This window comes from Eschscholzia californica, unplaced genomic scaffold, assembly GCF_041429995.1.
Source record: "Eschscholzia californica isolate CP2 unplaced genomic scaffold, dmEscCali1.0.p SCAF_4, whole genome shotgun sequence".
Classification (NCBI taxonomy): domain Eukaryota; kingdom Viridiplantae; phylum Streptophyta; class Magnoliopsida; order Ranunculales; family Papaveraceae; genus Eschscholzia; species Eschscholzia californica.
In genome coordinates, this window is record NW_028238461.1 from 16,975,713 (window position 1) to 17,046,791 (window position 71,079).

Here is a 71,079-nt window from a genome sequence, read left to right on the forward strand (position 1 = left end):
GGCTTTATTTTCTGAAGCATAAGAATGAGGTATTCAACACATTCCTGGTGTGGAAAGCAATGGTTGAGAACAAAACTGGTCGAAAGCTGAAAACGTTAAGGTCGGATAATGGGACCGAGTACACGGATGGGGCATTCAAGGAGTTTTGTAATCAGAAAGGCATTGCGAGGCACTGGATAGTAGTAAACACACCTCAACAGAATGGAGTCGCAGAGAGATTGAACCGTACACTACTTGAGAAGGCTAGATGTATGCGCTCCAATTCGGGATTAGGCGTAGAATGGTGGGCAGAATCTGTTGCTACAGCTTGTTATATTGTGAACAGGTCTCCACATTCTTCTTTAGATGGCGGCATACCTTACGAGGTGTGGTCAGGTGAACATGCAGATTATGGGAGACTTAGGGTTTTCGGTTGTACGGCCTATTACCATGTTAAAGGTAACAAACTTGATAATAGAGCAAAGAAGACAATTTTCTTAGGATATGCTACAGGAGTCAAGGGTTATCGGCTATGGTGTATGGAAGACAAGAAGTTTGTAATCAGCAGAGATGTGGTGTTTGATGAGTCATCTATTGTAGCTATGGCGAAAGCTACGATGCCTAGTTGTGGTGATGTTGGGTCTACTAAAGCTCAAGTAGTGGAAGTAGAAACCGAAGACCAACGGGTTTCTAGGAATCATGATCAGGTGGAGCATCAGGATAATACTCAGGATGAGGAAATTGATGAACCCCATCATAAGGAGGTTCAAGGGGAAGGTACACAAGTTTTACAACAACAACAGCAGGATGTTTCGGTACATACTAGGCCGAAACGGTTATATAAGCCGGTACAGAGGTTAGGGTCAGACAAACCTCTTAGGCATTACGGGCAGGCAAATCTGGTTGAATATGCACTCTCGGTGGAAGACGACGAGCCGGTCACCTTCAAACAAGCTATTACCGCAGAGGAAAGAGAGAGTTGGTTGGTTGCTATGCAAGAAGAGATAGAGTCTCTTCACAAGAACAAGACATGGGAGGTTGTCCCATTGCCCGAAGGTAAGTCTGTTATTGGTTATAAATGGGTGTACAAAAAGAAAGAGGATTCTTCCGAAATCAAGGGTACAAGGTATAAGGCAAGACTAGTGGCCAAGGGTTATGCACATAAAGAAGGGGTCGACTATAATGAGATTTTCTCACCAGTCGTGAAACATACTTCTATTCGGGTGCTATTGAGTATTGTTGCTCACAGGGATCTTGAGCTGGAACAACTCGATGTTAAAACTGCCTTCTTGCACGGTGATTTGGAAGAAGAAATTTATATGGCTCAACCTGAGGGATACAAGGTTGAGGGTAAAGAAAATCAAGTATGTCGTTTGAGGAAGTCTCTTTACGGATTAAAACAATCCCCTCGCCAATGGTACAAACGATTTGATTTTTTCATGCTAAAGCATGATTTTCGCAGAAGTGACTATGGTTGTTGTGTATACATCAAGAAACTTTGCGAAGGTGACTTTATTTATCTCCTTTTGTATGTGGATGACATGCTTATTGCTTCTCGAAGCATGGTGGAGATAGATAAGTTGAAATCTCAACTCAGTCAAGAGTTTGAGATGAAAGACATGGGCGCTGCAAAGAAGATACTGGGAATGGAGATTAAAAGAGAGCGGTCAAGTAAGAAATTGTACTTGAATCAGAAAGGTTACATCGAACGAGTAGTTTCTCGGTTCGGGATGCAGGATGCGAAGGCGGTGTCAACACCTTTGGCACCACACTTCAGGCTCTCGGGAAGACAATCTTCCACTACTACGGTGGAGAAGGATCATATGGATCGTGTACCGTATGCTAGTGCAGTTGGCAGTTTGATGTACGCTATGGTGTGCACTCGTCCAGATATTTCACAGGCGGTCAGTGTGGTTAGTAGGTTTATGGCAAACCCGGGGAAGACACATTGGGAAGCTGTGAAGTGGGTCTTGAGGTACTTAAAGGGTACTGTTGATACGGGTTTGTGCTTTGGTGGAGACACATGTCAGGTAAGCGGTTATGTTGACTCAGATTATGCTGGCGATCTAGATAGAAGACGATCTACTACTGGTTATGTATTTAGGGTACATGGTGCTCCAGTTAGTTGGCGATCGATGTTACAATCTACAGTTGCGTTATCTACTACGGAGGCCGAGTATATGGCTATGACCGAGGGTGTGAAGGAGGCATTGTGGTTGTGGGGTCTTCTGGATGATCTAGGGATTAAGCAGGAGCGCATAGATTTATGGTGTGATAGTCAAAGTGCGATCCACTTGGCGAAGAATCAGGTTCATCATGCTCGTACTAAGCATATCGATGTCAGGTATCACTTTGTACGAGATGTCATAAAGGAAGGTGATGTTTCTCTCATAAAGGTTCACACAGATGAGAATCCCGCGGACATGTTGACTAAAGTGGTGACGTGTAGCAAGTTTCAGCATTGTCTGGAATTGCTGCAAATCGGCTCGTGTTAAGTTGCCCGAAAGGGCGTAATGGCGACAAGGTAATCTTTCTGTGAAGGGTTGGTAGAACTACGATAGGCTTGATCCTGTAAAAGGGTACGTAGGCAGCCATGGTCATATGGCGCAGTCGGATGAAGTTACAAGAAACATATATATCTTACAAGGAGTATCCTGGTGTTCGTCCAAAATTTGAATGTATCAAATTGTGTACGAGGTGGAGAATTGTAAGAGGGTAGTTTCCAAAAGTGGAGAGGCGGTTCCAATTGAGGCATAGCAATAGGCGGTTTAAGAGGCAGCAATAGGCAGTTTCCAAATTGGGATGGTTTCCAATTTTTTGACTCAATAGGCAGTTTCCAATTTTTTGGCTTATAATATATATAAATAGGGGTTGAGTGCTTTGTAATCAACACACCAACACAAGCAACAACAATTCTTCTTTAGAGAGCTAGAGAGAGAGCAAGAGTGAGAGAAATTTTTCATAGTTTTTTAGCGGTGTTAAATTTCTCGGTCGTCGAAGATCTAGTATAGAAGGTTAATTTCTATACGGTACCATCTTGGGACGAACTTGCGGGTTGTGTTAGTCGTCTTCATCTATCCTTCAATAAAGATTTCTTTTCGCCCGAGGACGTAGGCTTTAAAGCCGAACCTCGTTAAATTCTGTTCGCATATTTGATTTTGACTTAGCTTTTCGATTAATCTTCATAATCGGATCAATTTCTGGGTAGGTTCGATAGCTTCCGCTACTTTTAGTTCTAACATATTTTTTCTTTACGTCTGACTCCAAGAGTTGTTACATTTGAACTACGTTGATAGCATGGGATAAATGTTAATAGTAAACTTATTTTTATGACTCGATCTCAACACCACTTTAGTTTGAGAGAGAGAGTGTCCAATTACTGCATCAAAGAATAGTAGACCAATAAAACTATTTTAAGTGTACATATTTGTCCACTTAGGGCCTTACATTAATTACTTCCAACAAAAAAAAAAAAAAAAAAAAAAGGGCCTTACATTAATTAGAGTGAACAAAAAGCTTATAAGAAGTGTCATGATAGATTGTTCACCCAATTTTGTCATTTCCATATCTACAAAGTTCTATTGAAACCAAAATTGAATTACTCTTCTAAATTTTGATATTTTCTAGCGAAATTTCTATCGAAATTTTATACTTCAATCCTTATAATATTGTGTAAGCAAGTTTATCAGTTTATTTTATTCTTATGATGTGTCCATGTCATACTATGTAAGGATGTAATATATGTTTGAGATCAGACAAACAAACTTAACAATATTTACAAACAAGTTGCATGAAAAACATGTACATAATTAACAAATAATAGTTTTGGTTAGAATATCCAATCTAAAACTTTAAAAAATTAAAATATTTTTGTTTGATTTTCTTGACTAATTTCATTTAGAAGTGAGTTATTTGAATAAATCACAAGAAATCATTTCGATTCTTCCACTGGTTCAATAGTTCAAGAAGTAGTCAACAAATTTTTTATGCCTAAATTTTATACTCCAATCTGATTTTTCTTATGATCCAATCTAAAATTATATAAAATAAAGTATGGGGTTAAATTTAATTGTTGAGGTATTCCAAGATCTAAAATTATATAAAATAAAGTATGGGGTTAAATTTGAGATAATTTTGAAGTGTTAATATTATTATTATGATCCAATCTGATTTTTCTTTTTAGTTAGTAAATCATGTTTATATGGCCCACAAAGGAAAAAAAATACACTGGTAGGACCCCCTACTCCTTCCCCAATCTGATAATCTTATGAGATCCCTTATTATATAGATTGTTGATATTTGATATCCCTTTCAAGGGAAGTCTTTCCAGCAACAAAAGGCCAAACTCCAAATCTAAGCAAGTGGTTCAAATACAATTTCAGAAGTATTGTTATTAGTTAGAGAAAAGAACACCTTCATCAAAAAAAAAAAGTTAGAGAAAAGAACACAATTTCTCCTAATTATTCTCAAATTTTCCGTAACTTTGTAAACAAACGTACACATGTAATTGTTGGTAATAGAAGAAATTCAAAACAAAAAACAAACTTTAACGATTGGTAGATAGCAATCTCTAGGAAATTATAGATAATTCTTGTGTTTCGGTAAGGAGAATTACAGTCAACGATATGTTAACATCAAATATTTATATTTGATTCATTACAGGAACTAGGAAGATGATAGGCAATATTGATTTATTTAAGTTAATAAGATACCGTTTACTTTAGGATACAAATAGAATTTGTATATAAATGAACAAAAAAAAAATTTCATAGTTTTTAATTTCATATAGACATTAGAGTCTTTCAACAAATTTTTTTTATATATTATATTAGTTTAAGTAAACAAGTAGATGAAAGAATTATAACTAGGGTATCCTATAGACATTAAAGTCTTTGCCAACATAGGAAGGTAAAGGAAGTAATTTTCCACAGATTTTTACTGAACAACTAATTAGGAGATCAAATAGTCATTAGTAAGAATATGAGGGTCAAACGAATGAGTTAGTCAAAATGTGGGATCCAAATGAGAATTAACACCCTTTTAATGGGTTTCTTAGGTTACCTATTTAGATGCCATTAGTGCTTTAGCCTTTTACGTTACCACCTTCAAACATTAGTTTATTGACTTTCCCACCTTGAGTTAGCCAGAGTCTTACCTTAAATTGGCACATGCGCCAAATGCACACGTGCCTCCAGACCTAATTGTGCATACTATGTAAAAAAAAGTGTGCTCTTATGTTTACCTAAACTCTAAAGCAACCAAGACTTGAAGCTGCAAACAACCTGAATTATCCTCTCACGCTCGAGCGCCCCGTAATCTTGAAGATCAATTGAACTACTATTTTATGTTTTACAATAATTTCAATACAACTTGTCGTGCTTTCTGCAAATTCAACTCAAATTTGTCGAGAGTAAGGATATCATCTTCTGATGAACATCAATTGATGGCAAAACAAAAATTTGTAACCTTAAACAGTCGGTCAATTCGTCGACACCCAAGTCTATAGCTAACAATATCAAATAGCTAACCCATGCAGTCATTGTCATAGCTTATACTTTCAAATTAATAGAAAACTGAGTTATTATATGTCCCGATAAATTAAGACAACAGACTCTTTTTTCGCCAACAACCCTTGATTGGAGTGGTAAGAGGTATAGTCTTTTACTTTCGAGGTCAAGGGTTCGAGGCACGCTAAACCATTCAAAAAAAAAAAGACAACCATTCTCTACATTAACATCTCAAACTCAAGCCCATCATCTTCTTTTTCATCATCATCTTCTTCCTCCTCACCATCAATAACCTCCATCACCACCACCACTCCACCTTCACCACCGTCATCCCATTACTAGTTAACCCACCACTCCACCTTCTAACTCAAGGTCAAAATCTCCCTTCACGAAATAAGAAACCTGCCAAGAGTCTATCATATTCCTGGTCAAACCATATATGAAACTAAAATATCCTGATTATCAGAAATTGCATCACAAAAATGTGATTTCTTGTAATCCAAATACATTCCAATGCGCCAAATACGGACAGGGTTTACTAAACTGACTAAAATTAGTATGTAACCGAGAAGATCCTCAAGATCGTGAATTACTTAACCACTATCTTTGTCTTTTAGAGTTCAACAAACATATAAGGATGGTCTAATCAAGCGACACGTACCCATCTCCTAACTAGTCCATTTAACACATGTGTCGTTCTAATCACGAGGTAGCAGAGTCCATTTATCTCAGGGTGGTAAATTCAATATCAAATCTTTGAGGAGTTAACCTAAAACACTAATTGCATCTAGGGAGGTAACTCAAGAAACCCTATTCTTAACTTATTAGAACTACCTACCATATGTACACAAAATGTTACTATATGGACTCACAATCCCAACTATCAGCACATTCAAGACTAAAGAAGACTTATAAATTCCTAAACAAAAGCTACCCTCTTGGACAAACCCACCGAAATTACTGATTCAAAGATCAAATTGGAGAGATTATTACCAAAGGAGAGGTGTTTGAGGGTTCTCACCACGTTTGTTAAACAAGTACACCATGACTTATTCTTTTTTCTTGGTCTACTTCTTCTTCTTCAGAGTTTTTGTCAACTTTTATTGTTTTGACGAACAGAGACAGTAGCTTCTGAGGACGAACTAAAGAAGGTTTCTTCATAGTTGAATAATCCAAGGAACTGTTCATACTGGGTTAGAATTAGGTAATCTTTCTTAGATTCTTTCAGCATTTTCGATTATCTTTCTTCCCTTTTCTGTTTTTGCTCATTTTTGCTAAGTTGGGTATTCATTTACTTGCTTTATTCAAGATTCAGAGATTATTTGTAAATTTGGGTTTGATTTAAATCAAATTTCTCGATCTGGGTTGTGTTCATAATAGGGTTTAATGAATTGGGTTGTCAAGATTTTGTAGTTTCTTGAAAATCTTGCTTGTGGTTTTAGTGTTTCAGTCTTGGGGTTTTTTTTATTGGTAAAGTTTGGTAACTGAAATATCTGTTGGTTTACTTTTTGTGGGGTTCTTAGTGAGTAAAATTTTGGTTGAATTGGGAATTTAAAATTTTGACTTTGGAAGATTGGTTTTTTGGTAACAGAAGATTAGAAGTTGATGAATGTGATTTGCTCAAAGACACCATCAATGGGTTTGTGAATTATTCTGATTAGATTTAATGGCTGAGTGATGTCTAGATTGAAATAGTTTAGATTGAGATTCAGGAGGTGATTGGTTTAATAGATCTTCAAGCATCAAGATTGCAATGTTTTTTGGGGATTGTTTTGTTGATCTATTGTTGAAGTTTTGAAGTTGATTCTTTTTAAGATTCTTTCATGGCTTCTGTATCACCTTCTCCGAATTCTCCTCCTTCTGTAGTCCCACCACCTTCAAGTTCTTCTGCTCCTCCTCCTTCTACAAATGGGACATCGGGTCCGCCTTCTTCTGGAACCCCTTCAACTCCACCACCTCAATCTCCTCCATCTACTGTTCCCTCCGCTCCTCCGCCCGCCGTTCCCTCCGCTCCTCCACCCGCTGTTCCCTCCGCTCCTCCACCCGTGGTGACTTTACCGCCTCCTCCCACAACACCAACTCTTCCTCCTCCTCCTCCAGTGGCGCCTGTTTCTCCGCCGGTTCTTACACCTCCAGTGTCCTCTCCTCCACCTGCGACTTCACCACCCCCTCCAGTGTTATCGCCACCACCACCTCCTACCAATAATTCTCCTCCCCCAGTTTCCCCATCACCACCTTCACCACCACCTCCACAGGCAATCCCACCTTCTTCACCACCGCCTATTGTTTCTCCTCCTCCCCCTAATCTCCCTCCTCCGTCTGCTAATTCACCTCCGCCCCCCGAAAATTCAGCTCCACCTCCTACACTTACACCTCCTCCTCCATCTGATACTCAACCAGCATCTCCACCCTCCCCTCCAAAATCACCATCGCCACCACCACCAAGAAATCAACCGCAGCCAATTCCTCCTTCACTTTCACCTCCTTCACCCCCCTCCCCTCCATTTCCTTCGGGTCCTCCTAAAAATGACACTTCATCTATTGTTCCAGGGCCCCCAGGTAGAAGTGGTTCTAAGACAGGAAGTACAGTGGCGATTGCTGTTGTAGCAAGTGTCGTAGTACTTAGTCTCATTGCAATAGCTGTATGGTTTGTGAGGAAACAAAAGAAAAGACCAGATAGATATAATGGTGTTTATGTTATGCCTTCTCCATCTGCTTCCTCCTACAAATCAGGTAAAGCTTTAATATGCATATTTCATTTGTTCTCTGATCACGTTTTCCTTTTATAGATTTATCGTACTTTCAAAACTTCATTTGGAATCACCAAAATTGTTTCCGTAAATTGATGTTTTTCATTTATTATGGCGAGAATCTAATACCTATGCTACATTCTGAAAGTTTGCAAGTAAAATGAAATAAAATGAGGTCAATATCTTCGAAAAGATCATATGCATTTAAAGACGATATTATGATCTCTATCCTTGAATTGGTAGTATATCAACATACATATACATGAAGTTGAAGGCCACCGAAATGAAACTAACATGTCACACATTTTCTGTTCAGATTCAGCTTTTATTAGAGCCAACCCTTCTCCTCCACTAAGGAGTGGTTCCGGGAGCGATTTTGTTCATTCACCACCAGATCCTGGTGGATTGAGCAATTCAAAAGCGTTTTTCACATACGAAGAACTATTGAAGGTTACAGATGGATTTTCAGAGCGGAATCTTTTAGGTGAAGGTGGATTTGGTTGTGTTTATAAAGGAATTCTGCCGGATAGAAGAGAAGTAGCTGTAAAACAATTAAAGATTGGCGGTTCACAAGGTGAACGTGAATTTAAAGCCGAAGTTGAGACTATTAGTCGTGTACATCATCGCCATTTGGTTTCGCTTGTCGGGTACTGCATATCTGAGCATGAAAGACTGCTTGTTTATGACTTTGTCCCAAACAATACCCTACACTATCATCTCCATGGTAAGATTTAATTTTAAAAAAGAACAATACCCGAACACTCACACTCATACTCACACTCTATCATCGAGTCACTTAACCTTTTTATACTACAGGGGACAAAGACACTGTGATGGACTGGGCAACCCGACTTAAGGTTGCTATTGGTGCAGCTCGTGGGATAGCCTACCTGCATGAATATTGTAAATATCTTCCATTTTTTATGCTGGTTGATTTTCTCTACATTGCATATTTTTTGGCTCTTTATTTGATGCCTAACGTAACTGTGAAAAATGTGGCGAGTATATGTTTGAGAGAATAGATGGTGTTTCCTTTCAATTTATCATGCAATTGCTGTGTAACAAAATCAATTTGTATCAACTTGTTGGCATGAGCTCCTTGTAATGAGAGTTTATATTTTATGTATATTCAGGTCATCCTCGGATTATTCACAGGGATATCAAGTCATCAAACATTCTTCTAGATAACAACTTTGAAGCTTTGGTATGTGAAATTTATGATATAACTGTGCTTCTTGAAAATTTCTCAGTCAAATAGCTTGACTTCATTACGTTGTGTTCCATCTTATTCGACAGGTTTCAGATTTTGGGCTAGCAAAGTTAGCTCTGGATGCTAATACACATGTAACAACCCGTGTGATGGGGACCTTTGGGTAGGCAATACCTGTCCTTTATGTTAATATCTGTTCTGGAAATATTTTGAAATGGGAATTAGATTTATAATCTATTCAAGTAGATTTGAGGAATTGTGCAATTGTATTTTCCAGATATTTGGCTCCAGAATATGCATCAAGTGGGAAGTTAACTGAAAAGTCTGATGTATATTCTTTCGGGGTTGTGCTTCTAGAGATAATTACTGGCCGCAAGCCTGTGGATACATCTCAACCGATCGGAGATGAGAGTCTGGTTGAATGGGTAACCTCAACTTACATTTGTCTTCTATATTTTGCTTAACTTTCCCTTTTAAGTTGTCTCTCTTTTTCTCGACTGGTCCATTAAACTGAGAGGTGATATAAATTGAGTCTTGCCATTGGAAGAGTTCGTATCACATTTCATTACAGGCTACTGGAACTATCTAAACTCTCACTGTCTGATTTATGTATATACACCGATACGATGCACAAACGGGTGGTCGGCTAGGATGACCTGTTTAAATGGCCACAGTACCCGGCACTGCCTGTTTAGGTGTCGTACCTGGTGGTGGGTCCTTACCCGTCATGACAGAACCTGTTGTGAACCACTAGATTCCGGTGTGGCAAGTTTTTAGCAGTCAACTGACAGATTAAAGTTATTACCGTTTTCAGGCCCGACCACTGCTTAATAGGGCAATTGATACTCGAGAATTTGAAGTATTAGTTGACCCAAAGCTCGGCAATAACTACGTACCAACTGAGATGCTCCGAATGGTTGAAGGAGCTGCAGCATGTGTGCGTCATTTAGCTTCAAAGAGACCTCGAATGGGACAGGTACTAACTTTGTTGAAAACACAACTAATCAAATACTAAGTTTCTTCCTGTTTTTTATTTGATCATGAAAATGTGGTAGAAATGAAATTACTGATACATTTGAATTTTCATGTCTAGTTGGTGAGAACTTTAGAGTGTATAGATGACTCGGGAGATATAAACAACGGAATGAGACCAGGCCAAAGCGAACTCTTCAATTCCGCAGAACAATCTGCTGAGATCAGATTATTTCAGAAGATGGCATTTGGTGGAGCTCAGGATTTCAGTACAGGTTTTTTCGGATCAAGTAGTAGTAGTACCCAAAATTAAAAGTTACTGCGAATCTTGATGAAGAAACGTAATTTCGGGTCCCTGAACCTGAAGGACTACCAAAGTTGATTGCAGTTTTGAAAAAATAGCCGAGGTATATGTGTTCTTAAACGTCATACAAATACGGAAACGACTGGGCAAAATGGGCATGTCTATCTGTCTGTGGCTCCTAAATCTTATGGTCTTATAATTTGGATGCAATGGAGTCAAGAAGGGTTGATATTGTTTCTGTTACGAAATATTCTTTTTTGGGTAAGAGTTGTTAATAAAAGATTTCTTATTTTTTGATTCTTTGATCCAAGCCAGAAAAATCTTATGTTCATGTTGTATGAAGCTCTCACTGTAAATAAAGTTTTCTCTCAGAGAGAGCTATAGGGGGGGTTGCCCATGAGTTTGACTTGTAATGTTGCAGCCAATCTATTGGCATCAGTCTCATGAGAGTCATGTATGTACAGACGAACTATGTAACATCACTAGGAAAGAGTCTAAACTGATATATTCAAATTCTAGAGACATTCTTCATCAAAAAAAATAAAAAAATTCTAGAGACATTGACTTGGTTTGGTTAGAAAACATCTAAAAATTTAGAGGGGGTAGTCAATGATGACTTTGGATGACATTCCAAAATCCGCGAATGTCAGCAACATTACAACATACAATCACGGACTTTTCAAGTCCGTGGTTGTCAGTAGCATTCAATCACAGACACTTTAAAGCGCGCGATTGTTAGTGGCATTCAATCACAGACATTTCAGAGTCTGCGAATGTCATTGACATTCGCAAATCCATGGACTTTTGTAGACTTGGACTTTCATTGACATTTTGGTGGATTGTAGTTTAAAAAGAAAGTCAAATTTGTCAATCGAAAAATGAGAGACTTTCACTGACATTTTGATGGCTTCTACTTTAATTTATAATTAATACGAATAAGGGTAATTAAAAATAATAATAATTATTAGTATTATTATATCACTTGAAATGAAATATTTTTACTATTTCAAAACTATTTTGATATTTTTCAAAATCTATCTTGATATTTCAAAGATATATGATGCGTGTTCTAACCCATCTTGTTTATGCTGACAGGTTCCAATTGACCCAAAATGTACTATCTCGATAACAGTAATATGTATTGTTATATTGTTATGTAATAATATATATTATTGATATTATAGCAATATGTAGGGGTGAGAAATGGTCGGCAAAACCGAACGGAACGTTTTTTGGGCTGAACCGAACAATATTCGACTCGCTCGGCTGAAAAAGCGATTGATCGATCTTAATTTGGTTTGGCTCCGACATCATTTTCGAAAACCGCTCAAATCGAACTAGAACAAAAGAAGTCAGTTGACGATTTGATCGGCTCGACTTCAACCAAAGATTTAGTCAAACCACAATTGAATGGTAGAAATGAGCTTATATGACCTTTAAAGTCCAACATTCATAATGTATCCATATTATGTTGATGTAATGACTTTTAGAGCATCTCCAATGCAAGACTCAATCTTAAAATCTTAAGTGCCACTTAGGACTTTAGAGTTTTTTTTGAGAAAAAACATCTCCAATGCAAAACTCAATTGAGATCTTAAGATGATGTGGAAGCATTAAGTTTTAAGATGTCTCAACTAGAAACTCTATTTTTGAGATCTCTTTTGAGAGTCTTAAGTGTCCTAGTCATCAAATTTAATTTTTGGACCAATAGGAAACCTTTCTTTCTCAACCACTTTTTCCTATTAAATGTATGTGTGACATGTGTATCTATTAGAGTTTTTTAGAGTGTTGCATTGGAGAAGGATTTTTTTTTTTTGTTGAACTACATTGGAGAAGGACTTGAATTAGAGATATTCAAGTTAGCCACATAGGAAAGAGAAACTCAATTGAGACTTAACACATAAGCCAAATAGAGTTTATTTTAAGTTTTGCATTGGAGATGCTCTTAGAGTCCATATCGAAAAATAAGGAGCTACGCGGAAAGCCGGTCATAAAATAGGAGCCATTTAGAAAATAACACAAAAAAATTGACTATAGGTTTTTTTTTTTTTTTTTGGAAATCGACTACGATCTACGTATGTCGTTACATTTGGCACTTGATACATCAGATTCGAACCTGAGACCTCCAGAGATTTCTAGAGTTTATGTCAACACCTTGGAACCACTTGGGCTACCAACTGTTGACGACTATAGGTTCTTTTGGCAAAAGTCTTCCCTCCTAAAACGATATCTAGGGCCCAAAGCATCATCGATCAAGACCGATTGGGTCATGGAAGATTTTTCGCAACAAACTTTTGAGGTCTAACGGTCCGACATTCAACCATTTCATAAATATCTTTTTCAGAAATACGTAGTTATCTCCAAGTACTCGTCTTGAAGGCTTCAAGCGGTAGATTTTAGAGAGAGAAAGTAAAGTTAGAGAGAGAGAGAGAGAGAGTGTCATCAATAACAATGGCGGAAGATGAACAACGTTTGAAGAAAATCGCAGCTGCTTCATACGATTATGAGAACGATTCAAGATGGGCTGATTACTGGTCTAACATCCTAATCCCTTCTCACATGGTTTCTCGCTCTGACGTCGTCGATCACTACAAACGCAAATTCTACCAACGTTACATCGTAACTACTTTCCCCCATTCAATTCATAAACCCTTCTCTTTTACTCTATATCTAAGTTCATTAGAATTTTAACAATTTTATTTCTTTTTCATCAAATTAGGTTCCAATTATATAATCATTTGTTCATTTTTGGATTTTAATTTCATTGATTAACAGTTCAATGATGTGTTGGATTTTTTTTTTTTGGTTTGAACGGAACTTATTTGGATTCTTGACCGAGGAGATCTCTACAAGTTTTAAAAGAAAACATGTTGATTTACAATGAAAATAGAGAATTTTAGGGTTTAATTAGTCTTGAATAGTTTGCCAATTGTGAGTGATGAACACGTTCTGAAAATAATATGTAATTAATATGAACAGGATCCTGATTTCGTAGTTGAAGGGATACAGGCCGGAAGCTCTTCTCAGTCGGCAAGACCATCGTCAACTACAACACGACCTGTGAGTGAACAACCACAAGCACAAACCACTGGTAAAACGAGCTGCTGAAATCCCGCTATTTTATTAATGTTATGTTTCTTCAATAGATATACTTTATGAAATACAGTATTCCATAATAATATGTGAAGCTATTTTATTTTGAGTTTATCGTTCAAGGTATTGTGTAATTTTATTTGGATGAAAATTTTAATAGGTTCAAATAGTAGAGCATCCACAACACCAGCTGCTAATCTTGGTTCTCTGCGCTTTGACAAGCCAACAATTCAGTTTGCTGTCAATGCTTGGGTAAAATACTACTAACTTTTATATCTTTAAACTGCTTTTATGCTTTCTCAGCTGAGTTATCCACTTGATTAGTATATTAAATCCCCGAATGTGTGTATACGTTTTGCACGAAATGTGTAATGCCGTATAGGTATACAGTATACTTGATAATAGATACTTTTCGACCAAATTATTATGAATAATTGTGTCACCTTTAATAAAAGATTATTAGTATGGAATTGAAACTTACATTTAAGTTATATATATATCTTCTTCGATGGTAGTTGATTGAATTGCCGTTATATCGTTACTTAGTTGTATATGCATTTCTACAACTCTACAAGGTGTTAACTTAAGGTGTGTTAGATATTTACTTTTGCTGTGGTTGTGATTTTCATTTTTACTGTCTCGACTGTATCTCCTGCACCTGCAGTATTTTGTCGACTTAAGGTCTGTCGGTTCAGTTTTTCAGATGAATCTGTTTTTTTTCGGGTTCTGCTATTCCCTTAGATGAGCTGTCTCTTAGTTGAGTTCCAGAACCATATCTGAATACTGTACTCCTCCCCAATGTCAGTCAAACTTGAATTGTGGTGTTTCCATTTCTCGGTTTGCGATTAAGTTTACTACTTCATTGACACCTTTTATGCTTCTTAATAGGGTAAAACCTCCTAGTTTGTGTGAGCAAACACTTCATTGACACTTTTTATGCTTCTTATTAGGGTAAAACCTCCTAGTTTGTGTGAGCAAACTTTTCGTGTTTTAGCCATTTTCTCTTCCATTTCTTACTTCGACAACATTATGGATAAACCATTTTGTGCTAACATACACATCCTTGTGTAGATTACTTCTTTTTTTAATTAATCCTTCTGTAGTGTTTATGATTTATGTGAAACAGGAAGCTAATTTTAGCATAAAACCGTCAAGGTGATCCATTCCACAGGTCCGGAGACTGCATTTCTCCACTGCACATATGAAATAGTATTTAAACCACAAGTCTTCCTTTTTTAGTACAAGAAGCATTGATCTCTGTCATCACCTAGACACCTACCACTGATGAGATATCAAGACTCATAACTTAACTTTTTGGTGTTTCTCTTACTTTCTAATGGTGTTCTGTAGACTAATATCAGTTTTTTACTCTTGCAACTTGCAGGTATTTATTGTAGCAGACCTTGCAGTCCTTCCACTCACACCTAGAAATCTTTCTAATAAAGCATATAGATTGGCGTTTATTGGATCCTCGTGTTCCGCTTTGTATTCCTTGTACTCACTCTATGGGGTAATCATACTATAAATGGAAATATGTACACATTTTATGTACATGAAATTCTTTTATTGTTTTAAATTTCGTCTATCTTTTCCTCACACTAACAATATATGTCCCACTTCAGAAACCGAGGGCATGGAATCTACAAGCTGTCCAAGTATGGTTGCAGACAGTACTTGCAACCAAGGATTTTATCTTCTTCATCTACTGCCTTACCTTTGTCAGCTCTAATCTTCAAATGAAATGTGAGATCATTTATCTGCTCAATTTTGAGAATGCTTGCTCTCCTAATATCTCTATTCCCATTTCACATCTGATGTAGTATAAATGTCAAATCTCATTGCAGTTGCTTTAATACCTGTGCTCTGTCGATCACTTGAACACGTGGCAAAGTTTCTAAAGCGGAATTTTAGTAATTCCTCCCTGTATAGGTAAACGAATTGCAGCAATGCTGTATCATTTGAGTAAAGTTTGCTTTCTCCTGAGTTGTAATCTACGTAATGTGTACGCTGCTTCGCGTACGATACCTCACATCGTTAGGAGGTGTTGGATACAACTACCTAAAAACCTAAATATGGGCAAAGCCGTACACAAGTATATCTTCATCTTAGAGTGGTACCTTGCGAGTCTAACACCATTTATTGCTAGTCTCGGTACATTGTCTATGTACCCATATACGATAAGGCACAAATGTTAAAAGGACTCGAATACTAAAGCTTCTTTTATATTTAATTCTTATTATTGTTGTTGATAAACTATGTTTGCGAGGAGTATTTAAAGAGCTTATTATGGTTTTGCGGTATCTGCTATAAATGTTACTGCAAAGTTATAACTTTTTTTGGTAGAAAATATGACTTCATGAAATTTATAAAATCAGATAAGGTTTCTGAAAGCTAGAATTAGGCAACCTTGTGATCGTTGGAATTAGCTACACTTTTCCAAGGCTCAACTATGTAATTGAGTAATATTGCTGCTGTATAAACGACAAATCAGATAATATTGCAGTCATCTGGTTTAGTTACGAAAGAAGTGGAAAAAATAGCTCTAACTTCTGAAGATTCTGAACACTTGAAAGTTTCTCATTTGGTGGAAGGCTAAGAGGGAAGGATTTGGGTTAATCATTTTATCGATGGTTTCTTCACCTTGTAACTCCGACATCCAAAAGTTCATTTCATTGATTTCTATTTGCTGTCTATTGACATTTAACAAAGCTAAGCCTTACGTGTCTTTAAGTTTTTTCGTTTCTAATCTGAATTGTCGTCCTTAAGCTCTTCATTTCATCACCTTCATCTATATTCATATTAGCCTAATTTATCCTTTCTCATATGATTAGATATAAGTAACCTCAAAAGGCTTAGATTCTTTTATTTGAACAGGAGGTACTTGGACAAGCCTTGTTTGTGGGTGGAATCTAATACAACTACTCTTGGCATAATGACTTCTCATGCGGAAATTGGAGTGGGCTTCCTGCTCATTGTTTCTCTCTTCTCGTGAGTTACCTGGAGTACCTTTCCTTGTTATATACTTGATACCTTAAATAGACATTAATATTTTGATTTTTTGTTCAGGAGACAACGCAACATTATACAAACATTCATGTACTGGCAGGTTTGTTACCTATATCCTTTCTATCTGAACTAAGTGCTTCAGTGATATGTTCGATGACCTTTTTAGACATGTGAAAAGAAGACCTAACAGCAAATGACCATTAGCTGCACTTTTGTATCAAGAAGTTACGTCATGTTGAATAGGTATAATCTGGCGAGCTAATTGCTGAGTGGGTTGTGACTTGTGAGACAACTCCCATGGATAGAATAGTGGCCAAATCATAAATAAATGAGAACTTCAGTAGTTCTGATGTATTCCTTAATTAAAGCTGAAGGGAAAGAAATTATCTCGATTTTTTTTTATAGGGTTTGACCATGTTGTAGGAGACAGTATTTCGATATCATTCCTTAATCCAGGAAAATAGAATCCTAACTCGAAAGAGGTCCGGATCTCTTAGACATGGGAGTAGGTAAAAAGTAGAAATAACTAAAACATCTTTTAACTATATAGAAACCCATCCTCTCGGTCTTCTGGATGGATTGAGATGACTTGGGCCCAGGCTCCTTGGAGCGCTCAGGGACCTCAAAAAGACAAAGGATAACAGACAAATAATAGAATAAAAGAACTTCTTTTCTAGCCTCTATTCTATAACAGCCGGATGCCTACATAGGGATCTTTTCCTTCAGATCCAGAGCGTAGGCCCCAATAGTATTACAATGTCCAAATCTCATTGGTGGATGCAAGTTCCAGTTTTAAGTTATTTAGCTAACAGTCAGAAAGAAGGTGATAAAGTTTAATGTTAGATACTATCTACTTTTGATGTGTATTTTGGACATTCTGACCTTCCATGTGGAATTGATTTAACCTGGGACTAGGAATCAACTTTTAGAATATCCCTTTCTTCTCTTCGAAATTTTTATCTTCTAACATCAATTCCGGTATCCATTCCATGTAATTAATTCGGGTTGCAGCAACTAATCATGCCTTGTTTTGACTTGTCCCTTGCAGTTGTTAAAGTTTATGTACCGTGCTCCTTCAATCTCTAGATATCATCAAAGTGCATGGGCAAAGATTGGTCGAACGGTTAACCCTCTTATTTATCGCTATGCCCCATTCTTGAGTACTCCAATATCTGCTGCTCAAAGATGGTGGTTGAGGTAAACCAATACCAAAAGGAAGAGTAGATTAAAAGAATAAGTGGACAAAAAAAAGAAAAAATAAATAGGATTATTTTTTTTGCCTCAGGAATCTCTTTTAGGGAAAGCCTTTTTTTCCTATTAGATAATGCAACCGTGTTAATAATTAATTACACCAGTGAACACTTTTATGATTTAGATATCCGTTTTTGTTGCTTTTGCTTTATTTTCCTTGTTGTCTTCCACTCATGCACTTCTTGTCAGTTAAAGGAGTTTGTGCACATACTTAAATTTCTGTCTTATGAAAGTCACACTTCCTCATTATAAACTAGACTCATCCGAGTCTTATTTGCCGTGACTTATGAGAAAGGGAAAATGGCAACAACAGCAACAACAGCTTTGCCTGATCAGCAGCAGCAGCAACAACAACAACAACAGCAACCAGTACTCTATCCACAAGCACAAGCATCATCAGCATCATCAAACGGTGGTGGTCGTGGTGCCTGGGAGGGTTCAGGTTCGGTCGGACCATTTTTTGCCGTAATGGCTGTGATTACGGTTCTGACAGTGTTGTCATGTTTGTTGAGTAGGATTTGTGCTGGTAGAGGAACGACTTCACCTCCGTTAAATATCAGGTACGAAGATTGTTTCTGGTGGTTGCGGAGAAAGTGTAGTCGATGTATATCTCCTCACGATGTAGAAATCGGATCGAAGGTAGGAAAATCATCTATTGGTGCAGATGAGACTTCTTCCCCACCTTTAACTTGAAACTAGCTTTAATCTTGTCTTTATGCAAGGTTTGAGCTACATTAGATTATTATAAAGACGATAATGAGCTAGATGTGATTGATTCTAATTTAGGGTTACCAAGTTGTTTGCCTGATTATTTAATCTATAAATGAACTTGAACTTTCTTTGATGGCTGTGGATAATGTTAAAATTTTGGCAATTTGTAATCCCACAGACATTATAAAGGTTGGAATTTCCCAATTATACACACAATAGGTACTCATGTTTGAGACTGCAACTTCAATGGCCTGATAGGAAGAAGGTTTGGGAGTCAGATGCTCTTTTTTTTTCTCACATGGATGGAATTCTTTTCTCATTTAAGATTAAAAAGTCAAATCACTTAATTTTTACATTTTAGGTTGATAACTATAGTCCACCCAATTTCTGTCATCTTCGCCTACTCTTCATGATTTTTCGTGGCCTCATCGGCAAGAGAAGAGATAGCTACATCCATAGTTTCTTTTCCCTTTCCTTTCATTTTGTTTTTCTTGAATTGAAAAGTAATAGAGGTTGATCAAAGAAGAGGAAGAACCAAAAAAATAAAGAGGGACAAAACAAAAACGGCATTGTGAAAAGTAATTAAAACATAATGGTAACCTGTGGCAATAAAGGGATTCTGACCCAAAAGAGATAGCTTCAGCCAATTCAGATTCAGACCTTCAAAAAAAAACACAACACCTAATTCTTAACAAACTATAGACGGAAAGGGATCCTGGTAACAAAGTGGAGCCCTAACAAATTTAAATGGTCATCTCTCTAGACTGTAGGAGAATGCGTCTACACAAAAATTAATTTAATTTGTATAAAACTCAACCTATTTAAACAATAAAATCTATTATAATAAATCTACATAACAAGGGAATAGTGTATCTTTTCCAGAATACACCTTCATCTCCATATTTATGATTATACCTCCCCAATTTATCTCTAAGGGTTGAGGTTATACTTCCAAAATTGTTTTTAATAGCTAAGATTACATCTCACAAACTTATCTCTGAAGGTTCAGATTATAAAACTCTTTATGTCCATCAAGTTCCGGTTACGCCCACGTTTAAGATATTTAAGAATTTCTCTTAGAAATATACCCATATCCTTCAAAGTGTGACAAATATGGCATGTGCAACTCCTTTTAGGCCTCTCAAACGTGACCAACCAGTAATTTTAGCCGTACATTATTCAATCAGTTGTTTTTCACCTCATGACAAAAAAAATTGTTAGCTGAAAGTTTTATCATTTACTTTTCCCGGGTTATCCATGACTTTTTGTTTCATTTATTTCTCCTTCCCGTCTTCTTCTTTCATCTGCTCCGCAGTAGAGGTAGTATACTCGAACAAAAAAACATACAGAATCTTTAGTTCCATAGACAAAGAATGGCATCTTGTCAATTTAGGGGCCAAATATTCTAATTGGTCAAAAGTTAGGGCCAACATAGAATTAACATTACTATTTTACAGGTAGTTTTGTTTTCCAAAACTTTCCCATCTAACGGTCCAATGGACCCCTTCAATATCCTCCCTTCTTCTCATTTCTCATAAAATTCCAGCGACTCTCTCTCTCTCTCTCTCTTCCTTAACTCCATTTCTCTCTCTAACAAACCCTCCTTCCTGCCTCCTGTCTGTCTGCCATTTATTATAACAAACCCTAGATCCTCTTTTTTTTTAATCTTCCTTCATCATTTTCTTTCTTCCTCTTTGATCATCAAAACCCATATATTTCTTTGTTCATATATTCCCAAAAGAGAAATGAAATCTCTAAAAACAGAACAATTGGAACAATTAAGAGAGATTTTTTCAAGATTCGACATGGATTCAGATGGAAGTTTAACACAACTTGAACTAGCAGCATTACTTCGATCTTTAGGTTTAAAACCAACAGGTGATCAGATCCATACTATGTTAACAAATATTGATTCAAATGGTAATGGATCTGTTGAATTTGATGAATTAGTATCAGCAATAATGCCAGATATGAATGAAGAAATATTAATAAATCAAGAACAATTATTAGAAGTATTTAGATCTTTTGATCGAGATGGTAATGGTTATATAACAGCAGCTGAATTAGCTGGTTCAATGGCTAAAATGGGACAACCATTAACTTATAGAGAATTAACAGAAACAATGAGAGAAGCTGATATTGATGGTGATGGTGTTATTAGTTTTAATGAATTTGCTACTGTTATGGCTAAATCTGCTGCTGATTTTCTAGGCCTTGCTGTTTCCTAAAACAGATCTATAATCTTAAGGTATGTGTGACCTTAATTTCTCATTCTAATCGTTGTTACGTCGAGATCATCAATAATAATAGAAAGATCTTGATATTCAAAAAAAAAAAAAAAACTAACAATTATGATTTGATTACTTGTTCTTAATTATGTTTTTTTTTTTTTTGTTTTTGAGAGAGATTTGGTATTTGTTTTAGGTTATAATTTTAATGTAATGTGTACATTATTTAAGTAAATGAATTGTTGTTGAATAATATTAAGAGTGAGATAGATAGTTGCTATAAAATAACATTATTGATTTTTATTTCATCATGAAACTGCCTACTTTATTTGTTCAAAGTACTTAGGAATTAGGATATTACTACTAGTCTCTTGATATATAAGTGTGAGATAAAGTCTCAACTTATGAGTTAGTTTTTAGGGCGAAAGAGGCCTAAAATTACTTTGAGGGCAATGAACTCCTACGACCACACTCACGAATCTTTTCGCGATTCCAGACGTTCAGATCTCATTGTACAGGAGAAGATAGTCTTGTAGGTCAAGAGGGGAAGATATGGGAGGGGGTGGCCTCACTTTATAATTAGGAGGGAAAATATCTCACCTCTTAAGCAAGTTTTTTAGGTGAAAGAGCTCCAAAACCATACTCACAATATCCACCCACCTACGAGAGTATGGTGCACCGACTAGGAAATTTAGGTTGAAATCCTCGAGTTTGAGTGGGTCTCCATTGAAAAGACATTCTGTATTTCTTTTTTAGGTTTTAGCTCTTTGTACATATCCAAATTCGTGCAAAATGTTTATGGATTTGGACAAATCTCGTGCACCTGTAGCGACCTGTGCAAACCTTACATAGGGCACTGCACACAATAAAAATTGGCATAAGAAATTCTAAGCAATTTTCCCCTTAATGGTGGATTATTGGTATTTTTACAATGTGTTATTAGCAAAGGGAATTATGGATCCCAATACAAGATTAATCAGGATGTTTTAATAGTTTAATTATGATTATTTAGCTTTTTTGAACTTTTCTTTTTCTTGTTTATTTAAAAATTACAAGTGGGGCATCATTATGAAGTATCAGATGTGTATTTGATTGACTGTATGACCAAGTCTTTTGGTTGGATAGATTTGGGATAAGTGAATTCATCATATAGGAGGACCATGTACACCAATCATAAATGAGAAATATTATTTATATATTTTTGCAGAAATTTGGTTCACCACTTTATAGGTTTCAAATTGTTTATTATTACTTTCTTCAAGTCACCTTCTCTGCACATGCATTCAAGCTGCAAGCTAGCTAAAGAGGATAGATTGAATCTTGAATAAATTAAAAATTGAAAATCATTGTGTGAAATGGTAAATTGGATGTTGTAGGAATTTGTATACTGATTGCACCTACCTGTAATTTAGAAATGGTAAAAATTCTAAGTGGCATTCCAAGTGTAAGAGTTTGAGTGTCCCATTGGAGATGCTCTAAGTATGTTGGTGTAAGAGTTTGAGTGTCCCATTGGAGATGCTCTAAGTATGTTGGTTGAAGTGCGGCTCTAGTTGGATGTCTTGACCCACGAAGAAAATAAGACGGGTCGGAGTCCTTTGTTTTATGTTGAAAGGTCCGAGTCCTTGTTACTTGGAATTATCTCATGATCCCAATGAATGGTGTTAAAGAAACAAACAATATTTTGTCCTAATCCTTACATTGTTTATGTTTGAATGTTGAAAGGTAAATAGGATGTTTGAGGAATTTTTGGAATTTCCAGGATGCATTGAGAGTAAACAACAAGGCAAATTCACCAATGGGAGCTTATCGAGCTTATCACATCTATGATGTATCAAGTGTCAAATGTAACGACATACGTAGATCGTAGTCGACTTCCAAAAAAAAAAAAAAACAAGGCAAATTCACATCATAAAATACCAAATTGCTCCATTAGTCTTGGTTTTTTTATTTTTTGTTGAAACGTCTTGGGTTTCTTGACCTCACCATCTTGCAAAATGCAAAAATGAAGATATCCCTTTTTAAACAGTTAAAAAGCTTACCCATAGTAGGCAATAAAATGGAACCATTAGGGGATTTAATAGTTGAATGTGAGATAGAAATGGTGTGAAAACAAATTCAGAAAAATTAGTGGCATATTTAGTGGTGTCTGATTTCCGAGATAAAAGGAAAATCCAAGTACATATCGAAAAATCATCTACCATAGTAAGAAAATAACGATAACCTGATTTTGAAAAGATAGAGAATGGGCTCCAGAAATAGGCATGCACAAGTCAAAAGGTCTAGAAGAAACCGAAGTGCTAGATGGAAACGGTAAACATGTTTGCTTCGACAAAGGACAAATACCGCACGAAATTTTATTAGTGGAAATACATTTCATACATGGAAACATAAAATGAGGAAATCCTAGGATCCGTGGGACAAAAATAAAGTCCCTCATGGGGATCACCAAGGCCAATCATCGTTCCCTTCGCTTGGTCCTGGACACAAGAGGTAGAATTAAAAGTTACTTCACATAAAAAAAAGAAGTATTTGAGAGATAGAGAGCAAGTTGATCTTAAAGTCTGGAACATGTAAGAATTATTAAGATAAAAAAAATTGGAAAAAGAAACTTTGCCAATATGATGAACCCGAATACGAGACCCACCAGGTAGTCGTACAAAGTAATTGGGTGGAGCGATAACATAATGTGAAAAACGGGAGAGAAAATAGCATATATGTTTGGCTGCCCACAGTCTATGACCCAAGGGGAAGACGGAAAATTCATACATGTGAGACTAATACTAGGGTCGGCATTGCCATGAGAAGGAGCAGTGGTGCCTGTAGCCTATCGTTGTTGATCTAGTAGAGAGATAAGTCCATGGTACTGTTCCTGACTGAGGGATGTGGCTAAAGGCACCACAGCTGAAGCAGGGTCAGCCGAGAGAGAAGCAGCGAGCAGGTTCTGGGTCGGTTCGCGGGTCCTTTCCGGTTTGTATATCCGTTCAATTGGTAACACGTAGACTTTACGTGACCGTGCATATGACAATGGTCACAGTCGGGTCGTCGACGCTTAGGGCGTGTTTGGTCAAGACGGTCGGACCGAGAAGAGTTTCCGACGGCTCTAGCCGCAGCTTCAGTGCCGATAGAGGTGACAACCATGATTTTTGCTGAACTTCTTCCTGCTTAACGAGTGAGTGGATGTGTAAAATAGATGGAAAGGGGTCATGAGGAGAATCTGACTTCTAATAGCGGAGAAACGATCGTGAAGTCTTTGAAGAAATTCCATGGTACGTTCTTGGTTAGAACAGTCGAGGAGTGATTTACCATGACCACAAACGCATGGGTCGACGACCATGAGAGATTGCAGTTCATCCTGAAGTGACTTGAGACTCGTGAAATAAGAAGAGACATCAAAACCATCTTGCTTAAGAGAAGAGATGGCTTTTTTCAATTGATAGATTTTCGGAGCATTCGTTTGGAAAAAAATAGTCATGGAGATTGCTCGAGATATCCGTTGCATTGTCATAATAAAGAATGGAAGACCTGATGTCCAGAGCGACATAATTAATAATCCAACTACTCACAAGATCACTACATCTTTCCCAAGAATGTAGTTCGGTAGGGTTAGAAGGTTTTGGTATGGATCCATCAACAAACCCGAGCTTATCTTTGGCACGAAGGACCACTTTCATACCTCGAGTCTAAGATGCATAGTTTTCTCCTGTCAAAAGTGGAGTAATGAGCACTATAGTACGTGAGTCAGAGTGGTAAACATCAAACACTGGAGAAGAATGAGGTGGTGTAGCAGAAACATAATCAGAGGAAACTTCTGGGACTAGACATGATGAATTAAAAATGATATTGATTGAAAAAAAATAATCGAACTTAACTCTTATACCATGTGAAGAGGCAATAACGTTTAAATAATTCTAGTGAAGAGATTAGAGAGGAGCCGAGACGAGAGAGAAAAGAGAGAGTTTAGAGATTTAATTATATGTTGTATATTGTATTGCATATAATGGGGTATATATAAGTTTACAAGTTTGGGTTAGTAAAGGATACACATGAAATTGTAACTATTTTTTTTTTTTTTTTTTTTTTTTTTTTTTTTTGTTGAGCTCATGAAATTGTAACTAATACTATCTAATGATATACATGAAATCGTATTTTAGATTTTGTGGAGTCTGGCCGATAGCAAGGTCGTTGTTTGTGGGTTGCCTAGCTGGGTCATGTTGATCCGGCTGGGTGGCCCTTAATAAAGAGGAATTTGAAGATGATGAAGTATTTAAAGATAAAAATAATGTGAGAAGATAAAAGAGAAGATGAAAACTTAAAGCTAATTTGGTCATAGATACATTGAAGTGAAAACATAAACACCATAATCAAGAAAACCCTGAATTATCCAACATTTCTATGGACTTCTTCATTCACTATCTAAATACAATTGAAAAAAAAAAAGATACAAATTGATGGGTTTTGAATGAAAAAAAGAAAGATAAATGATATAATCAAAATTTACATCTTTAACTCAAAATTGAAATATTTTACATGGGTTTGATCTCCACTAGTGTCAGATGTGAAGTATTGAGAGCATAAGAGAATGGAGCAGATGATCTTATCAGTTCACATTCATTTACCAACAACAGTAATATCTACACTATCCCTGGCGCAGTCGATTTTCGTCTTATGATGCCGTTTCTCTCTCAATCTATTCGATTTTGCTTCTAATCTTGCTGTAAAACCTACTGTTATAGGTCTAAGTGATCTCTGCCTTACCATTTGGCAATACTCAGGATCATCGGTTTGTCCGTCTAGTCTTAACCATTGAATCATTTCATGATACATAGGGAAGAACCTCATTTGAACAGCCGCGTATAAGAAGTATGGTATGAGAGTAGAAATCACAACAAAGAGAGTTACGAGCCAGTAAGAAGGCGATGGTGCTAAAGCTTCAACAAAGACTTGATAGGCGGTTGTTGATAATGTAGGAGACATTGACCCATAAGCTAAGAGAAAGATATACCATAAGACGATTCCGCCCCATATGAAGAGATGTTGAATCATGGTGAAATAACTTACTGAGAGAGCCATTTGACAGTTCACGACCCAAACAACACATGTATACATGGTTGCTCCGAGAATCTCAAACCCAACAACTTCTCCGCTTTTACGAAATGCTTGAAATTCAAGTGCCTTTATACAGAAAAAGAATATCATAATGGCGCTGCAAATTCCGTTTGCCATCCAACTGAGTATTCGACTCCAGCTGAATAGAACATTTTGCACACCTTCTTGGTATAGTAAGGGAAACTGCACATAGAATTAGGTAATTAGTGACCAATTTTCCTTGCATCTACACCAGAATTAGTTTCAAAATATTGTAGTACCACATTGTTTAAGGGAGCTTCGAGAGCCTAAGAGGCATAAGTCGAAGCTTAGGAAGTACAGGGCCTTATTGATGGGCTCGTGGAGTCGTGGATCGGCCAGGAAAAACCATGTAGCGGTTGGGCTTTGGTTTGGGTGGCAAAAGCAAAGAGTATAGGTAACTTTTGGGGCTTGGATGTTACCAATGTTCTTTTTTTGCTATCTGTATAATTCATTTCAGTTTGTCGTAAGAATGTTTTCGTGTCTTTTAGTGTTATGCATGTATACCTTGAGACAAAATCGAGCAGAAACATCTTGATCAAAAACCCCTAACGCAATGACGGGAAGTGACGTGAAGAAGACATTATATAAGGACATAAACCAATCATTATAAGCAGCTTGACCGGAAAATGATGCATAAGCCTCGTACAAGAAGAGAGTAAAACCAAATGCAATGTTCTTGTAGAAGAAGTAGCATATCTGAGAAAAAAGCAAATGAAAAAGCTTAGTTATCTTCATTTTTGCTACCTTGAGTGAAAAAGACATGACATTTATGGGAAAATTAAAATTTCTAATTCTAACATGAAGAAAAGACTATACCATTGATGAGATCCTTCTATAACACCAATGCCCATGTACAAGCAGAAGACGCTCCAAATACTGGAATTGGGCAATTGAAATGTCACTTGACATGACCGCCTGAGATTATCAACGAAAAAGGCGAAGGAATTAGGATACAAAAATGAATAGAACCAAAGAACACCTTTTCGAACAAAGAACAAAATATTTGTGTTTTCTTGTTTAATAACGTACCTGCATTCCTTCAACACCACTGATACCAACTCCAATATCAGCTTCTTGAAGCATACCCACATCGTTTGCTCCATCACCAATAGCTAATGTTGTTTTACCAGTTCCACTTTTCACTAGTCTAGTAACCTGCACGAGTTTCTATTCTCTTAGTACCTTCTTATATTATAACTCATCCATTAAGCATTACGTTCTTTTTTCGAAGTTTTACAAACTTACAAGTGCTTTCTGCTTTGGTGAAGAACGGCAACAAATAACAGATGCACAACCAATAGCTACATCGAGAAAAAGATTTTTCACATTTTCTTCTAGAGCATAAGCAAGTGATTTCCCATCAATAATCAAAGCAAATGCATCAGAGCTTCCGCTCGATGAAGTGATTAATGTCTTTCCCTCAGTTATTTGACGGATTACACTTTCTTTTGATGCCTGAAAGTTACCCACATTGGTTAAGCTTTTCACAAAAATGGAGCAACGATGACTCATTTAGCACCCGTGGCTCAAATACAGCATCGAAAAAATTACAGAGAAGGAAGGAAAATTAATTTCTTACCTTTCTGATTGCAGATTTGTCACCCTCTTTCTCTATTGCCTTAAGTTCTGGAGTCTCTAAGTTGATAATAATCTGCTTCATTCCTTGTCGAAGCAAACTACATGAGAACCTATAAAAAAAAAATTGAGTCAGCAATGTGGGCTAGCTGATATAATCGAGATATATAAATATCCCGAAAATCATTAAATGTTTGCGTACCCAATATTGATGGCAGTTTCCATTTTATCCCCAGTCAAAACCCATATTTTTATACCAGCTTGTGCAAGTTTATCGATGCATTCAGGAACCTAAAAATCATTACAAACATATTAAATTCAAATTCCATGTCAAGTCCTAGTAGGTTTTCAAAGAAAAAATATATCAGCTTAGTTTTTTGAGATTTTCTACTTACCCCATTTTGAAGCTTGTCTTCCACAGCAGTAGCACCAAGAAGAATCAAATCTTTCTCTATCGTCTCTGCAACTTCATCGATCATTACCTCACGATCTGCACTAACTGAATTCTTTGCCTCGATGAATTTCTCATTGAACTTTTTGTATTCTTCCTCATCGAGTTCACGATATGCAAGTACCAAGGTCCTTAGACCTGCATCAGCATATTCGTTAAGGTGCTCCATGGTTTTTTCTTCAAATTCCCTCCCATTCTTCGAAAGCCTCTCAAACATGACACTGCATAGGGAAAGGATTCAAATCATTTAGAATATGTATACACATGGATGATATCAAATGCAGCCATTAAAACTGTTTTAGACCTGTCAGCTCCTTTGGACAGTAGTAATAGTTTGCCATCTTCGTCTCTGACAATCACAGACATTCGCTTTCTTGTGCTATTAAACTCTATGAAGTTCAAAAGCTGATATGACCTGCAGAAAACAGAACATTATAAACTACCCATAAAAGTTCGAAATTGTGAAAGTAACGCATCAGATTAAACGTTATCATTTATCGCCAAGAACTGACCTTTCAACTTTCCTGCCAGACCTAGGATCGAACTCCCGAATTGAGATAGATGTTTGTGTTCTTTTGAAGAATTCAAACCCGAGTTCTCTAGCTGCAATCACAAAAGCAGCTTCATCTGGTGATTCAGCTTCATAAGATATATTCCCGGTTTCTTCATCCACTTCTGGTAAAGCTGTATGGCAAATAGCTAGTAAACGAAAAAACTTCTGAATGACATCTGAATGGGTCTCCTTAGTCCATCTCCCATTCACAATTCTTTCGTCTATAAAATTATACCCCTTAATCAATTGTTTGTAATCAGCAGGATCGACTATTCTGTCCTCGTCATCTACTACTACTTGACGAGCTAATGGTGATCCATTTTTTCTCGCCATCGATCTCTCAACCTCTGTTACTCCACGGCCATAAGCTGTTCCCGCCACAGAACACTTAATGAATTCCATGGAGTTACAGGTTAGAGTTCCAGTTTTATCAGAGAGTATTGTATGAACTTGACCAAGTTCCTCATTCAAATTCGAAGTTCGGGCGTGTGCTGGCTTATCGGTTTCTTCATGGTACATCTTCAAATCTTGGTTGATAAATGTGCTCTGTAGAACTTTAACAATTTCTATCGAGACATACAAAGATATCGGAATCAAGTAACCATATAGCATCAAAGCTGTAAGAAAATGCAGGATTGAAGCAAGTGTTGCTTCTTTAGGATCATAATAAACTGTCGTCTTGTCTGGTCTAAGATACCATCTTTTCATAATGCCATTATGTAAGTCCTCCCTGGTTGTAATCCCAAACGAAACGGACCCAATAAAAGCCATCAAAATCAACATCGAAAACAAAAAGTAGATAACCTTGTCCATCTTCTTCTCAACCCTACTTCTTTTCGATGGAGGGTCTGTCGAATTCTGCATGACTTTTGTATCATGGCCGGTAAAGATGACAACCCCATACACATAATCCGTATTCCGGAGTTTTGAATCTCTAAGAAGAAGTTGCTGAGGCATAAGAGGGTATTGTTGTTCTTCTAAATCCATACTTCCAACAAACGTATATAAATTAGCATTTGGGTCTTCACATTTAACCATAGCCTTGAAATCCTTGAAGCTAGAATCCTCATGTAAACTTGAAGTTACCTCCAATGCTTGTTTAACTTTCAAATTCGTCTCTCCATCAAGATTCATCGTTTCAACATAACATATCGATTCTTCATAACTCGATGAAAGTAAGAGGAGATCGGCTGGGAAAAACTGATCTTTTTCGACCTTCACTATATCTCCAACTTTAAGATTCTTCCACATAGTATAATCGAAAACACCGTCACCCAGATGAACTTTAACCGTTCGATTATTAACTTCATTGTCCTTCAAAACATCAAATTACAAACTAGAGTAAAACACCGCACTAAAATGACGTAATTAATTATGAAATCGACAATTAAGATCAAGATACCAAAATTAACTTCAGAACAAACAAAAAGTTATCTATACCCATTTATGATTTACCTAATCTCTAACAGAATAGAACAATAAAATGGCATTTCTCTGAACCAACAACTTATCCATTTTGACTAACAATACTTGTCAGCCATTATAAGGAAGAATAATAAAAAAGAGAAACCCCCACAAAAAGCCCATGATTTTATATTTTCACATAATGATCACTTCAAATGAATCAAACTCTTCTGTCAGAGATGAATATGGAAGAACATTAATTCCCCATTCCAATTAGCAAGATCATAAAGTTCATTAATTCTAAGTACCATTCACTAAAACAACAACCAAAACACATCTAATCTAACAAGATTAATGAAATTAGTACCTGGGTTTTTCGTCTGAAATCTTCGATAGCCTCTTTGATCATCGTTGCACCGATAACAACGACGAGAGGAAGAACAGCACTAATAGGTGTATAAGGAGAAAGAGGTGTGAAAGATAAACCAGCAGCAATAAGGAAATAAAGATTAGCTACTCTTCTAAACTGTTCAAACAGAGATTTGGGGAAAAATGAAAAAAGTGTATACTTAGTAGTTCTAATATAATTACTTCCATAGTTATAATTTCCTGAATCAAAACTATAAGGTTCATTACAAAATACAACTCTTGAAAAACCAGGACCTCCAATCTGTGAATGATCTTCTTTAAATGAAGCTTTCCCACATGAAAATGAATAGATCTTACTTAATTGAAGTCTTTTTCTTCTACCACCACCATTATTACCACTACCCATGATTTTTTTTCTTTCTTAATCTGTGATCTGAGTTGAACCCAGAATCAAAAAACAGAGTTTTGTTCTGATTCAAGATCAGATTTAGAAGAGACTTAAATGAAATGCAGCTTGTTCAAGGAGAAGAAGAAGAAGAATAACACTATCACCACCTCCACTTCCCAAGTTAAATCCAAAACCCCAGATTTTCAATTTATTAGTAGAAAAATACTACTGACCAATTGCTTGCTTGCAGAGACCAAAACCCCAGAAAAGGTTCCTACCCAAAACCCAAGACTTGAAAAATTAAAAGAATTTGTAGTGAAACAAGTTGAGAGAGAAGAAGAAAGATAGAGAGAGAAAGTACAGAGAGAGAGAGAGAGAGAGTACACCACCACCACCACTACAACTACCCAAAATCTGAAATACCCAGAGAGAGAAACTCTGTAATCTATAAAACCCACGGATTAAAACATGAGAAATGATGTTTAGAGTTATAAAATCAAGTTGGGTAATGAAGAAGAAGAAGAAGAGATTCAAGTCACGTTTTCCATTCTAGTAAGGGAAATGAAAGGTCTGATGAGAACAAGACTTTAGATCAGATTTCTTGCTACCTATATCCATTGACTTATTAGGAGTATAATATGAGTTAGTTTCGATCTACTCTCTAAAAAGAAAAATGAGACAATTTCAAAGCTCTCTCAACTACTTATTTTGGTAGGAAAATGAAAAAAGTTTCTGGAAGGTCAATCAATCAATCATGTGAGAAGATTCATCATTTTTAGTGGGAATTACTGAAAAAATCATTCTTTCCCAAAACGAAATTAGCCTTTTTAACGTTCCCTTTAATTTTCTTGTTCAGTAAGATTCCGGGAAGAAGAGACAGAGAGAGAGAGAGAGAGAAGTGATGAGAGAGAAAACCGGGAAACAGATGATTTTGTAATACATAATTAAAAGCTTAGTACTAGTATTTATTTTTATTTTGTTGGAAATGATGTTTCAACTCAATTCTTTACTCAATCAGGACCCACTTAGGTTTCATTCATATAGTACACATCCTGCCTAATATTTTTGGTAAAGCCCAAAATATAATCCTGCCCAATTTCTTTTGGTACACATTTGGTTTGCCACTCATATGGTGTTGTATCCTTGTGTAGTGGTTGTACATCCATTTAAAAATCGAGAATGGTTAGGGTTCGATACTTGAGAAATCGAGTTTTTCCTCTATATTTTGGTCTATTCTCTGTATTATTTTTGGATCATGACATTCAGGGTTTATTTGTCAAACGTTTACATGCTTTATGTAGAATTTTATTCGTTTATTTCGTCATCAGTATATATATATATATATATCTTATGTAGTGGATGATCATGCTATTTATATGACCTAAAAAGAATAAATACAACTCAAACGCGTTTTAGGTATAGACTTCCAACGTTAATGGTTAAGTTAGCGGAGTCTTAATATAGTGGGAGATTTGACCGGCTCTATATCCTATGATTGTTATGATCATCTAAGTTAGTGAAGAAACAAATAAGTTGAAAACAACATCGGATCTTTCTTGTTTTGTTGAAAAACTCTTGGACAACTTGTTATCAAGTCATTTTGACTAGAAATGTCAAACATATTTGGAGTGGAATTCATTTTGTCCAGCGTGTTAACTGGCTACAATTATTAATCATCTATGTAATAAAACAGAAGGGAAAACGATGACTGGGACAAACATCCTTTTTTAATAATGGATATTGTCTAGAAGCCCTTCTCAAAATTTAGAATATAGTCCTTCGTAGAAATAAAGTTACCTATTTAAAAAACAATAATCCTTTCTTTCTTAGAAATAAAATAACTAATTTAAGACAAAAAAGAAACAAAATAAATTTCAAGGGTTAAAAAAAGAAATTAAAATCTTTATCTCTCAATAAAATAATAACTAATTTAAGAGAAAAGGGACAAAAAAATAATAACTAATAAAAATCTCTCTCTTTCAATAAATATAACAATAAATTCCGTAACATTTAATTGATACAAATGTCCGTGCCCTAGGGCACGGAATATACCCTAGTAAAAATAAAAACTCCTACCCAAGCATGTCAAAATAACATATCTATAAATTGATCACATCATGCTAGCTCTTCACTCGCTTAACAACTCATGCGCCTATGAAAGTCGTTCTCTGCATCAAACTCTCACCGATGTTTATCAAAGAAGTAAAAGCCTTATGTTCAACAAAAAAAAAAAAAAGTAAGCCTTATTGGGGATCGATGAGTCATAAAAAAAGTGAACTATGCTAGTTGGAGGACTTGTACATAATTAGTAAAAGATCCTGGGTTGAAGAATCAATAATGTCTTTCTCTGGGGGGCTTCTTCTAGATGTATTATGTCACAGGCAGTTGGACAATGAAATATAAAGAAACAAAAACGTTTGATGTATAGTATTTTGGTAGAAGAGAGAAGAGCTTTAAATGCTGAGATTTATATATTTCTGTGCGTAAGATTTAATTTCATGTACACGTGTCATTTCTTTTACTTTTAATTTCGTTGAAGTCTAAGAGCCATAGCTGGTTGGACTTGGACCCAACGTTTCCTATACGAAAATTGGACCAGGACCCATGAACTTGGAAGGACCAAATTAAGAAAATCACATGCAATTCCTTTTTCTTTTATAGTAATTTTTCTTTTCAATTTCTTTTAGTTGTTTTTATAATTCAAAATTGTTAAAAACAATTTAAACAACAAAACCAATCCATCTTAAGTCCATGAAATCTTGTGATCGAATTTTGGTAGTAGTGGTTTACAATCATGACATATCCCCTTTAATTTAAGTTATAAATAAATAAACTTTCAGGCCCCTGAAATGACTTTAGGGGTATTTGACATTTAAACCTCAAGATTTATATAAGTTGTTGTAGTGCAATTTCATGATGTATTGCATATTATATTCGTAATGTATCATTATCATTCAAATGTAATGACGGTAGGAGTCTAATCCCAAAACAAAAGATTAAATAAATCTGTTGTATAAATGTTTTAATATTCTTGTAAAAATAAAATCACTTTTTTTTGTAATGTAATCTGACAGAAAGAAATAAACAATTACTTTATGTATAAAAATTATTGACAGATACAAGTTTGAAATACTTTTGTTAATATAAATTTAGGCTAAAGGACTCGTAAGTTTAGTCTATAAATACAATTATTAACAGATACAAGTTTGAATACTTTTGCTAATATAAATTTAGACTAAAGAACTTGTAAGTTTAGCCTATAGATACAACAATTTACTGTTTTATTATTTTTTATTGACGCAAACACTATTAATCTCTTTGAAACAGAGGCGACAAAATATTATTAAGTAGTCAACAGCTGGTAGCCCAGTTGGTAAGTGCATCTACCCCGCAATGCGGAGCTCCCAGGTTCAATCTCATGGAAGTATAAATTCATGAATATTGAACTTGAGTATAAATAAAATAGTTTCTTTGGACTTATTTAATTTCGTCGGACTTTAGGCCAGTAGTAATTCGGTAGTTACTGTGCTTATCACATTGTACGATGTGTCAATACCTTTGTAATGACCATTGTAGTCAATATTGAGCGTGTCCTAAGATTCTTTTTCATTTACATGAAAATATTCTCATTTTCACCATTTTGGGCTTTGTCAATTTGTTGATTTCAACCAAAAATATAATTGTTTTATTTGGCCTGGTGACAAAATTAACTCTACCAATTTTAATTTGGTTGTTACAATATCACTAATAATTCCACACTGCAGATTTGAATTAATTTAAATATTTACACAAAAATAATCATGCCTAATTTTGTGTTGAAATTGATTAAAATAATAAAATAGAATACTGCTATATGAATTTCTTTCACGTTTTATAATTATAAGTTATTGTAATAAAATGAAATGGATAAAAGCAAGGAACAATTAGAATCAAGTAGATCCCTTCTTCTTATAGCAGATTCTTCTTTCTAATAATTGGGGACTCTTTCAGCATAAAGGAAAAACATGTTATTTTCATTGTTGTCTCTTTAGTCAGTTTTATGCCTCCTTCTGACCCTTCTTATGGAATGTGCTCATGAGTGATAGACTGATTTCAAGTTTTCTACCAATAATGGGTAGAGGTAAAGAAGTTAAAAATAAAGATCCAAAAGAATAATAAATACAAAAATTAAAAAATATTGAGGTGAAAACCTAATTTCAAGTTTTCTTTTAATTGAAAATCTAATAAATACAATATAATATTGGTAGAAAATTACGAAAATATATATATAATGAGTTGAAGACTCGATATAATTGTGTGATTCTTTTACAAACACAAATTTCGCAACTTCTCATAAAACTATACAAAAGCTTAGAGCATCTCCAATGCAACACTCAATCTTAGAAACTCTGAGTGCCACCTAGGATTTTTAGAGTTTTTTTCTTAAAACTCCTCTCCAATGCAACACTCTATTTGGATCTCTAAGATAACGTGTCGAGGGTGGAATAGAGATATCTCAAGAGGACACTCTATTTCTAGAGTGACCTCTTGAGATATCTCTAATTGTCCAACTCATCAATATTTGATTTTCAACCAATAGAAATTGATTTTCTATATTTTCTAAAATAACTAATTATTTATTGACAAAAATAACTATGCCACATAAGTAAATGAGATAAGTTTAGAGTTTTGCATTGGAGACAAAAAAAAATTGAGGATCTCTATTAAGGACACCTAGGAGTGAGAATCTCAATTGAAACTTGATACATAGGATGAATAGAGATTTTTATGAGTTTTGCATTGGAGATGCTCTTAGAGGAGGATTTTTATGCAGATTGTTTAACTAACGAAATGTAAAAAAAATTGATAGGAAGTTCACAAAGTTTGTCTTGTTTTCCACACCAATATTTTGACGACTAAATATATTTATTTATTACCGTAATGTTTCTTTCTAGTTTTGTTTTTCTTTTTTTTGTTGAAAGTCTTTTTAGTTTTGTTGAAAATAATAGTACTTCTTTGAGTAGTCATCGAATATGTTTATTTCAAGGTAACTTGACCCTAAATATGTTGTATGAATAGAGATATTTCACTTTTTTTTTTTTTTTTTTTTTGTTGAACTTATAGAGATATTTCACTTATCTTAAATGAATATGTAAGCAATAAACTACTAGCTTATTATCTTGTTTGAGGGTAGAAGTGTTCTACACCTAGGAAGTTTTTTTTTTTGTTGAATCTACACCTAGGAAGTTGATAATCTATGTCAACAAAAATAAAAGGTAGTCTGTGTGATGGTAACTAGTGATAAGTCATAAGTGGGTATGGGGGATGAGGGAAGATGAAGACATGTGGTAGTTCCTCAACTACCGGAATGGCAATCCTATGTTACTCACTTACTTGGGTTGTTCAGAATTTATTATAGACAAGAACCACCGTCCAACTCCAAACCACAATAAATAAAAGAGAGAGATAGCAGAGTGGTTTTTCTTTTGAGTCAATTCCCAAATTAGCTTATATTGACCAAATGATAGTTCATAATTTGTTTTAGTAAATAAGAATTTGAAACTGTATTAGTTAAACAAAAAAAAGAATTTGAAACTGTATGTTACTACAAAATGATTCGTAAAATCAAATTTGTGAAAAATTGATGAACTACTTTTAAATCTTTATTAGATTGGAAGGAAAAGATGAATTCATGAACTTTGACAATAAAATTTAGAAAATGACGGAGGAGAGAAGATTGCAAGAAAGAAGAGTATAAATAGGCAAAAAAACTTGGTTTAAGACGCTAATTACAAGTTTTTTCGAATTATTAATATCTGAAACCATAATTAGGCTATAGATTTGTAGACTAATTGTTTGTTTCTTTCATTCCCTGATCAAATTGCATATAATCAAAATTGAAATGAATTTTACGACAATATGTATGCTTTTACGGTCCCCAATCTCATTCTTGTGTTATTTTTATCTCAATAATTTGCTTGGCTTTTTTCCATTTCAACCCCCCTCCATCATTGAATCTGATCTCCTCTCCTCTATTGATAAATGTTTAAAAAGAGTGTCTCGGTCCACCACGGTTTGGCGCAGTGGTTGAACACTCCCTCTTAAGCCCATGAAATCGTGGGATCAGGTCTAGGAAGTAGTTTATCATCGAGATTTATCCTATGTAATTTAAGCAACAAATAAAGTAGAGATATCAATAGATGGGCTTTCGGGACCCCCCTAGAATGGCCCCAAAGGTCTTTATATGGTCTTTCGGATCCAGATGTCTTAATTGACAGTTATAGTGCTCATCTAAATTCACGATGTATTGCATATTATAATCATGATGTATTAATATTATTCAAATGTATTGACTCTTCGAACCAATCTGAAAAAGAGATAATTTGAGAAAAAATTGAGGATATATCAACGGAGATGAAATTGCAAAAGGACAAAGAAAATAGACAGTGTATATTTCGTTAAACCACGTTTAGTGGCCTTTCATCTCTCCTTTGTTCTTTCTCTCTACTTCATGGTAGAGTATTCTTGTTTTTTTATCGAAACGGTAGAACATATGTTTGCTTACGTCATACTTTTTTGTAAGTCCAAATCTGATTATTTAGATTCATCGCTTGCTTTTTTTCTAACTTGACTTCTCCCTTATTAACAATATACTTTCGGACTTTTTGCGCGATTCTCGACAACAATTTCTAACCATTGTTCATTTAATTTGTATTGAAGATCAATGATAACTTTATGCAAAAAAAAGAAGATCAATGATAACAAATTAATTACCCTAAAACTACTTAAGACTCTTTGATTAACACTTGTTAATATTTTTTTTGAGAAGTCGCCTACGATCTACGTTAGTCGTTATTACAAAGCGTTGATACATCACGAAGATGTGGTAATCATGAATGAAAGAGGCCTAAAATCCAACAACATGAAAGAGGCCTAAAGTCCGACAAATTATTACATTATTTACTTTATTTGTAGCCTAAATTACATGAGATAAATCTTGATGGAAAACTGTTCTTACATAAACTCGATCTCACGATTTCATGGGCTTAAGAGAGATGTCCTATCACAACAATACCTACTAAATTAATTACAGAGGATATCCTTTGAAGGCCACCCAAGGTCATTAATGTTTTTGTGTTTTTCTAACAAATCTTCATAAATTAAGTAGTTACTCAAGATTAGTGACGTATTGAGTGACATCCATTGTGAGTATATGACGACCTTGTGTTCAATTTTATCTTTTTAAAAGATTACAGATCACAATCTCACGTGGGCTGCTTTTCTTGTTGAGTTAAATATGTTATTTATTTATTAATTTTCAATTTAACATACTAAATATATAAAATTATTATATTAAACAAACAAAAACTGGTCACAGAGGAATTAGTTGGACCTAATACATGTTAATATGTTATTATGATAATAGTCAAAGAACGACTTTCATTATTCAAACAACCAAGTTGAAATATAAGATTTCTTGCAAAATTATATTTGCTTAATTCATTTTTGTATTGAATACCGAAATATGTAAATACGTGTTTAATGGAGATGATCTAAATGTACTCCCTACTAAAAGAAGGAATATGAAATCAAGTCTTACATTTTGTATGTTTAACAACAACAAAAAAAAGTCTTACATTTTGTATAAGTTACAACTTGAAAAAAAAATCGTAGTTCTTTTTATATTCTCCGTTATCAATGGATAGATTGACATCGGTGATGGGTCAATTACTACAAAGCCTAGAGATTGACCATGTTACCTTCCAAAGACGTGTTCATATACATATCATAATTCTTTGGTCCAATTCTCTAACAAAAATTAATAAAATTTGATGTCTTCTTTTTAATCACAAACGACCATTACTTCCACTCATATAAACAAACTTAAAATTTGAGTTGATAATTATTTTTAATTGTAGATAATGTCGGATTACCTTTAATTTCTCAAGAAGCATCCTATCTCTTTGTAAATCTCCCCGTCCAAGAATGATATCCAATTAATGATATATTAAGTAAACAAAATAAGCGTGTGTAGCAAGATAAGAGTATCGCAAGAAGTATGAAAGTGAGATTTCTAAAATAAAATTCTCACATAGAATTTAATATTTACAAAGTAGTGGTAAGAATAAATGTTTTGATTGAAGAATAGATAGGCTTGTATTTTATGGTAAATGATTTAGATGTTTTGATTTCAATAGAAGTGGAAAGTTAGAAAGTGACCTAATCTTTGTAGCCTAGTCTATTTGAGCTCGACAAATAAGTAGAATATCTCTTTTGTAAAGGAATAAGCAAAGAGCACAAAAAAAGAAAGAAAACTAGTGATGAAAAGATAGAAAGAAAATGAAATAATTGAAGTACTTTTTTTTGTTTGTGGAGTGTTGTTCTTTGGAAGTTTTGGAGTTCCCTCTAAACATTGAAATGGTTAAATATACTATAATTTTGTAAGTGGTAAAACCGACATCTATTATATAAAACAGAAGGGAAAACGATGACTGGGACAAACATCCTTATTTAATTATGTATATTGTTTAGGAGTCCCTCCCAAAATTTAAAATATAGTCCTTCGTAGAAATAAAGTTACCTATTTGAAAAACAATAATCGTTTCCTTCTTAGAAATAAATTTTAAGGGTTAAAAAAAATTAAAACCTCTCTCTCTCAATAAAATAATAACTAATTTAAGAGAAAAAAATAATACAAAAAATAATAACTAATAAAGTCCCTCTCTCAATAAAATATAACAATAAATTTCGTAACATTTGCTTGATACAAGTGTCCGTGCCCTAGGGCACGGGATGTACCCTAGGGCAAAACCCACAACACTTTAAAGGATGACTGGGACAAACATCCTTTTTAATAAAGGATATTGTCTAGAAGCCCTTCTCAAAATTTAAAATATAGTCCTTCGTAGAAATAAAGTTACCTATTTAAAAACAATAATCGATTCCTTCTTAAAAATAAAATAATTAATATAAGAAATACAAAAACAAAATAAATTTCAAGGGTTAAAAAAGGAAATTGAATTTTTTTTTTCTCTCTCTCTCAATAGAATAATAACTAATTTAAGAGAAAAGAAACAAAAAAGTAATACAAAAAACAATAACTAATAAAATTCTCTCTCTCAATAAAATATAACAATATATTTCGTAACATTTGATTGATACAAGTGTTCGTGCCCTAGGGCACGGGATATACCCTAGTTTATAAATATAACGCAAACTTAGAATAAACTATTAACAGAAGACAGTTCGTTTTGCTTTAGACAATAACGTAGTGCCACTATGCCAATTGTTCATTTGTTGGACTTGCTTATAAAATCTTATGAAATTAGGATTGATAATGAACGGCATTCAAATAAATAAGGAAAAAAAAACACTCAAATAATTGAGCACTAGGGAGAAAGAACATAAAAGTAAAAAAAAAATCATGCCAATTAGTGTGAAAAACAGCTAGGGTTTGAATCTTGCTACCTTCATAAAAGAAATAAAGAATGATCTAAAGGAGTTGCAAAGGAAAAAAAACTTAATAATTGATCTAAATGATTAATATAAGAACAAAAAGGTGGATTACCTTTTAATGGGTGTAATATATCTAATAATTATAACAAATTAAATTAATTAATGCCTTCCTAATTATCTTATTTTTTCTTGCTGCTCAAGACGAAATCCAACTGATGAATCATAAAATATAGAATAGTAGCCGACTGGTATAACTTCCTGATCTATTAGAATAATATAGACAAAAGTATGAATGGTCTTGCTCATCTAAAATGATATTAGAAAAGTTTTATTAGCCTAGGAAAATGACATAATCTCACTTTTGTCTACAATAACGGCACCTGTTCCAAATGAATAAGGAATATTTGCAAGGCCAAAGTTGTACTCGTTACCTGTATTGTCTGTATCTTTTATATTTAGCGTGTGGTTGATATCACCTATTTTCATAGAAATAAAAGAATTAATGTGGAAAAAGGTATTTCTGTCTTCCGACAAAGTATAATTCCATGACTTTATTTCCCTAGAAAATCTATTTCCACGAAATAGTCCACTTTTAATTCCTTGTCCCCTTCGGAATTAGTTTCCGTGGAAAGTCAAAAATCAAAATAAAAGTATTTTAATATATATTCAGATACTTGAAACTTAATATTTATCTCCATATATGTTTAAAATGACATTTTTACTCAAACATTCATCAAAACACACTTTTACTCTATACACCGGGGACAATTTTACTTTATACATCGGGGCCTATGACATCTTTGACCTTCTTACCAAGTAGCATGTTTACCAAGTTGCTAAAATGACATTTTAAATTTATGTAATCTTACTTTACCCTTTTCTAATATCAAATTGACATTTTATCCTTATGTTGTCAAAATGACATTCTTACCCTCGTATAATACCAAAATGACATTTTTACTCTTATGTGGTCCGAATGACATTCTTAACTTTATCTTGTAAAATAGTTTGTCTACACATTTCTGTTAAATGACATTTTTACTTTTTATATTAGTAAAATCTCTTTGGACATTATAAAAATGAAAATATAATTTTTTTTTTTTGTTAAGGAAAAATGAAAAAATGAAAAATATAATTTGGACAATATAAGAGTGAAAAAGTAATTTGGACAACATAAGAGTGAAAATGTAATTTTAGCAATAGAAGCGTAAAAACACCATTTTGACTACATAAAAAATAAATAAAAACTTGTCTAGTAACATTAAGATAATAATTTAGTAAAAATATACAAATTACTTGTATATTCTAAAAGCAATATCTTCTAGAAACTAAGCAAATCTGAGTTATCTTCACAAACTAATGACTCAGAACGTGGTGGTCAAAAATATAAATCTCCCTTAATTGGTTAACAAGTTTATACACATTCAATTAATCTCCCCTTTCAACATCAAAATACTTGTCATACTGTTCTTGGGCCAAACTCAACTTTAACATCCAAACCTACATGTGGACTTATTTAAGAAGTCCACATCCCAAAACTAAGAAAAAATGAGTTGATTGAGGGTGAACATAATTGTATCCTCTATAAAACTGCAAAATTATAAAAGTGTCACTGTTTTATTTTTGTTCTCGTATGCTTAATATATTCCTTATTGTAGGTGGTTTATATTTTGAGTCGTCTACACTACAATTCTATGATTACCGTCTAATTGAAAAATGTAATGCACAAAAATATAGAACCGTTGAAAAGACATTTTGCAGAATGTTGTTTATAAATTGTAAAATATAGTTCAAAATTTAAAAGATGTAGTTCATAAATTGAAAATAAAGTTTTACAGACATGTTTTTCCTTGCATTTGCATTACAATGTCAATAATTATTTTCGCACTTTCGGAATTCAAGTCATTTTTCTTACATTTTCCGAAGGGCAAGCTGGCGATAAGTCCAAAATAGAAACTATATTGGTTTAAAGTCCAAACATAATAAAAAATAGTTAAATAATCCATCTTTTTGAATTTCTTTTTTTTTTTCCCTCATGCAAATATAAAAATGAATCACTAAAGTATTAATTATTTAGTAAAGGTGTAAGTATGTGTATGAACATAATTATTTACGCACCACAAACTAAGTTGCATGAAATTAAACAGTGAAGGTGTAGAATAATTTTCATTTTGCATTAAAAAAACAGGGTCATGCAAAACATGATTTGTTTGGTGAATCCCAAAATTTGTAAAATTTGGACTCTGTGAACATTTTGTTCTAATATTGGACTTATGATGCTATTAAGACCTATCTTGGACCTTAGCAAAAAATTACGCATGTGTAAATTATTGAACGAGAGTCATATATTTTTTTTTTGGAGATGGACTAGAAGATCATCGTTACATTTGATACTTCATGAGGAGATAATACAAGGATACACCAAGATTCATCAATCGAATACGCACTATAAATGCCTAATTTGAGCCTTAAATGCCATATGCATCTGTCCTTAAAGGCGAGGCCTAAAGCCCATCTAGTCCATCTCTACTTCACTTATACTTAAGTTAAATAAATCCTTGATTTGCACTTTCATGGGAGCGAACCTGGAATACCCGTGTTGCAGAGTGGGTTCCAACTCATATTTTTGACTACTTGAAAAGAAGAAATCCTCTTTCTATCATCAGGTGGGATACGTGGTCAGGGTAATATCGCAACTAAATTCGAGTATTTTCTCTTTCTACATCTTGTGGATTCCTTGTTACGGAGATCATTCGTCTACCCCTGCTCTATATGCCAATATCAAAGATGACTTGATTCCATGATCCCTCTGCCAGGGGAACAAATTAATCAAATTCCTATCGAAAATCTCAATCGTTGGTATGCATCTTTATCAACACTAAGGTGGGAATTATGTCTGCGAGCCCGAATCTGCCCACGGGCACCCAAGCCCAACAGAGACCATGAACGCCTTTTGCCCATCTCAGGCGTAACCCACCCTGCCCGCTAAGTTTAAGTGGGCAGGCTAAAGCTAAACCTTTATCCAAATACTCGTCCACGTCCGAGCCCACTCGGTGTTACCCGATTGGTGACCGTTCATATTACAGTAGGTTAATTAAGGCCATTCTGGGCCTAATTTCCCTTGTGAACAACATAGTTAGGGCAACCACACTTAATGGGTGCACACTACTTTCAGTTCAGAAGAGCAATATCGGGTTCTTAGATATTATGATCTTTTCTAGCTATTGACCATATGTTTTCGATTTGGGACTAAGCTCTCAAAGTAAAAAGATATTTAAAATCTCACATAGATAATCCCACATTGCTTATTTATAGCTGATAATTATGTTGTGACCTCTTACTTATGTGTGGAAGGTCGAGAATGTTGATGTCACGCCTTAGTTTGTTATTCAAAAGGGTGTGGACTGCATGAGTCAACCCGACCTACCCATCTCTTTAATTGGGTAGGGGCAGGGTTTGAGCAACCGGCTTTCAAATTCACCTGACTTAATAAAACACTGAAGAGATCTATCCCACCTGCCTGAAAACGAAAGAGAACTACTCGTGGACGTCCATATCCGCCCGATTCTCATCCCTAGAAGAGCATCTTAAAGGGGTGTTTAATGTTGGGTTATGGAGTCTCCTACTGTTCTAAGAAGAATCTCACACGTTTATACGTTTAACATTAGGTTCCCGGATCTCATGAATAAACTAATAATTAACCAGTTTGGGTTAGACATATACCTAAATCGCTTTCTTACATGCTAAATTGATCGCCTTATCCCGAAGACCAGACGTCCCAATTTGCAGCTTCTCTACTTGAGACACCCGAGTAATCGACTTGATCTCATGCCTTTAAGTCATTTAGAATTTTATTGAGCAGTTAGACGAAAAACTCCTTCTTTAGACTAGATAAATAACTGAGATGTTTTCTCTCTCCTGCTTAATTGTGCAGAGACATAAATGCTCTTGAAAGTGTACACATATTTATGTTCTAATGAGGTCCTTATATCGAACTTCTTAAGTCAGATCCCATTCAGATCAGGATTCAATATGAATCAACAAAAATGACTCAGAGTCCAACTCTGGGTGGGGTTTCCATACGGGAAGTTTATCCCATCTACGATTCCCTTTTAATGTGGCCAACTATATCAACCCCTTAATGGGCTTGGCCTGCCCCATCCATGAGTCGGTTGGACTTCTTCGAACATATTTATGTATCTAATCCATACCCTTTATATGCCTAATCGCTCTAGTCGTATCTTCCTATCAAATTGACACTCTTTGGTGTAACCTGTTGTACGATTTGATTGAAGATAGCCGTGAATCAATTGAGTGATCATCCATCGTAGTTAGTTTTTAGCTAAACATTAAGATTACTTGATAATATTCGTCATCGTTTGGCATATCCAATAAATCGAATGCATTGCCATATTAATCGAATGACATCTCCTTCAATCTCCCACTTGTCCTACAACAAGTGCAATGCTCAATTCTTATGCCGCTTCGTACCTCATCTAGTACGTCATCCCTCTCAGACTTTCTAGATCCCGAGTACAAATGTTACCAAATGATTAACTCTTTTATCCATTTGAGCGTGACTACATATTTTTCAGTCGCTACTCTTCAAGTGGTCCGGAAATACCAATCGTAACTCAATTAGGAGGACATAATCCATTCATGCACTCCTACTCAACTTCATGTCTATCATGTCAGTCTAGTATCCACCTTTATAAACTCCTTTTACGGCGCGACGTTTAACTGAACCAACGCTTGACATTGCTTACATAAGATGGGAGGAATACTCATGTTTGAGAAATCTCTCTAATCTTGTTAATGAGAGTTTTGACGTTCAACGCTTTGAAGTACTCTTATGGTGGGTTATCAAGTTTACATTCCCAATCATACACCCATGTAGGTGACTTGAACATTCCTATTCCCATAACCCATGAAACAACACTATCAATGAATTTCACATGCTAGTCTTCACAAATCATTATTGTTTGTTAACGACCTGGATTAGGGAGCTAACAATGAAACAATTTCAAGTTTACTTAATAGGATTTCATTTATCAGACCACACATTTGATAAACTTATTTAGAATATTTCATTATTTGTCGACTGTCGTTTAAATACTAAACCAAAATTTTAACGACGAAATAGACACTTTTAATTCTGATAACAAGAATTTGTAAATTTGAATCCTCCCACGTAAACTCCTTTACGCACTCAATTTACGAGTTTGTATAGGTTATTCAAAAATACACTAATGGCTTAGACTCTTGTATGACTTTTCATACTTGGTCTTTGGTGACAGTTTAGTTAACCGGATCTAATCCGTGTGAACTTTATTGATTCTCTTTACTTGAAGCATACTTCCTTCAAACCCGTATAATAATCTCATGTATCTCCACACTAGAATTAATGCTTCGATTGATAATAATGTCCAAATTCAATTTATTTTTTAACTAATAAATAAGAAAAATAGTGATTAAAGTAGAAGTTTTAATTTAAATAATATATTTAACAAATTCTTTTTATTTTGTACCACCCATTTTTCAATATGGTTATTGCTTTATTTTAATAGAATTATTAGTTTATATTAATATAATAATTGTTTTTAAGAAGGATTTATATAAATACATGAATAAATTAGAATATTAGATTATATAATGACTTAAAAGGTTGAGAAAAGTGAATAGTCATTCAATAGTGGAGGGGAGTTCCAAAAGTTAACCCCTTTTGGAGGGACATATGGAGGTCCACTCTTTGAAGTGCTCTACTCAATACGGACAGTATCATCCGTCCCACCCTAAGAATGAATCTAACTACTTATAATCAGGAAATAAATCCTAGTGGACCTAGCCCATGCAGGTTGGTTAATGTTAATTAAATGGCTATGTCTAATGTAATTAAAAAAAATATTTTCTTCATCCTTATATTTTTTCAAATATTTTCAAGTATTATAACTTGTCTAGCTCTAACGATTTCATTGTAAAAGTTAAGATTCAAAATCTTGGTCTTTCATATATATATATATATATATATATATATATATAGAGAGAGAGAGATATTATAACTTAACTAAAGTGAGTATCACGATATAAAATATTATAAAAATATTTTATTTGTACAAATAAAATAAAACAATGTTGCAGTTGAAATGTCACACTACAAAAATAATTAGTGAATGAAATATTGGTGGTGGACGAATAGAATCAAAACAATTCAGTAATGGTCTTCTTATTATAATTTCACCAACCCTAACTAAATGTCCTATCTTTTCTTTTTCGGAAAATTTAGCCTAACCCCATTCCCTCGTAATGGCTAAATCAGGGATACTCTGTATTTTAATTAGAAATTAGGTATGCCTTCTTTTTTTTCATATCTAAAGATGAAAAATAGTTCTAGCCTTATTATTTGTCTTTCTATTCCCCCTTACTCTCATAAGTCATATCCCTTTGCTGGCATGGAGTCGCTGCCGGCGAGTTTCAACTATTAGTTCATCATTTTTTTTCTCTCATGTCCATCTCTACCTCTCATCTCCCTCTTCCTCTCTCCGATTCATACTCTTAGATTTTCGGTTTATCGTTTGAATTTGCATTTTTGAGTTTGCAATCAGTTGCACGTAGATAAACTATATAATCAGTGGGGGACCAACGACTAGGTGTGTAATTCTTTGTTTGTAGATGCATTACGAACATGGTCTTTGGCCCAACGGAAGGATGTTACATTGGGGGTACCATTTGGACAGGTTTGAGTCCCACGTGCTTCAAACTCTTTCAACATTAAACTCCCTTTTTTTTTAAATCAATATTTTTATTCACCAAAAACAAAAATTGCTTATTGCATTAATCTTTTTTAACTTGTTTTATTTTATTATTTAAAACTAAAATTACCCAACAGAAATAAATACGTTTGACAATTATACTTTTTAGTTTCTTCTCCAAATAATATTTTGTTGTGATTATTGTTGTAGTTTAGACCGCACCATCTTTCCAGACTTCTTATTCAGGGTGAAAATTTGAGTCTATATTGTTCTACGTTAACAGAGTAATTAAATTGTAAATATAAATAAAATCAACAAGGACAAGTCTAATTTAGAATGAAGTGAGAGTAATTTATTTATGTAATTGTTTTAGGATACTGCTATACGCAACTCTAATTTTACTAAAGTCAACTATTAGACAAAAATAACTAAATAAAACTAACTAAAATAGTGTCCTAAATTGATAACCAACACCAAAATAAAATCAAGTGTAACTGTATTTCTCCTCCATGTTATATACACTATTTTATTCAAGAAAAACTATTGGACAAAAATAATTAAATAAAACTAATTACATATTTCCTTAAATTGCTAAACTAACATCACGAACAAAAACCAAATATACCTGTTTTTTTTGTTCAAAAAGTTTGGGGTTCAAATTTCTATTATCATAATTAATTGTTTATAAATAAAATTTAATCGAACATTAAGTTAAAAAGTTAATCAAATTTTAATAAATAACAAAAAAATATTATATTTCAGTCAGAGCATCCCATACTGTAATTCGATGTAGCACTAGTAGCTCCATTTGAACGCACAAAGTTGACAATACCGATTGTAACCTGTATATAACGTGGAACTGGAACATTTTCTTTCTATATGCCCAAGAAGGTGAATCCTTATTTTCTAATTAAAATAGAGAAGTCCCTAGTTAGTCATAAATGGGCAGAGGTGACACTAATTTCTCTATTTTTAAACACGAAAAGAAACCAACTTATTAATTAATCAATCACTGTTCGGAGAAAATGAAAAGGTGATGAAGTTCAGTACCGGCCCTGACTTTTATGGGGCTCTAGGCGAACGTATCGGCGGAACCCCTACACTTTAAGTCGAAAAAGTATAAAAGTTGGAATTTTTCTGTAAAATTTATAGTTGTTAAATTATACATGAAACGACCGAGGTATTAATTAATAAGTGCATGTATGAAACTTGCATAAACCATTTCCTCTGTCAATAACTGTTTCCTCTACAGAGAGAGAACCTTCAAGTTTCATCGTTTTGCTCCGGCGAAGGGTTGTCCCTTCGCCGGAATCTCTTATTTTTCTTTCCTTTTTCGAGCGTGTTGTTTTCTTTTCTTTCTCTAATATAACATCTATAACCATCCAATACATATTTTGGAGTATAGTTTTTCGACCGAAATTCCGGATTTGATAGAGAAGAGGTTCAAGTTGTTTTATCGAATTCTCTTTTCTAGGAATTCAATCTCCAAAAAAAAAAGAAACATATCCTAATCTCATCATCTCTCTATCTTTAATTTGCTCATATTATCTTTTTCCTCTCTCTATCTGTTAATTTGTTCAATCGTGATCCTTTAAAAGATCTAGTTTATAGGGTTTTGATTGTGGTTCAATTATTTGATTTGGGATTTGAAATATGATTCATCATCCGGCTAACCATTCTCAATTGTCATCGAGGGAGGAGGAAGTGAGTAAAGGTGGTGAATTCTTTAGGAGGTTTCGTCCATTGGTGAAGATCGACGATTTGGTAGTTCTTCATGCATAGTATGGCACCGCGATTCGTCCATTGATGAAGATCGGCGTTTCCTCGTTTAATCAACTATGAAAAATATAACTATCAGACATCTAAATATCAATCCATAGTCCACGATCCAACCGATTGCAAGTTAAAGACATAAGAGTTCGTGATTGTTTTACAAAATTCAGTCGGACAGACTCGCACGATCTCCATTTCTCTACTTAGTTTATAATTTATACTTATGTTCAAGTTCAATATAATTAGTATAACATATTTCACGACTTTTGGGGTCATTTCATTCTCGATCTTGATGATCTTTTCATTGTACGACCTCTAGGGCCTTTCATTTAGTTTTGTCTTGTTATTCCTTTCCCTTTATGAGGCACTTTACAATCGAAAGTTCTGTGTAGTAATTTACTTATGTAACTCTCATGTAGTTCTCAGAGTAATTAAAATTCTCAAACCATGTAATGTTGTTGATCGATTTCACTTATGAATGTAACTCTGGTTTTACTCAAAAAAAAAATTATACATGAAACAAATACTACTTAAACACCGCTTTTCTTGCCTTTTTCGATGCAAAATCACTAATCATATTTTTTTTAGTATCTCTTTTTAAAAGGAAAAACTATCTAAAACATAATATAGGTCGTGGGAGGGTAACCCTTGACTTTAGGATCACTTATCAACTACTTTACCATCTGTACTACCCAAACAAACTTGTTTTATATGTGCATAAACCATTACATATAATGATACTATCTATATATAATGTTATATAAAATGGGGGACTCCTAAATTTGGGGCCCTTAGGCGACCGCCTGAGTCGCCTAGGCCCAGGGTCGGGGCTGATGAAGTTTGAACTTTATAGCAAATAAATTAACAATTCTGTCTTGGACAAGAATTGAATGAAATTGAAAAGGGCTTAACCGGACAAGCCAAAAAAGTTTCTTTAAAATAAGCAAAAAGATACCAACATTTCAAGATAAGGAAAGATGTCAAAAAAGAAAATGTATGGACCAAAAAACAAAATTCATATTTTGAGGTTGTAATAAAATATTTTACGAATTGTTTTTTTGTTTTCTTGAACTGTTTTATTTTACGAATTGTTAGTCATATAACTTAGTTTCATTTTACGAAGTGTCCATGAACACCCGATGGTCATAACGGTCAGTGTCCGACCGGTCCGAAAGAATTGGCGGACGGTCACGGTCAAAATTCTATATCGAAGGACCGACCACTAACCGACCGACCAATATAGACCGTCTAAATATCCGACCGGTACGAATGACCGAATAGGTTGACCGAGTAAACTGTACTCATTTTTAGAGGTTGACCGTTGAATTTTATAGACATATGAATATATGATGGTCGTTGGCTATAGTCATATAGTCTTCTGGAAGACCAAACATTAGTACATGGCTTAATTATATCTCGTCAAATGATGATCAACTGTGTTTTTTTCTTTTTTATATTTACTTTTGATTTCTTGGTTAAACATCTTCATTTGTAAGTAATTTTGTTTGTGGTAATAAATAAAGTTCTGAATTTAAGTAAATTTATTGGAAAGTCCGGACCGAGACCGTCGGGTGTCCGACTGACCCGGTAAAATAAACGGTCTTGGACGGTTAATGGACAAAGAATTCTCGAGAGGGACCGTCCGAGTACGCCCGAGTAAATAGGTGGTCACCAACAGTTTATGTCCGAATCGACCGGTTCGATGAAGTTAGAGTCCGGTACCGACCGGTCCAGACCGATTCCCACCCCTACTCAGAAGCATGTTGTTGTCTAGACCATTTTACTAGTTTATTTGTGTCTTGAATTTGAGTTCTATTTACATAATTAAAGTAAATAGTAAGAAAAGAAGCACATAAAGATTTGATTTCTTTCAAAATGTTTATTGAGGTCTAATGTGCTTTAGTTCTTCATATTGATTTCTCTTAAAGAAACAATATTATACTCTTCGAGTCACGAGAAAAAGCCGCCTCAAGTCACTAAGAACCGCCTCCTTATTTATCTTAACGACAATGATGCATTGAACTACTTCCTCTAGTGGCACTGTCTCTCCCTCATCTACTGATCGGCATTTTGTTGATGATGATTTTGTTATAAAGATATATTGAAAATATTTTTCTCTATTTTTTTATGAACATGAATTAGACAAAACAAACAACTTATCACTTTAGTAGAAGACATTGAAGTCTATTACATGAAAACCTGCAACCACAAAGAAAGGGAAGATGAATAAACTCGACTGAGGCACGCATTCAACACTTTGTCTTTAAGACAAAAATTTGTCTCTGCTATCCTCTTGGAAATGCTATGCAGTTAATACGACGATTGCCTCTAGGATTTAACAGTCAATAAAAAATTCACTAGCATTCTTTCTTTTTGATCTATAAGATCTTGAAGTTTATATAAAAGAAGCATAACTAAATCTTCACAAGAAAACTCTGTATAAGAAAAATGAGAAAGGGGATAGAGTAGTAGTAGTAGTAATTTTTTTTTGTATATAAAGCAAAGAGGGGGGGGGGGGGGGGGGGGCTCATTTACATAGCGTAAAAATTCTAGTGGTTTGTGACATAATGTCGACATTCGATATGGTCAGTCTAGATTTTGACAACAAAATCTCACGAATTGAATAACTAATGTAGCTCTAAAACCTCTGATCTAACGGTTGAGATCAGAAAGAATATTAAAGGGATAAGATAGAATATGCCATATTTGAGTTCATATTAAAGAATAATAAGATCAATGTTAATGACAAATTTAACAGAGAAAGAAAGAAACGATTTTGGAAATCAAGACAATAAAATCAGTTGACGTTATCGGACATACCAAGATTTTTGTTTTGAAACTTCCTTCCATAATTTTCCACCAAACTTTTATTCACTTTTAATCTATTTTTTAAGAAATCTTTTGTTTACCAAAATTCATTAAGAAATTAATTATAACAATCCCTCACATGAATGAAGTAACGATGAATTAAATCTGTAAAAACCGAAAATTGTTATGCTTCAGTAAAGGCGTCAGATCTAGCAGTTGACCTTTACCTAGCGAGAGTTTCTCGTGGATACTGGTTCATCAGTGAGCTGACCTTTCATGTTGTAGACACAAACAACAAACTTCACACACAACTATAATATTCTTTACTGTCCAGATCTAGCAGTTGTACTAATTTAGGCCGCGAACCATTCTCTCTCATTCTCCACATTGAACAATTGCCCCTCTTATTTTGTCATAATTAATTTCATTTATGTGGGACATTTTTATAATTAATTTTTTAATGAAGTTTGGTAAGAGCATCTCCAATGTGACACTCTAATAAACACTCTAAAAATCTAGTTGTCAAGTGTCAAATAAAGATTCTCGTTCCTAGTGTCAATATAGAGACACTCTACATTTGTTTGGTATCCAATGGAGATCTAATCTCTTACTTAATACACATGTCTCTCTTCAATTCAATAGATAAAAAGTAGTTGAAAAGCAAAGTTTTCTATTGGTTGAAATTATAAAGTAGACACTCTCATTTTAGAGTTTCTCTCTCTAGACACTCCATAATAAATGTGTCCAACTCATAATAGAGTGTCTAACAAAGTGTTCCATTGGAGATGATTTTTTAACAAAAACTCCAAAAAGTCATATGTGGCACTCTAAGTGTTAGAGATTGAGTGTCCCATTGGAGATGCTCTAAACAAAAGATTTCTTAAAAGATGAATTAAAAGTGAATAAAATTTTGGTGGATTATTATGAGGATGTTTCAAAACAAAAATCTTGATTTATCCGAAATTCAAGTCTCAATTGACTTTATTGTTTTAATTTCCACAATCGTTTGTTTCCTTCTCTGTTGGATTTGTCAGTAATATTGATGTTATCGTTCTTTAATATGAAATCAAAATGCCATATTCTCTCTTATTCCTTTAATATTATCTCATATCTTAACTGTTAGATCAGAGGTTTCAGAACTAATATAACCGTTAGATTCGTGAGATTTTGTTGTCAAAATCTAAATCGTCCATGTAGAATGTCGACATCATGTCACATAACCACTGGACTTCCAACGCTATATAAATGGGTTCTCCCTTTTGGTTTGTATAAAAAAAATTACTATTTTATCTCCTTTTTCTTATTTCTTATACAAAGTTTGCTTCTGAAATTTAGTTATGTTTCTTTTACATATATTGTTAAGATCTTATAGTTCAGAAACAAAGAATGTTACATAATTTCTGATTGACTGTTGAATCTTAGAGACAATCATCCTACTAAATGCATAGCATTTCCAAGTGGAGAGCATGAACGAATTGTGTCTTAAGATTGTTATAAAGATAGGACTGAAAACAATTATTCTATTTGTTTTATGAAATTGAATGAAAAAACAAATAACTTATCTCTTCAGTAGAAGACAATAAAGTCTATTAGCTTGAAAACCTGCAACATAGAGAAATGGAAGATGAAAAAAAGATTGCGGCACGTAATCAACACGTTGTCCTTAAGACAAAATTCGTCTCTACTTTCCTCTTAAAAATATGCTATGCAGTTAATACGGCGATTGCCTCTAGGATTCAACAATCAATCAGAAATTTAATCGCATTCTTTGTTTCTCATCTATAAGATCTTGGTAGTGTATGTAAAAGAAAAATAACTATAACTTTAGAAGAAAACTCTGTATAAGAGAGAAGAAAGGAGATAGAATAGTAATTTTTTTATGTGTATAAAAACCAAAGGAGATGACCTCTTCATGAAGCGTGGGAAGTCAATTAATTACGTGACATAATATCGACGGTCTACATGGACGGTCTAGATTTTGACAACAAAATCTGACGAATCCAACGATTATAATAACTCTGAAACCTCTAATCTAACGGTTGAGATAAGTAAGAATATTAAAGGGATGAGAGAGAATATGCCATATTTGATTTCAGATTATAGGACAATAAGATCAATGAGATGATCCCTTTATGAAACGTGGGAAGTCAATTAGTTACGTGACATAATGTCGACATTCTACATGGACGGTCTAGATTTTGACAACAAAATAAGACGAATCCAACGACTATAATAACTCCGAAACTTCTAATCTAACGGTTGAGATAAGTAAGAATATTAAAGAGATAAGAGAGAATATGCCATATTTGATTTCATATTATACTTCCTCCGTCCCATATTGAATGACCTAATTTCTATTTTGGATTGTCCCATTTTAGTGTCATGTTTCTAAAAATAAAGAAAATAACTTTTCGTTCTTTCCAATAATACCCATTACTTTAAATTTAATGACAACTTTATTTAAAAGTAAATTCAACTTTTTCATTGTAAATTATAAAAGTGAATGAGGTTACAATTGGAAAAACCATATTATTTTTTAAAGTCAAACTCCAATTAATGATGTTCCCTTAAAAAGTTGGGTTTTCAAAATAGGTTATTCTTTTTGGAACTGAGGGAGTAATACAATAAGATCAATAGTAATGACAAATTAAACAGAGAAGGAAACAAACAATTTTCGAAATCAAAGCAGTAAAATCTGTTGACTTTCATGAAAAATTCAAGTTTGAATTTCGGGTAGACGAACATTTTGTTTTGAAGTTTCCTTTCATATTTTTCCAAAAAAATTACGTTCACTTTTTATAAGTCATTACTTAAGAATCTTTTAGGCACCAAAGTTCACAAAAAATTAATTACAACAGATATTTTAGCAAAATGCTTCTCTGCAATATCATAAGCCACAAAAGCATATCCAGCTAACTCAATTATAAGTTTGAAAGAGACATCGAAATATATCCGAATCGGAGAAATTTATAGTTATTTAGCACTAATTTAGAGTTCATGCGGAAATGTAACCATCATTTCTCTAAAACGTATATTTTTTCTTAGGCACAAAAATATTTCCACACATGAATCTTTTCTTCCGAAGCAGCTAAACTTTAATTTACAAACGAACATCTTAACGTCCATTTTGATTTTATTTTTATTGTGAGGCAGCTAAACTTTGTTAGTCGGGTTGTAGCATCATTTCTTTATGACTCTGTAGCATCTTCCTCTGTGACGATCGAGACCCCATGATTGAGTCATAGTAATTTTATATATCGGTTCCCCTATAGAATCAATTTACGTATAATGACAAATCAAGGGTTTAATAATGAGAATGAATCCAACTAATCACTGTTTAGATCTGTTTGAATTCTTGTGTTTTTGGCATAATTTATCAATTATATATAAATATATAATAAATCTTAAACAAATCAAGGACCCAAATCCTAAAAAACTCATATGCTTTTCCTAATAATAATAATGGATTAGCTGTCCCTTTCGTATATTAATTTAATCAACCTGACAAGCATCTCCTTTGAAAAATAAGAATGAAAATGATTAGTTTAATTGCTAGAGCTTAATTGCAATCAAGTGCATAACCCTCATCTAATCTTTTTGTCGATTATTTGCTACTTTGGGTAATAAAATTTCCTTTAACTTCTCCTTTAATCACACTCTCCATTTCACCGTTTGAAGCTTTTTGGCGGTAAGAATATCCCAAAATTAAACCGTTATCTTGCTAAATTATCGTACTTTAGTTGTTGAAGTTTTAATGGTTTTCGAAAGCACGCAGGATGGTCACTTCTCAAACGTCTTCGGAACCAAGTTTTCTTCTATGGACTCTTGAGAGTTTGTCGCTGGTAAAGAATGTTAGAACGAATAGGCTGATAATTGCATCAACAAAGAGACTCTTGAATTTTTTCAATGGAGTGTAAATGCCTCGTACGTAACGAAAATACTCCGTCTATAATGAAAATGCGATATCTTTGAACGTGAATGCACCGTCTTCAAACGAAAATCATCTTTGATGCTCAATCTTCAGAAGAATTTTTTTCAAAACTCTAAACAAATGTTCCTCTATGTTTTCCGTCGGCAAGATGATCACCAAAGGCCATACACTACGTAGCGGTGACATCTTTCCGATGCATACAACTCTATCAATACACTTCTTACCGATGAAAATGCTTGAAGTTGTCTCTAAACAAATATTGTTGTCAGTTATCTGTCGCTAGGACGATTACTAATGGCCATAGTTACATATGGGTGGCATCTTTCAGATTTATAGGATATTTTATCGATATTCTTCCTACCGATGGAAAACTTTGGTCAAGAGAAATTTCACCAAAACGTGTGTATATAGAAGAAATGGGTGTATGAGGGGTAAACATGGCTCAGGGTCAGAGTGCAAATAGCCGTGAGTGTGTATAAATTTCCTTAGTAAACTAACCCAATTGCAAAAGGTGGGGGGGCGTTCCTAGAACTTCCCTTTAGCCTGGACTAGGGCTTCTTAAGTATATGCTTGAAATCTTGTACCAAGAATTGACCCTCTAGTTTTTTCAAAAAAGAAAAAGTTTGGTTTTCGAAACAACATGGAAAGTTAATGGGAATTACCAAACCTTTTAGTTGTACGGTACCGAGAAATCTATCATAGGAGATAGACTTTCAAACTCCGTTTACCACGTTACTGAATGAAAAAGGTAATAAGACCATGTTGAATAATAAAAATCATATCGACTATCAAACGGAAACTAAAATAAACAAATAGAGTGAGTATACGCCATTGTCCATAAATTTGCTAAATTAACATTGTTTTTTGGTGGAATCTTCCGAGACTGACTACAAATTAAAATCACACTCAACAACTAAAGCCCAAACACATTATTGTACACACCACATTATAAGGGAGAAGATGAGCGAATGACCGACAGCAAACGTGCCTCTAGCCTATATCTTTCTCTCATCTTCACCGCCGTCATCATCACTGACCACCACTATCATCACCTCCAACTACCTCCTTCCCCTCTATTCCCCCTATTTGATCTTCGTCTGAACAATCAAGGACACCTAGAGGGAAATGGGGGTGAGTGGTTGGTTACAGTAGTGGTGACAATGTAGTGCTGGTGAAGAGAGAGACGGTGGTGAAAGTGGTACTTGGTGGCATTTTTTAAGCAACCAACTTGCATTAGTGATTCAAAAAATCGTTACACGATGCTATCGTTAAGTTCACAGAAAGGAAGTGTCATTCCTCTTGCCAAATACTATCGATGCTATTCGTCGTTGCTATTATCCCCAAGGGTGTTAAAAAACGCCTATTTACAAACGTAAACCTAATAACATCCATGAGCCGTGGATAGAAGAATAGCTAGCAGCCTGAGCAGCCATCGCCTCTCCTTCGTCTACTGATCTAAATCCTAGCTGTTGAGATGAAACTGCAATTTGCCATCCTATATAGTAGCATACTACTCCTGTTTGACCAAGTTGACTGAGTCTACGAGTCAACCAGGTGAACCTTGAATCGTGATTTTCTCCAATAAACTACTACTTTTTTTTTTTTTTTTGTTGAACTCCAATAAACTACTACTATTATCATCTCTTTGTTGCTTGTAAAAAGTGCAAAAACAAAAGATCAATTCTTTTTTCACATCAAAGGAATCTCATCTCTCTCTCCCTCTCTAGTTTTATGGGGTTCCACAGAAACCATTAATCGATTCTCTTGAATTTTCTTCTCCAACTGAACAAACCTAACATACCCTTTACTCCAATCGCACTGTATGCTGAAAAGGTAAGAGTTTCTCTTTCTTCTCTCTCTCTATTGACCTGTAAATTGAATCAATAACCAGATATGTACAACACTTACATAAGTTCAACCCTAGCTCTAAGAACTAAAACTTCTCTTTGTTATTCAGTTAATGATTATTATTTAGTTAACCAAACTAGATTTCAAAACAATTCATTTTCATCTTCATCATGTTCATCTTGTTGCTCTTGTTGTGCATTTCCCATGTATGGAGGAGTTCCTCCTATAAACCCTAGATTTCTTTATGGGTTAAGGCAATCCACTCTGATTCAATGTTCAGCTTCTAAAATATTGATCTTGGGTAGGGGTGAAAGTGGGTATTGCCGATTGCCAGTTTGTAATTCTGATTCAATTTGTTATGGTGATTCTTACTCTGTTAAAGAAAGTAGTAGGAACAAGGAGAAAGATTTTGGGAAGAGAGGTAGGAAATTTAGTTGTATGGTTTGGGAAGAAGAATGTGAGAATTTCGATAGTGGTATCGATGAAAATACAGAAGCTATGCTCAGTTTATTAACTGAAGATATAGGTGAAAAGCTTGTCGATGTTGGGCGTCGAATTAATAGATCTAGGAATTCGGAAATTAGGGTTGAGAGGAGAAGTAGGGGTGTTAGTGAGGGTATTAAGGAAGAGAAAAAGTATGTGGATTCTGGTTCTGCTAGGAAAAATTCAAGTTGTAAATGTCAATCTGTCACGATTAAGTCGAGAGAAGAAGGTAATAGGCAGTCAAAAGGAACATTAGATTCTTCAAGGGGTGAAAATCGTAGGGCGAGGAAAGGAGAGTTTAGTCGATCATCTTACTACTCGGGGGGAATTGTGGTGGGAAGAAGAGGGAGAGATGGTAATGAGTGTATTAAGGAAGAGGAAAAGCGTGTAGAGTCTTGTTCTCTGGGAAAGAATTCCAGTTGGGAGATTGAATCTACGAAAAATAAGTCGAGGGGAGAAGGTAGTAGATGGTCATGCGAGACGGAAGTTCCTTCAAGGGGCGAGAGTGTAGGGTTCAGGAAAGAAGGATCCAGCTGTTCATCTTACTACTCTAATTTGTCTTCGGATACTATTGATGAGAGTAATGTTCATAATCAAGTTGAACACGAAAGATATGGTGATGAATCTACGAGTAATTGGAGGAATAAAGAGTCAAGACGTGATGAAGAAGAACGATTTGCAAGAGATGTTAAGAAACAATCAAAGAAGTATGGAGATGATGTCAGGCAATATGGGGAGGTCTCACAGAAGGTAAGTAATGAAGTACATGGGTCCAAAATAATCGGTGTCGATGACTATTCGAGAAATGAGACCGAGAAGCTTGTTGAAACCAGAGGAACTGAAAGGGTTTATGGTTCTCAAACTAATGTCAGTAATAGAAATAATAATAAAACTTCATCTGCTAGTATTGTTCAAGAAACAAGAAAGCAACATTATGAGAAAGGTTACCAAGGGATTCAAATCTCCGAAGAATCAAGAAGAGAACCCGAACATCATAGTGAAACGTCAAATGCCCACGAAAGTTACAATAAGAGAGTATCCAACTCAAGAAAAAATTTCAGTGAAAGGGAAGAGCAGCAAGTTGCAGCTGCCAATTTGGTATTACAAGCAAGAGAGAGAAATCGGCGAATAGGTCAGCAGACTGAAGTGGTAAACGTCCAAGAGAATTATACAGACATCACAAGCAACTCCGAAAAGAGGTATGGTGTAAAGGAAGAGAAGCTATCGTCCGAAGCTAATATAGTCTTAGAAGAAAGAGAGAAAAACAGTCAAATAAACCAGCAGACGTATTTTTCTGAGACCCAGGAAAGTTATAATGACAGGGCATCAACCTCTGAAAAGCGATTAAGTGAAAGAGAAGAGAGGCTAACTACAGCTGTGAATTTGGTACTGGAAGCAGTTACGAATATCCAAAAGATTTACAACGACACAACAACCAACTCCCAAATGAAATTTAGTGAGAGAGAAGAGAAGCTACTTGCAGCTGCGAACTTGGTACTGGAAACAAGAGAGATAAATAATCGAGTAGATCAGCAGATTCGAAGGACAGATATCCAGAAGAGTTATGACGTAGAGGCATCCACCTCACAAGAGCGATTCAGTGAAAGGGAAGAGCAGCAATCTGCAGCGATTGACTTGGTGCTGGAAGCAAGAGAGAAAAATAGTCGACTAGATCAGCGGACTGAAACCTCAGTTATCCAGGAGACCTATAATGAAAGTAGATCCACCTACCAAAAACAATTAACTGAAAGGGAAGCGAGGCTAACTACAGCTGCAAATTTGGTACTGGGAGCAAGAGAGAGAAGTAATAGAATGGATCAAATCACTGAACAAAATGAATCAACAAGTGTATCACAACAACTTAGTAGGGTATCAGACATCAAAAATGTTGACATGCAGAGGGCCTCCAATTCACAGAGGCTTTCTGAAACGAGAATGAAGAACGTAGAAGAGAATTCAACTTCAATTGATAGTTCATTTCAGGAGTCGAAAGAACAGAACATCCAAGCTAATCAAGGAGTTGTTGATATACGCAGGTCGAGGAAAGAGTCCCAAGACCTCATAAACATGTCAGTAACCAGTGCTCTTAACATGGAAGTACTCACCAGTTCCCAAAAGCGTACTGAAACAAAAATGAGTACCCAAGAGGAAACTTCAGCTTTACATGTGGACTTCTCTCAGGGAGTTGGAGAAAAACATAATCAAACAAGTGGACAGATCATAAGGCAAGTTCAATCCACAAGAGAGCCTCAAAGGCCTAGCGGGCCATCATTAAGTCTCAGTGAGAGCTCTACTGAAAGTGGATCTAGTACTCAAAGACCATTGCCGTTGGTTAACCTCGTTAGAGAGCAAACATTTGGTTCAAAGAAGGCACAGGAGAGAAATGCAGATATGAGAGATTCACAGGCTATGGTGACGCCACCACCATCTCAGTTAGTAATAAGAAGTTTCCCAGAAAATTTTAACCAAGAACCTAGTGATCGTAATGAAATCCAAGAACCTTATGCTGAAACCTCAGAAAGTAGTTCTACCGCCTTGTATTTACATCCACAAGGAGAAACTCCATCACCGGATGATGCAGTTATGAGCAACGAGAGTTATACAGAGGATTCAAACGTGATACTGAATGAGGATGCACTGGTTTCAGCTAACCGGTTGGAGGAGTCTTCCACAATGTTGGTTGATGAGTTCATGGAAAAGCTACGGAATGAAGTATCAACTTCTAAAGTCCTTGAGAAAACGACATCTTCACGGTCACATGAAGTATTCGAAGATGTCCAGTCACAGATGCACGGTTCTAGACGCTCTTCTTCCTTATCTGGAAGAGGGGGACCCTCAGATGAAATGTGGGATGTTGCTGGTCCCTCTCAAGAGCCATCAAGAATAGAGGCACATGCCGAAGTCACTCCCACTGATCAGGATACAACTGTCAAGAGAACTAGCAGGTCACTGTGGAATATTGTTTCAGATATAGTTCGAATTCGGTGGGGTACACATTCAGAAACGCATACTCCAACTTTGAAATCTGGTGGAAGGACTTCATCAAATGAATCAGTTGGTACTGAAATATGGTTTTCCGGCAATGATGCTGATATGACAGATGATGCAAAAGTCAAGAAAGGAAAGAGGCGAAGACCAAAACGATCCAAATCTGCTGATCCACCCAATCTAAGAAAAGGTTACAAAGTGATGGGTTTTCCTGAAAGCATAACACAAAGGGAGGGTCATACATCGTCGTCTGCGGATACTGTTGAGAGAAGCTCAGCATCAAAACGTGCTTCTTCTACATCCAAAGAGGAAAGCTCAGGTCATGAAGCAGATGAAAAGAGAGGTCAAAACTCACCCCCTAGTGTCGTATCAACGAATCCGTCATTGCTGAAGAGAAGATTGATAAGATCTCCTCCTGTGCAAGATGAACCCTTAGATAGTAATATTGAGATATCTGGAAGTGGCTCGAAAGATATGGAAGATAATCCATACACAGAGAGGCCAAGTGAACTCATAGAAACAAAGGTTAAGGATATGGAGCTGAAGCAGAGAAAGTTCGAACGAAATAAACAATTGGCCAAAGAAAGATTTGAAGAATGGGAGGAGGCATTTATAATTGAAAATGAACAAAGAAAAACAGATGAAATGTTTATGAGGGAAGCTCTCTTAGAAGCTAAGAAGGCTGGTGATACTTGGGAGGTGCCTGTTGGTGCTGTCCTTGTGCAACACGGAAAGATAATTGCTCGGGGATACAATTTGTAAGTTTGTTACTTCTATTCCCTTCTTTGGAAATGATTGGAGTTGCTTAAGCTTTATTTACATTTCAGAGTGGAGGCTTTAAGAGATTCAACTGCCCATGCTGAAATGATTTGCATAAGGGAAGCCTCAAATGTGCTACGGACATGGAGACTTGCGGTATTTGGTCCTAACCTTAGCCCTTCATCTTTTCAGCTATTTGTTAAGTATTAGATCCAAAAAAGTTAGAATTTTCAAGTTTATATTATGATGTCTTCAATGCAAAGAGATACGCTTGTATAGAGTTCGGCCACTCTAGTTCATTTAGTTAGTTAAAACATGAAATAACCAATGAGATGAAGTAAAAGATTATTTAGTTCAGGGGTTCTCTACTCTTCGTTTTGTTATTTATTTATTTTGGTGGTGTTTTATTTCAGGATACAACATTATATGTTACGCTTGAACCATGTCCAATGTGCGCTGGTGCAATTCTTCAAGCAAGAGTAGATACAGTAGTATGGGGAGCTCCAAATAAGCTTCTTGGAGCCGATGGAAGCTGGGTTAGGTACGCGATTTACGTATTGAAAAGGGAATATTTTGCTTTTCGTTCATATTTTGATAGCAGTTTCCTCTGACACCTATAAGCCTGTCGCACATGTGTACATTAAAAATACCGAAGACCATGCCCTATTGCTTGTGGTCAGTTCGCTTGTTCTTCACATTGTCTACCCTGTCATGTTGTTTCTACAAGGAGGTGATCCACTGGTTGATTTATTGATACGCTGATGTGGATATCCTCACAAAGATCAACTCGTGCTTATGTCTAAGAAAACAGAAGACCTCGATATAGATTTAAGTAGTATGTATCAGTCAAAGGTGAGTGGATGGGAAAAAACTGAGTCTGGTTTTATTCCATTTGAACACGAGACTCCAGAAGGGTGGTCAGTTTGTGCTTACTAGAATAGAATAAAATGGCGTTCAGTATCTATATTCCGCCCCAAGTTATTTCCCTTGTTATATAAAGCATGAAGGTTTAAAGATTTCGTATGTTTTGATTTCTGACTATCACTTTGCAGACTTTTTCCTGGTGGAGGTGAAGGAGAAAGCAGCTCAGACATGACAAATCAGGCAGCTGGTCCAGTCCACCCTTTCCACCCAAAAATGACAATCAGACGAGGGATATTGGGAACTGAGTGTGCAGATATAATGCAACGATTTTTCCAGCTCCGGAGGAAGAAGAAAGAGAGGAGATCAGAGTCACCTCCACCGCCACCATCATGCTTACGAATTTCGGCCCATCCATCAAAGATTCTCTCAAAGATGCATGACGTTTTCCACATAATGTTCTGCTTATAGTTATGCTTCTTATCTCTCCGTAACGGCGAGAAACTTTATCACGATCTCATCCAAGTAGAGAGAGTTTGATTCAGGCCATCATCTCGTCCAAGTAGAGTGAGTTTTGCTCCTCTGTGTAACGAATGTTAATCGATTCATCTTGATTATGATCCAAGTAGAGTGAGTTAGTTTGATCATACTATTCAATTTTCTTATGGACTGTTATGTCACAAATGCAAGCAATTATCAATATTTGATTCCTATTGGGTTTTGTTAGTCAAAATACCTTCAATTAGTACATCTGCTAGTCTTACTTGTTTGGTCTGACCTACAATAGTCATTTCAAATAATTTCTTATTGTTCCGGTATGACGCTTCTGAGTTTAATTTGTTTAGTTAGTGGTGTAATAGTCATTGCGACCTTGATCGAAAAAAGATTACACAGACAATATTATTGTCGGCTTTGGGGAAAAACTAAAGAAAAATTAAATCGCCCACCGTGGAGCTCGAACCCACGACCACAAGGTTAAGAGCCTTGCGCTCTACCAACTGAGCTAGACGGGCTAGTTACTGTTTAATTTTCCATACCTAATATGTTTACACAAATATCATCTGTAGGTTTAATTTATTTCAAGAGGACTTCATTAAAGACTTTTTCTTTTGTTGAAAGACTTCATTAAAGACTTGGTATGAACAGAACCTACCAGTGCTTTTACATTTTGAGACATTAGCATAATGATTGAAGTAAGGGACGTTGTCGTTTCATAATCCTATACACGAGATAAGCCATAGTTTGCAACGTCGAAGAACAAAACAAAATATATGTGTTCAAAGGAAAATTTGTTTACGTCACAGATTGTTTCCCGCTGTAGTGAATTTTTGTAGTTATAAATTTCAGTCTATAAGTTGTGCAAGAACAGTCCAACATAGGAGAACTGATAATCTCTTGACCAAGAACATAATCTCTAGGTCGTGTCTACTCATTGTGATGCAGGGGCACCCGGCATGGAGACTAATTCCATGACCGGACCCGGTCATGGTCCAACCGGCCAAGGAGAGAAGACTTAGAAAGTTCTTATTTTAGTATGTTTATTAATTAATTTTGGTTTAGGAATTATGCTATTTTAATATTTCCAATAATTGGAAAGGTCCAGAGTTAGTCCAGTTATTTAGGCAAGTTGCAGTATTTAATTATTTAGGAATTCTAATTCAAGTCTATCTAGGAAAGTCCAAAACCCTATAAGAGGGATATCTAGTTTGTCTATTATTTTCAGATTTGAGAGAAAAACCTCATTGAAGTTTTAATAAAGTTTATTATTTAGAGTTATTTGATCTTTAATTTCATTGTTCTTATTTAGTTATTTCATATCTTTAATTCCGCTGCGTTTCTACATCAAGTGGTATCTAGAGCCATAATTTTTTTTTTCTTCATCACTTTTATCATCATGGTTAATACTACTACTACTACACCAACTAAGGAGAAATCACCAACTTTCTCTTCTGAATGGGACAACATTAAAGAAGGGCTATCTGCAGGAAGAAAATTGGAAGAAGGGTTCAATGAGTACAAGAAGGAAACAACAGAAAAATTCGACAAAATTGATAAAAGATTCGATCAACTCAATGACTCAATCACCATCATCTCCAAACAACTTGAAGGTATGTGTAAAAACCAAACTCCACCTCCTACCACTATCACACATCAACCCTCACCACTAACGGGCACCACCACCACCACAACCACTCGGTTTCCCCCTCTAGGTTTCTCCTCCGAACCGACGACACCACTCTTCGGCCACACCATTAGCCACCCTCCACCGATTATAACACCACCCTTCACCACCTCCTATTCACCAAACACATTTTTTCCAACACCTAGCTACCCCCTCTATACCCACTCTTCAACACCACCATCATTCTCCTTCCCTGAACCGACGACAACACCACACCGACCACCACCCGAGAGCCACCTCTCGGCCGATCACAATACCCTCACCACTCCACAAACCAACAACCGAAACATCACCAACCTAACCCAACCAATTGGCCCTTTAGGAACCGTTACGACCCAACAAGACCCACGTACCCTTTACCCGTATAACCGATACCCATCATTCCCAAGAAACCCAATCGAAACCAACCCACCGTACCATCAACATCACTACCAATACAACCCTCATACCGAAACACGATCAACCACCACACCTTTTGATCCGGTCACACCACCTTCACAACACCGTCGCCCCCTTGAAACCGAACCACACCACAACCTCCCTTTCCAACCCGACAACACTACCAACCAACGTCATCAAAACCACCCGGTCAACCGAAACCGAGACCACCTCTCCACCAATTCTCTAAACCGTGACCTTACTACCACTCTCACCCGTCCAACCAACATACAACAACGACAAACTTTGGGAGTACAAAGCAACCAAACCGAACGTGATCACTACATTCCACCCACCGACATCGAATCTCCAAATCCTAGTTCATCATACCGTATTCGAATGGAGGTACCTTCATATGATGGTTCGTTTAATATTGAAGATTTCTTGGATTACGTCTCTAGACTTGAGATATTTTTTGATGTTATGCAAGTTGAAGGCCCTGAACAGGTACGTTGTGTAACTGGTTATTTATCTAAAACTGCTCTTACTTGGTGGAAACAGGAATCTGAGAATCGTCGTTTATTAAACCTTCCACCTATTTCTTCATGGTTAGAATTGAAACCATTAATGTTCTCCCGTTTTCTCCCTCCGGATTATGAGAACCAACTATGTGTTGATTATTTACGTTGCCGCCACGGAAGACGTTCCGTTGAGGAATATGCTTCGGAATTCCAAAGACTTATTACTAGACTTAATCTCCCAGATTCAGAGTCAATGAAAGTAGAAAAATTCAAGGACGGACTTCGTAATGATATTAAAGATTTGGTTAATTTGAGAGCTTTTAATTCGGTTTCTGAATGTATTAGTGTAGCTCGGTCTTTTGAATCTGATTCACGTTCAATTTTTCGAGGACATAGTACGAGAAATCAAACAGTCAGAACTCTACCAGATGAATTAGATCAATCAAAGCAGGCGGAAGACGGTACTAAATCAATAACAGAAAATCCTTATAAAAAGCCTCCACCAGTTAAGTGTTATCGTTGTTTTGAAACAGGCCACTATTCTAATGCTTGCCCCTCTCGCGGTAAAGCTAATTTGGTAGAAAAGAAAGCTGATTCGGATACAGATGAGGATCAATTTGAACGAATTAACACTATTCCCGACAATGGTGATAGGGTTATGTTACTCACTCGACGAGTTCTTTTCACACCTTTCAAGAGGAATTTATCTCAACGAAAGAATTTGTTCGTTACACGGGGAACAATACTGAATAAAGTTTGTACTATTGTGATTGACAATGGTTGTGTAGAGAATTTGATTTCTACTAAACTAGTTAATTTCTTGGGTATTCCTACAGTGATTAAATCAACACCATATAAAACAGCTTGGATTCAGTCCGGTACTACTACAAGAGTTGATCATATGTGTACTATTAATCTTTCTATTGGTTCTTCTTATGTGTCTACAGTTAATTGTGATGTTACAGATATGGATTTATGCCACATCATATTAGGACGGCCATGGCAATCTGATGTTGATGCCACTTACCGTGGTCGTTCGAATGTTTATGAATTTCCATGGAAGAAGAAGATTGTGACATTATTACCAATTGAAGATGGATCGAAGGAATTACATTCTCTTCACATACGGTTCGGGACGAACCTCTTGAGGGAAGAGGATGCTGATGCAGGGGCACCCGGCATGGAGACTAATTCCATGACCGGACCCGGTCATGGTCCAACCGGCCAAGGAGAGAAGACTTAGAAAGTTCTTATTTTAGTATGTTTATTAATTAATTTTGGTTTAGGAATTATGCTATTTTAATATTTCCAATAATTGGAAAGGTCCAGAGTTAGTCCAGTTATTTAGGCAAGTTGCATTATTTAATTATTTAGGAATTCTAATTCAAGTCTATCTAGGAAAGTCCAAAACCCTATAAGAGGGATATCTAGTTTGTCTATTATTTTCAGATTTGAGAGAAAAACCTCATTGAAGTTTTAATAAAGTTTATTATTTAGAGTTATTTGATCTTTAATTTCATTGTTCTTATTTAGTTATTTCATATCTTTAATTCCGCTGCGTTTCTACATCACATTGCTAGTTGGTTTTTAATTGGTCGACCACAAAGTTAACTTCGGTACAAACTACTTGTTTCACGATACTTAAAAAGACACAACCTTAATAATCCATTACATCTTCCAACTCCAATCCATCAAAAAAATCAACAAAAATAGAAGCACCAACCAACAACAATGAATTGACGCGTTGATGATTAATTCATTCCTTCTATTTACCTTGACGAAGGAACTCTATTTTTATACATGTATAGTTATCAATCTTTTCTCATAAGCCCCTCTAAACGACAACGAAAAGTACCAAAAAACAAAAACAACATGGACAAGTTGAGAGAACAAATATTGTTAAATCAACTTGGTATACAATGACATTATATTTGTTCCCTTCCCAATTTGATGCCCATTTCATATAGAAGAATAATACTTCACGAACAACTTATTTGGTAATGGTTAAGTCATCAATCTTGATCATCCACTTCATGAAATGGTAATGGTACAGATTTGACAGCTCTAAACTTTCCAGCATTATTCAGATGCTCATTCTCCAATCTGACATCAAAACCAATATCCAAAACTTTGTTTAGTTGAAGATGAATAAGAACTTAAAGTTTGAGATGACATTAAGAACATGATTATTAGATATTATAACAATTTTGTACCTGTAAAAATTCCATTGTCCTCGTCGAATCACTTCAAGTGAGGCTAAAAATAAGCCCATTACTCTATAATCAAGACTCCCAAAGTTTGAATGAAGAACAGTTTGTAACCAAGCTAGTCTTAGAACAAGATTCAATCCCTGCAACAAAATGAAAGTGTTTAGAGGTGGGAGAAAGAGAAAGTATGAAAAACAAGAAAAGGTTAATACGAAAATAAAGTTACCATGGAGAAATAGTATATGACTTTTCGTCGAAGCATTAGTTCATTTCTTAACCATGGGTTTTTTGAGTTAAATTGAAGTAAACCCCAATCCTTAACAAAATCCCAGTATAATTGATAAACAGTGGCAGCACTTGACATTACGACGAGAAGAGCTAGCCATCCAACACTCTTATCTTTCTCGTAAGCAACTTTAGCACCAGCTGCTAACATAGCCGAAACGTACTTGCCTAAGTTGATCAAATGACCTGTATCTCCCTCGTCGAACCATCTCCTAGCACACTAAACATCCAAACAAACAATATTTTCGCCGTTATATACATATTTTATTTGTAAGTGACACATCGAAAGACACTCAAGTTATAATTATATCTTGGGGAGATGTATACCTGCATCGCCCGCCAGTAATAAGGAAGAAATGAAACGGCATAAGCGAGATCTCTGTAATGTTTGGTCCTCATACAGAACCCATAATCTTGAGTTTTATAGCTTCCAGTTATGTAGTAACAAGCGATATACTCGAGGCTTCGAAGTGTGGGTACTTGACTACATAGTTGATCAGCCATGAAAAAATCGAGCATGACAACCTGCGCGGGCAACAAAATAGTTTATGTCAGGAATCAAACTGGGTAAGAGAGCCTCCACCATTAGGTTTGTTTTATTAACATTGGCCCACGTCGTCTAGGCATAAGAATTTGTTCATAACTATTGCACAACTTCTCCTTGCGTGACCGTTTTCAAGGAGAATTAGGCTCGATGGGCTCTAACATGGTACTAGAACTAGCATTTCAAGGATGGGCCCGAACTTCGTAACCTTAGCCCTGTCTGGAGGGAGAGCGCAGAGTGACTTCATTCCTGCTGTTAAGCCCACCACACTCTTAACACTTCTCACATATTTGTTTAAAAGACTGTTATTTACCTTGTAAAGAGGTGTCAATACAATATTTCTTATCACCGTAAGGAAACGATAACGGCTTGATCGGTAGACAATGTTGAATGGGCAAACCAGCAACAGTAAGAACAGCTGCACATTGAACAAAAACTTTCAAAACTTCAGTTTTTTGTTATTATATAATTGTATTAACATATTGAGGTGAACTTATAGTTATAATATAATTATAGTTTAAGGAAGAAAAGTTACCAGTACAAGAATGCCAGGAATGGCTCGAATTGAATTCGAAGAATACCCCTTGGCAATGAGTGACAAATGAACAAACATAATCCCAACTACTGCCGTCATCGAGGTTGTACATATCAAGAACACATCTCTATATTTAAGATCCTTAGTTGGAGCTAATTCGAAGATGAAGCTATAGTTTATACGAGTTTTTCTCCACATAAAAATGTTGCATCCATATAGAAATAAGTGGAGAAATAGTAGGCTGAACATACTGTAAACAAAAACGACAAATTATTATCGAAGAAATAGTCCAGTTGCTAAATCTCTTCCTTATAGTACTTCGAAAGAAAATGAAAGACGAAGAAAAATGTTACTTGCCTTAAAACAGGATAGACAGTTTCCATGTATACGGTATCGGACTGTTGAGTATACATCCCGGCAATGTGGGCCATGATAACATATCCGGCAAAGAGCGCAATGAAGCATCCGGTGAAGAGCCCTGGAAGGAAATCATGGTTAGGATAAGAAAAACGTTTCGAGTAATTATGATCTAAATGGGCTGCTTGAGCGGGCCTTAACGGATCAATCAATGAGAGGTAAGGAGGCCAAAACCATAAACTTTATAATCCACTAAGAATTGGGACACTTTAAACATTACTTTTCCTTTTGTACCTGCAGCTAGATCTCCACTTCTAAAGTAAAAATAGTACTGTTTGGATTTGTCTATTTAGAGATAAAGATTTGTTTCTCATTTCCTAATATGTCATCTACTTAGTTATTTCATACACAGATTTTAACCGAAAATTTTAACTAGAAAGGGAGATGTGAAGTAATAGGAAAACTTACCAATGAAGAAGGTAACTGAATGGGATTCTTTACGATGACGCGGTTTAAGGTATTTCATCGCCTTTCTTCGGTCATCTTCGGCGAATTGTTTCACAAAAAGCTCTTCAACTTCATCTGCTAACTTAATTATCTGTCATCAATAAATATAAACATAGAAGAATTGTAAGAATACAAATTGATCATATACTTGAACAAAAATGGATATAGCTTGAGACAAATATGTCTAAGTTAAGATTTGTGTCGATTTAAAGACATTTTTACCTTATCTGAGCTATTAAAATATGAGCTCTCTACAACTTTGAGATAAATGGGTAACACTTGTTTCTCAGTAACCTAAAAAAACAAAAGAAGGTTTAGTGCTTCATATTCATAATGAGAGAAAACAGAATAAATGTCAAAAAAAAAGACAGAGTACCCATAACTTACTTTGTCAAATTTCTTTAGTATCTTAACAAAAGCAAGCATGTTCAAATTCCTACAACATAATAACACAATCAAACACATAAGAATCTAAAATCTTAATCTTTTTATCTTGGTTTTCTTTTCTAGTGATCGAGTACGAGAAAACCTGTATATTGTTAAAGAAACTTTTGAGTATATATTAGCATAATACCTATAAGTCTTGAGGAAACCCAATCCTTTATAAAGTTCAACGAAAGCTCCTCTAATCATTTTCTCGGCGTGATGGAGCTTCGTTTTATTGATTTGTGCTTTACTTTTCGTGTGACCACATTTCTTTGATGGGGTAACTAAATCCTCCTTCACCAAGTCACTTAGAGCCGAGAGGGTTCGAGTGGGTGTGGTTAGAGGAATGTTTATCCTAACATTTTTCCCTTGCCGATTAAAAACATCACGAGCCGAGTATGTCTTCATCTCTTTTTTGATCTTTGTTGGAGTTGCTATCTCATTATCTGAGCTTGGGGAATCTGAAGATTGCACTTCTTTTCTCTCAAAATCACAAGTTGAGTTGCCTTGCATTTGTTCTATTGTGTCTCTAAGGGATCCTTCATCTTTAACAAATAAAACGATAGCGATTTAGTAAAAACTTAGCAGAGAAAGAAAGAGTAGAAGATCCACATTTCCATAAAA

At 35.3% G+C, this 71,079-nt stretch overlaps 6 protein-coding genes and 1 non-coding gene across 10 annotated transcripts in view; 4 read left to right on the forward strand and 3 right to left on the reverse strand.

The window, feature by feature from the left end:
* Positions 1 to 6,244: 6,244 nt before the first annotated feature.
* Positions 6,245 to 11,019, forward strand: LOC147543276 (proline-rich receptor-like protein kinase PERK8). 2 transcript variants are annotated; one of them, XM_086636411.1, is made up of 10 exons: positions 6,245 to 6,523; positions 6,606 to 6,690; positions 7,078 to 8,219; positions 8,553 to 8,960; positions 9,053 to 9,139; positions 9,370 to 9,440; positions 9,533 to 9,609; positions 9,724 to 9,871; positions 10,261 to 10,422; positions 10,540 to 11,019. In XM_086636411.1, exons 3-10 carry the CDS (start codon positions 7,310 to 7,312, stop codon positions 10,729 to 10,731), a joined length of 2,055 nt encoding a protein of 684 aa, XP_086492537.1. In that variant the 5' UTR covers positions 6,245 to 6,523; positions 6,606 to 6,690; positions 7,078 to 7,309; the 3' UTR covers positions 10,732 to 11,019. The 2 variants fall into 2 exon arrangements, with proteins under 2 accessions (XP_086492537.1, XP_086492536.1); XM_086636410.1 differs by having other exon boundaries at positions 6,357 to 6,690.
* A 1,821-nt stretch (positions 11,020 to 12,840) lies between these two features.
* Positions 12,841 to 18,996, forward strand: LOC147543277 (uncharacterized). 3 transcript variants are annotated; one of them, XR_015223710.1, is made up of 10 exons: positions 12,841 to 13,341; positions 13,702 to 13,813; positions 13,976 to 14,067; positions 15,200 to 15,325; positions 15,438 to 15,558; positions 15,660 to 15,744; positions 16,690 to 16,803; positions 16,882 to 16,921; positions 17,870 to 18,514; positions 18,588 to 18,996. XR_015223710.1 is itself a non-coding variant. In XM_086636412.1 (9 exons), the coding sequence occupies exons 1-9, from the start codon at positions 13,174 to 13,176 to the stop codon at positions 18,020 to 18,022; spliced, it is 1,011 nt and encodes a 336-aa protein (XP_086492538.1). In that variant the 5' UTR covers positions 12,841 to 13,173; the 3' UTR covers positions 18,023 to 18,996. The 3 variants fall into 3 exon arrangements, 1 of the variants encoding a protein (XP_086492538.1); XR_015223712.1 differs by having other exon boundaries at positions 16,882 to 17,064; positions 17,166 to 18,996; XM_086636412.1 differs by having other exon boundaries at positions 17,870 to 18,996.
* A 1,367-nt stretch (positions 18,997 to 20,363) lies between these two features.
* Positions 20,364 to 21,322, forward strand: LOC147543278 (putative calcium-binding protein CML16). The gene has a single exon (XM_086636413.1). The coding sequence runs from the start codon at positions 20,529 to 20,531 to the stop codon at positions 21,009 to 21,011; it is 483 nt and encodes a 160-aa protein (XP_086492539.1). The 5' UTR covers positions 20,364 to 20,528; the 3' UTR covers positions 21,012 to 21,322.
* A 4,066-nt stretch (positions 21,323 to 25,388) lies between these two features.
* LOC147543279 (putative phospholipid-transporting ATPase 9) lies at positions 25,389 to 31,832 on the reverse strand. The gene is made up of 11 exons (XM_086636409.1): positions 30,489 to 31,832; positions 28,677 to 30,031; positions 28,469 to 28,579; positions 28,109 to 28,385; positions 27,916 to 28,004; positions 27,718 to 27,826; positions 27,384 to 27,593; positions 27,168 to 27,293; positions 26,955 to 27,053; positions 26,643 to 26,834; positions 25,389 to 26,300 (listed from the first exon to the last, which is right to left on the reverse strand). Exons 1-11 carry the CDS (start codon positions 30,894 to 30,896, stop codon positions 25,620 to 25,622), a joined length of 3,657 nt encoding a protein of 1,218 aa, XP_086492535.1. The 5' UTR covers positions 30,897 to 31,832; the 3' UTR covers positions 25,389 to 25,619.
* A 24,859-nt stretch (positions 31,833 to 56,691) lies between these two features.
* Positions 56,692 to 63,246, forward strand: TADA (tRNA arginine adenosine deaminase). The gene is made up of 4 exons (XM_086636414.1): positions 56,692 to 61,651; positions 61,721 to 61,808; positions 62,066 to 62,193; positions 62,705 to 63,246. The coding sequence occupies exons 1-4, from the start codon at positions 57,468 to 57,470 to the stop codon at positions 62,982 to 62,984; spliced, it is 4,680 nt and encodes a 1,559-aa protein (XP_086492540.1). The 5' UTR covers positions 56,692 to 57,467; the 3' UTR covers positions 62,985 to 63,246.
* A 207-nt stretch (positions 63,247 to 63,453) lies between these two features.
* Positions 63,454 to 63,526, reverse strand: TRNAK-CUU (transfer RNA lysine (anticodon CUU)). The gene has a single exon. It is a non-coding gene; the product is annotated as a tRNA-Lys (tRNA).
* Positions 63,527 to 67,301: 3,775 nt separating this feature from the next.
* PHO1;H1 (EXS (ERD1/XPR1/SYG1) family protein) overlaps positions 67,302 to 71,079 on the reverse strand; it is a 4,874-nt gene continuing 1,096 nt past the window's right edge. The window contains exons 3-13 of the mRNA XM_086632790.1: positions 70,604 to 71,000; positions 70,417 to 70,465; positions 70,252 to 70,323; positions 69,991 to 70,120; positions 69,523 to 69,643; positions 69,166 to 69,415; positions 68,944 to 69,048; positions 68,414 to 68,611; positions 68,028 to 68,306; positions 67,808 to 67,944; positions 67,302 to 67,697 (exon numbers count right to left, since the gene is read on the reverse strand). Coding sequence (XP_086488916.1) covers positions 67,607 to 67,697; positions 67,808 to 67,944; positions 68,028 to 68,306; positions 68,414 to 68,611; positions 68,944 to 69,048; positions 69,166 to 69,415; positions 69,523 to 69,643; positions 69,991 to 70,120; positions 70,252 to 70,323; positions 70,417 to 70,465; positions 70,604 to 71,000 — 1,829 coding nt within the window. The 3' untranslated portion in view covers positions 67,302 to 67,606. The remainder of the gene's footprint in view (positions 67,698 to 67,807; positions 67,945 to 68,027; positions 68,307 to 68,413; positions 68,612 to 68,943; positions 69,049 to 69,165; positions 69,416 to 69,522; positions 69,644 to 69,990; positions 70,121 to 70,251; positions 70,324 to 70,416; positions 70,466 to 70,603; positions 71,001 to 71,079) is intronic.

Excerpts from the sequence above, each read along its gene's own strand:
- LOC147543277 (XM_086636412.1), top strand. The coding sequence starts at position 13,174 with ATGGCGGAAGATGAACAACGTTTGAAGAAAATCGCAGCTGCTTCATAC. Across the intron at positions 15,745-16,689 it reads AGTAATTCCTCCCTGTATAG|GAGGTACTTGGACAAGCCTT; the intron begins GTAAACGAATTG and ends TTATTTGAACAG. Across the intron at positions 16,804-16,881 it reads CTCATTGTTTCTCTCTTCTC|GAGACAACGCAACATTATAC; the intron begins GTGAGTTACCTG and ends TTTTTTGTTCAG.
- LOC147543279 (XM_086636409.1), bottom strand. The coding sequence starts at position 30,896 with ATGGGTAGTGGTAATAATGGTGGTGGTAGAAGAAAAAGACTTCAATTA. Across the intron at positions 30,032-30,488 it reads ATTTCAGACGAAAAACCCAG|GACAATGAAGTTAATAATCG; the intron begins GTACTAATTTCA and ends GATGTTTTGAAG. Across the intron at positions 27,594-27,717 it reads ACAAATCTGCAATCAGAAAG|GCATCAAAAGAAAGTGTAAT; the intron begins GTAAGAAATTAA and ends GGTAACTTTCAG.
- TADA (XM_086636414.1), top strand. The coding sequence starts at position 57,468 with ATGTACAACACTTACATAAGTTCAACCCTAGCTCTAAGAACTAAAACT. Across the intron at positions 61,652-61,720 it reads ATTGCTCGGGGATACAATTT|AGTGGAGGCTTTAAGAGATT; the intron begins GTAAGTTTGTTA and ends TTTACATTTCAG. Across the intron at positions 61,809-62,065 it reads TACGGACATGGAGACTTGCG|GATACAACATTATATGTTAC; the intron begins GTATTTGGTCCT and ends GTTTTATTTCAG.
- LOC147543278 (XM_086636413.1), top strand. The coding sequence starts at position 20,529 with ATGAAATCTCTAAAAACAGAACAATTGGAACAATTAAGAGAGATTTTT.
- LOC147543276 (XM_086636411.1), top strand. The coding sequence starts at position 7,310 with ATGGCTTCTGTATCACCTTCTCCGAATTCTCCTCCTTCTGTAGTCCCA. Across the intron at positions 8,220-8,552 it reads TGCTTCCTCCTACAAATCAG|ATTCAGCTTTTATTAGAGCC; the intron begins GTAAAGCTTTAA and ends TTTTCTGTTCAG. Across the intron at positions 8,961-9,052 it reads CCTACACTATCATCTCCATG|GGGACAAAGACACTGTGATG; the intron begins GTAAGATTTAAT and ends TTTATACTACAG.